At 37.2% G+C, this 67,877-nt stretch overlaps 4 protein-coding genes and 1 non-coding gene across 5 annotated transcripts; 4 read left to right on the top strand and 1 right to left on the bottom strand.

The window, feature by feature from the left end:
• Positions 1 to 6,410: 6,410 nt before the first annotated feature.
• LOC116523943 (transportin-2-like) lies at positions 6,411 to 23,265 on the top strand. The gene is given in 19 exon segments (XM_032239035.1): positions 6,411 to 6,507; positions 6,818 to 6,879; positions 9,202 to 9,370; positions 9,829 to 9,867; positions 9,870 to 9,980; positions 10,129 to 10,354; positions 11,271 to 11,341; positions 11,344 to 11,441; positions 13,793 to 13,879; positions 14,172 to 14,279; positions 14,805 to 14,963; positions 15,185 to 15,272; positions 16,265 to 16,363; positions 17,707 to 17,802; positions 18,938 to 19,013; positions 20,273 to 20,372; positions 20,965 to 21,039; positions 21,334 to 21,464; positions 21,890 to 23,265. Coding segments are annotated over 18 exon segments (1,869 nt in total). The 3' UTR covers positions 21,442 to 21,464; positions 21,890 to 23,265.
• LOC116505134 lies at positions 11,027 to 11,099 on the top strand. Its single transcript, XR_004254916.1, has one exon. It is a non-coding gene; the product is annotated as a small nucleolar RNA SNORD41 (small nucleolar RNA).
• A 5,404-nt stretch (positions 23,266 to 28,669) lies between the features above and the next one.
• LOC116504860 (F-box/WD repeat-containing protein 9-like) lies at positions 28,670 to 43,955 on the top strand. The gene is given in 12 exon segments (XM_032212080.1): positions 28,670 to 28,729; positions 29,421 to 29,819; positions 29,822 to 29,848; positions 30,478 to 30,617; positions 32,172 to 32,300; positions 35,727 to 35,839; positions 38,321 to 38,410; positions 39,672 to 39,822; positions 41,479 to 41,592; positions 41,706 to 41,795; positions 43,378 to 43,443; positions 43,610 to 43,955. Coding segments are annotated over 11 exon segments (1,392 nt in total). The 5' UTR covers positions 28,670 to 28,729; positions 29,421 to 29,422; the 3' UTR covers positions 43,685 to 43,955.
• Positions 43,956 to 50,385: 6,430 nt separating this feature from the next.
• LOC116504502 (WD repeat domain-containing protein 83-like) lies at positions 50,386 to 56,261 on the bottom strand. Its single transcript, XM_032211533.1, is given in 11 exon segments — positions 50,386 to 50,760; positions 50,763 to 50,820; positions 51,550 to 51,664; positions 52,191 to 52,299; positions 52,741 to 52,808; positions 53,175 to 53,283; positions 53,286 to 53,300; positions 53,384 to 53,432; positions 54,966 to 55,071; positions 55,639 to 55,759; positions 56,095 to 56,261. Coding segments are annotated over 11 exon segments (945 nt in total). The 5' UTR covers positions 56,198 to 56,261; the 3' UTR covers positions 50,386 to 50,668.
• A 1,800-nt stretch (positions 56,262 to 58,061) lies between these two features.
• On the top strand, positions 58,062 to 66,881 carry LOC116504503 (protein Asterix). Its single transcript, XM_032211534.1, has 4 exons — positions 58,062 to 58,212; positions 61,688 to 61,793; positions 63,485 to 63,582; positions 66,647 to 66,881. The coding sequence occupies exons 1-4, from the start codon at positions 58,163 to 58,165 to the stop codon at positions 66,711 to 66,713; spliced, it is 321 nt and encodes a 106-aa protein (XP_032067425.1). The 5' UTR covers positions 58,062 to 58,162; the 3' UTR covers positions 66,714 to 66,881.
• The last annotated feature ends 996 nt before the right edge of the window (positions 66,882 to 67,877 follow it).

The following is a 67,877-nucleotide window of genomic DNA, read 5'->3' as shown; positions in this document are numbered from 1 at the left end:
TAAATATATCCAAGTGCTCCTGTTTTTACTGCTAAAAAAGTTTTTTAAAAAAATAACAATCCAATTGGTATTCCTGCTGCAATCTTTTTAGCAATTTAGCCACTAGAATGGCACATAACCAGGTTGTTGCGTAGGAAGTCTGGCTCTGAGTAAGAGGACAGCACGTTCCTTCAAATTGGCAGCTTGTCTCTCTCTGGCACAGACTGAATACGCTCATGTTAGAAAAGCAATTTGAGGAGCCGAGCCAAGCTGCATTCAAATTTTAGATGCTCTTTGCCTGTTTTTCATTTCCATATATTATTACTAAATGTTACGATGCTCTATAGGGGGCATTTGGTGCCTACAGAAGATCTGTGAAGATTCTGCTGAGCTCTTGGACAGCGATGCTCTCAACCGGCCTCTTAATGTCATGATCCCAAAGTTCCTTCAGTTCTTCAAGCATTGCAGCCCCAAAATTAGGCATGTATCTGTTCTAACATCAATGAAACATTTAGTGGAATGTGCCATTTCTGATTAAAATTAAAGTAATTAAAGCTTTTTGTAATATATTTACTGCTTATTGATTGAATAAATCGTTGCTATCTAATTTCAAATATTTTTTCTGTCACAAAATTAGTAGTGGTTTGGCAAGCAGCTCAGGTATCTAAACTAATCTTACTGATCTTTGGAGTCTCTGATTGGGTTGATTTCCAATTCTCAGTTGTCTTAGCAATCTGGAGAGTGCTGACAGTCAAGGTACACCCATTACAATAATTAACCAAGTACTTGTGGGTAATTCAACTACAATTGTCTAAGTTCACATGATGTTAATCCATTAACAATGGTTTTGCAAAGTAAAGTGATCAAGTCATATAAAAAGAAAAGTCAAAACATCTCATAGTTTAGTGTAATAGGTGATTCTAAATAGAAGCTTCATAAGCTGATGAAACTAAACCAAAATTTCTGGTTGAAATAAATCAGGAAATAAATGAGTAGCATAAATGGAAGCACTCTCTCCTTCATTATGGGATTTTTCTTTCTTTCTTTACAAGTAATGGAACTAAATAGAAACCACCATTACCTGTAGGTGTCTAGTTTACACATAACAGGTGATAAGAGTAAATTGTTAGTAAACAATAATAGATATGTGACCATTGAGTTTTGCATCCTGAATTGCTTAGAATACTGTTTTCAATTTAAGAAAATGTTCGTAATGGCAGTTTTTAGATTAGGGCCCTTGATTATAAACAGAAAAGCGAAGTTGGTAGAAAGTGCTGCTTGTCATATCCAGGCTTCCATAAGCAAGATTCTTCTCTGAATGTTTCCTTCAGAGTGCCAAGTGTGAAAAAGAACATTTATTGTTATATAGTGATATTTTAATCTTTGGAACTATCCTTGTAACATAGTTACCATTTTAATAATGTAAAAATATTTCTATTCTGTTAGACTTTAATAGAATCAATCAAATTACTGTTTTATCATCAGTTTTACTGTTAATTATTTCATAGTATATTTACTATTATTAAAATAGTATATTGATATATTAAAATAGTGTATTAATAAAATAATAAAAAATAAAATATAGTTACAAACCAATCCTTAATTCTTAGGATTACATTACAAATGAGCACTATACTATAGTTTTCCTTCTACTCACCTTGGTGTTTTATTTTCACGGAATGCAGTGGGCATTGACAAGCATGGTTCCTTCCTCTGAAGGTGACTGCTGGAAACAAGCATCCATTGTTGTAAATTATACGATCATAGTTTTGCAATTCAAAATTGTTTAACCATATTATACTCAATAAATCAAACCAATGTTATATAAAAAGCAAAAATTAAATAAATTGCATGAGGACTTTGTGCAATAAGCAAACTCAGTTGTGTCCGGCTTCATTTGGACATAGAAATTTAATATTTAGCGAATGTTCAGATCTTAAAAGAATTTTGCTAAATTTCTTAAAGTTAGATCTATTTCTTATTTCACATTGTACAAGAGCAGCAAAATTAGAAAACTGTTTTATTTAAGAGGGAATATTTCTTTTAAAAATCTCCCAACATTCATTATGATTATACTACTATTATTCGATGGTTTGTACTTGAAGGAATATTAGTTTGTAAGTTTTAATTTTGAAGGCTTTTGGGGGGAAAGAAAACAAAAATTGGAAGTAAATAAGTTCATTTTTGAATAGACAATACAGGTAGTCCCCAACTTGCAACATTTCATTTAGTGACTGATCAAAATTATAACGGCATTGAAAAAAGTGCTTTATGACTGTTTTTCACACTTATGACTTGCAGCATCCCAGTGTCGTGATCAAAACAGTCACATAATCACTTTTTGCCAACTTCTGACAAGCAAAGTCAATGGGGAAGCCATATTCACTTAACAACTGTGTTACCTAACAACTGCAGTGATTCGCTTAATAACTGACAAGGTTGTAAAATGGGGCAAAAGTCATTTAACAAATGTCTCATTTAGCAACAGAAAAGTTGGGCTCAATTTTGGCCATAAGTTGAGAACTACTTGTAAAAATAAGTAAAGATAATTATTTTGTTAAGTCTGATCTTTTTAGAACAAATTATTGGTCGTCCAGAACTTGAGATTATACCATGTTGTTACTAAATTACTGAAGTCAACAGCAAAGGCTAAACCAAATATTTTTAAAGCTGTTGTTTATCTGTTCCTTAGATCGCATGCTATAGTGCTTGTGTCAACCAGTTCAAATCATGGAGAGGGCCCGCAGGCCTTGAGTGGATAAAATAGATCATTTATCGAGGTGAGAGGATTAATCCTAGGCAATAGTTTGTTTTGAAGGATTGAGGGTTTTATAGTCCACATATATGAGGTGTGTGCTAGTTGGATACTCTTAGTATTATAATTTTAAAGTAGCAGTGTGGGTAATGTTCCTAAATTCCTTTTCTCCAACGCGCCAGATTCCTTCAATTTGCGCTCTTCCTGTGTACTTGGTGATCAACTATAATAAACTGATAAATTTCTGATAGACTTTACGGACTCTAAAAATTAAAAATTGCATCTTAAAAGTTAAGGGAGGGCAAAGAGTCTCATTGAAATCATCATCATAAAGATAACACTTTATAGATGAGGGGAAACCTGCAGCTCCTGACTTCCTGAGCTTCCCAAATCCAGGTAAATTCTCTAATTAAGTATAAATCACTTCACTTAAATAAAAAGAAGTCTGTGAACATCTTCCAGAGGTTTTCTTTCTGATTATTATAGTTTTTGGGTCAAGTATCCCTGAAACTGGAAACATACCACAATGTTTTCTGTATCTGAACAATGATGGGGAGAAGCTGTGGAATTATTTTTTGGAAATTTATTTACTGGCTAATGTGTAGTTGAGGAGGCCTCAAAATTTTAAGAAATGCCAATGGATTTCAGAGCAAAGTTTGTCAGTGGATCAGATTTTGTTCTGTGATTGTTATATTTGTCATCTACTATAACTATAGGGAGTATCAGGTCTTTTTTTTGTCTAGTGCTTAATATTATTTTTTAAAGGAAGATAAGGATTTCAACATTTGCATCTTTAGCTTTCTACTTTTTAGTAATTTTACTGCAGTTAGGTACATACTCTATAGTCAGAAGCAACCTTAGAAAACTGCAGTACAAAGAGAAAGGTATTTGGTTCTTAATACCAACATATTCCTTTCCCTAAATTTAGATAAATATAATATGGCCTCAACAATGTGTACTGAGGTCACTGTTTTGCTGTCTTGTGTCTACCTCTGTATTTGAAAATATGCAGACAGTGTCTGAAAAACTTTTAATATTCATAGAGTGTACAACCAACTGTAAGCTTGAAACTTTTCTGTTTTCTTTCTGTATACACTTGTTTTTGCTTTACTAACTTCATTGTCACCATGTGTTCACTTGGTGAACACCAAGTGCAAGTAGCACTTGGCTTGAGTTGCATGTGAAATAAATGCATTTCTGTATGAATGACAAAGAACACAAATTGTAATGCTTTTCTGGATAGGAGGGAAGATTTTCTCTCTAGGCTACAACAGTTCTTGGAGATCCAAGTATTTACCCAGTTGTTGAAGTTCGCATTGGATTCATGACTTAAATATTTTTTCCTCATTCTTGGCAGCACTTATTTGCCTTGGCAGTAGATGAAGATCCTGAGGTTCGAAAGAATGTTTGTAGAGCATTAGTAATGCTGCTAGAAGTGCGAATTGACCGACTGATCCCTCACATGCATAGTATCATCCAAGTAAGTACTCTTGCTTTGAACAGGTCCCTGTAAACCAATGATCGCAAACCTACCACATGCATGTCAGAAGTGACATGCTACAACATTTTGAGTGTCATGTAGCATTTATCGATACCCGACAACTATTCACCCTGTTGATGTTTATCAAATATAAAGTTTACGATGATTACCAACAAAACTGAATGAACAAAATTACAAAAAACGTGACCCTGCACCATCCAGTCCAACGTTTTGTCTGCTTGTATAGCTTCACTGAAAGGTTCGTTCTCACTTATACTACTTACGTGATAAGTCACAAGCAAATACATATCAGGTCACTACCAAATACAGGTAGTCCTCAACTTACAACCATAATTGAGCCCAAAAGTTCTACTGCTAAGTAAGCCATTTGTTAAGTGAATATTTCCCCATTTACAACCTTTCTTGCCACAATTGTTAAGTGGACCACTACAGCTGTTAATTTAGTACACGGTTGTTAAGTGACTCTGGCTTCCCCATTGACTTTGCTTGTCAGAAGATTGCAAAAGGTGATCACATGACCCCAAAACACTCATAAATATGAGTCAGCTGCCAAGGGTCTGAATTTTGGTCACGTGACCATGGGGATGGTGCAACAGTTGTAAGTGTGAAAAACAGTCATAAGACACTTTTTAAAGTGCGGTTGTAACTTCAAACAGTTACTAAATGACATGTTGCAAGTTGCGGACTACCTGTATTCTCTATTCAAAAATGAAAATTATTTACTTCCAACCTTTGCTTTTTTTCTTCTCCAAAAGCCTTCAAAATTTAAACCCACAAACTAATATTCCTTCAAGTACAATTCTTAATTCTACAATAGGAGAAATTAATCAATTTTACAAGTCATTGAATAATAGTAATATAATCATAATGAATGTTGGAGAGTTTTTAAAAGAAATATTTCAGAATGGTCTAAATGAGGTGTCGAGTATGTGCACTGCTTTTTGCGGAAAACAAAGCAAAAAACTGTTTTCTTGAATCAAAGCTTTTATGTCACGTGGTTTTGTCTGTTACAGTATATGCTTGAGAGGACTCAGGACAGTGATGAAAATGTGGCATTGGAAGCATGTGAATTCTGGCTGACATGGCTGAGCAACCTATCTGCAAAGAGGTGTTGTCTTCACCTCTAGTACAGTGAGTAATTTAATAGCGGCAGTAGTGACGGTCTACTTTTGATCCATGAACTTTGTTTTCATGGAGTAAGTGATTGATATTTACATTGTGAAAATGTGCAGATGATTCCACTATTGTATCCTTGCTTAATAGAAGCTTTGTGCAAGAAAGGAGGCAGAATAAGACTTAGCTGCACTAAGCTAATTTTGCTTATCTCAGTTTCAACTACCTTAGGCTGACTAGTTTATATTAAAACTATATATTAAAATATATATATATATATATATATATATATATATATATATATATATATATATATATATAGTCTTAATGTATATGTTTGTGAGCTTTCTTAAGAGAAACTAATACAATAAAATAACAGAATATAGAAAATGAAAATAGTTAATATATATCCCTTTGGTTATAAGAAATATTCCGCAACTATTTTATTCAGATGGATAGTATCTCTCACCATAAACTAAACTTTAGACTTCACCAAGCCAACTGTCACTGTACTAGTTATTAATTAGAAAGATGGGACAAGATGGTTGGCCACTCTTTTCTAAGCAAATCTATCTTCATATTTCAGCAAGTGAAATTGCATGTCTTGGCATGTCATTAGATTGCTTCTTATAGGACTGAGCATAAGATTTTATTACTCTTTCCAGAACTGGAAGAAGAAAAATATTTAAAATTGCCCATCAATTGCTATTGCCCAGCTATTACCAATTGCCATTGGTAGACTATTGCCCATCAATTACTATGTATACTTGTTATATTCCTATCTCACATATTAATATGAATTTATTGTAGATGTATAGAATTATAGAATTAGAAAGACAATCCCCCTGTTCAGTGCCGAATACACTACAATATTTCTGATTGGCCCTCTTTATGAAAGAGAAATCACCACATAATGTAATGGCCTATTATCTGATTAATAGCTCTTACAGTATTTCTGATTTCTGGCTTGAACCACCTTTGATAGCTTTAAACCCACTAGATCTGATCTTGCCCTAGGGCAGGGGTTCTCCACCTGTGGTCTGCAGACCCTGGGGGTCTGTGATGTCATCACTGGAGGTCCAAAAAATCTTGAAGAAATGTTATTTAAATCTTGAGTTAAGTTTTGGGGATCCACAGCCATGGTCCGTGGCCACAAAAGGTATTTAAATGGTCCGTGGTGAAGAAATTGTTGAGAACCAGTGCCCTAGAATGTCTATTATCCTTTTTTAATCACAACCCAAGTCTGAATGGACTTTATAATTTACCTATTACATACTGTAGTTGCTTGCCTAACAACAGAGGCCATGATATCTTGTCTTAGAAAAAAGTTCAAATGTTTTTGAACTCTCAGATGCTATTGAAATGCAAATCATACATTTCATTCCTATTTGTCACAGCTGCTGTTATCTGTATTGTTCTGGGTCAAATTTTCACCTGATAAACTAATCTATCTCATTTTCTTTTAACAGATTTGATTCCTATTTTGGTGAAGGGCATGAAATATTCAGAAATTGACATCATATTGTTGAAGGTATTACTTCGACCATCCAAACAATTTAGGAATACTATGCTGCTTAGTTTCTTGATACTTTTTCTTTTCTGACTTTTTATCATTATTCATAGTTCTTTACTAAGCCAAGTTAATTAAAATGGTATTATTCTGTGTTGTATAGTAGCTTCAACACTGCTTCATTGTTTTTGTATGCCATTGTTACTGCTTGAACATCCATCCTGGTGTAGTGGAAAAAAGATAGTAGACATTTCTATGAACTGAAAAAGTACATTATCAGTTGCCAAAAATGTAATACACCATACACTGTATACACATACTGATCCTTCATATCAGTTTTGACTCCTGGACTAATCCTTGTAGGTTTTTTTGGCAAGTTTTTCCCAGAAGTGGTTTGCCATTGAAAAAGTGACACCCACGGTCATCTAGCTCAGTGGTCCCCAACCTTTTTATCGCCGCGGACCAGTCAGCCTTTGATAATTTTACCGTGGCCCGCTGAGCGCGCGCAGGGGTGGGGGGACGTTGTTCGCGACGACACATTGATTGTCGTGGGGGAAATAGGGGGTAGGAGTATTAGGTATCTTCACTACCATATATAAAAGGAGATACTATCTTAAATAACAAAGTGGGCCCCCACCTCCAAAATATACTAAAAGAAAAAAGATTCCATGTGCTCAACTAATTTTTTTTAAATCATCACTATATTATGGACTACAGACATATATATATATATATATAGATATATATATATATATATATATATATATACACATACATACATACATACATACATACATACATACATGCATGCATGCATACATACATACATGCATATATACATAACCGTACGTATGTACGTACGTATATATATAATGTCCAAATAACAGGAAAAGCGCTTCAGGACCAAAGTATATTCCTTTTTTGCAGCCTTAAGAGAACTCTCGTTTTTTGAGGCTCAGAACCAGGCATTCTCGTGGGCTGCAAAAGGAAACGCGACCCGGGAGCGCAGCCTCCAAGAGTCCATATCGCCAATAACTACGCGTGGGGGGCAAGGAAATGTGTTTGTGAGGAAGAGAAAGAGCGCGCTTCACCGATGCCCGTTGGCGAAATTTGGAAGAGAGGCAAGAGAGCTTCAGGCACCGAGCCCCCACCCCTGGCTGCGGCAACTGGAGCGGGCGGGAGGCAGGGAAGGGGTGGGCAAGACCGCCGCTTTTTCCACCGATACGCTGCCCCCATCTCCCCTCAAAAGACCCCCCGCCCTCGGCTGCCCGACGTTCTCTCTCTCTCTCTCTCTCTACCTCTCCGCCGTTCCTTCTCACAAACCAAGGCCGGGCGGGGAAGCCGCCAGGGGCCTCCCAAGGGCTCCGCTTCCAGCGCATGGTCCGCCCCCTCCTCGCCTCGCTTCCAGGCGAGCCGACTGAGGCGAGAAAGGAGAAAGAGGCGGATGCGTTCACTGAGGGGACGGCTGACTCGGGGGGGGCGGAGGTGGTGTAGTAGCGGGGGATTCTTCCTCCTCGCCTCACTTGCTCCTGTGCTTCTCCGCGCAGCTCCCCCCCTTCGGCGACGGCGCTGCATGAGTGAAGAGTCGGCCGTTGCATGGCACCCCGGCCGCTGCAGCAATCATGGCCCCCGGCCGCTGCGCGGCCCGGTGCCAGGTACTCCACGGCCCGGCACCGGTCCGCGGACCGGGGGTTGGGGACCACTGATCTAGCTGGCTTTTTATCTAAGGCAGGATTAGAACTCCTGGTCTATCCTTGTGTTAGAACTTCTAGCCTTGTGCCTAACTACTACACCAAACTGGTAGTCGTAGTGTATATATCAGGTAACAAAAAAGAAGTTATCAGCAATAAGTCAGATGGTATAGATTTTTGCCTCTTAAAGAAAGTTATAACATACCACTATATTGCCAAAAGTATTCGCTCACAACTGAGTCTGATTATGTGGATAGGTGAGCGAATACTTTTGATAATATAGTGTATTTGTAAATACAAGAAAAAGGCTGAGAAAATGCATTTATGGAAATGATGCATGACCTTTGACCTGACAGCAGTGATGGGTTGTTATATTCGTACTGTCTGATCCATAGAAGCATTGTCTGAAGCCTCTTGAGAAACTTGTAGTTCACTTCATTCTATCAGATGTTTGTCAGCATTTGAAGTATGATATCCTGGCCTTTGTTGGTTTCTTATCTGAATCTATTCTATACAGAGAGTATTGGGTTTCAGAGAATAATTCAGGTCTTTCATTGAAGGACCAGTGGGATACTATACAGTGTTTTACTTTCCTAGCAAGAGAGATTCCTTATCAAATGGGATTCTATAGGTTCTTTCCTCTCACTTACAGGGTGATGTGGAGGAGGATGAAGCTATCCCAGATAGTGAACAAGATATCAAACCTCGCTTTCATAAATCACGCACAGTTACTCTGCAGCACGAAGAAGAGCGGTTGCAGGATGAGGAAGATGGAGAGGATGAGGATGATGACGATGACACACTGTCTGACTGGAATCTGAGTGCGTAGAGGAATTAGTATTAAACGGTGCTCTAGGGATCGAGAGGAGTAAAATGTCAGGGATGTAGATTCTGGGATATAGTGCTCATGGGTCAAATGGAGAAGTGCTATACTACCACCATTTTTGAACTTGAGCCCTGTGTAGGGGAAACTGTTAGTGTGTTTTCTACTTTGCTGTTATATGGAATTGGATGATAATTAGATGTAGAAAACAAGTTTTACTGGAAACCAATTGTTACTCTTTTTTTGTGGCTGCCTCTTTTTTAACTCTAATTTTACATCATCTTGGCAGGGACTTGAGAGAAGAGCATATACTTAATTTTCCAATATATACTGTTGAACTTATAAATGAGTTTCTAGCAGGGTTTAGCACAGAAGCTCTTTGTATTGATTGATGTGAAAAGTTTTCCTCCTTCAGAATTCGTGTCATTTCTGTCACATGGCCCATTTCTTTTGCAGGGAAGTGTTCGGCTGCTGCCCTTGATGTGTTGGCCAATGTCTTCGAGATGAGCTCCTCCCGCATCTGCTTCCACTACTCAAGGGGCTGCTTTTCCATCCTGAGTGGGTCATCAAAGAGTCTGGAATCCTTGTCTTAGGGGCAATTGCTGAAGGTGAATCTTGAAGTTATTAACTTAAACTAGAATTTATTTCTATTGAGAGACATTAGTGATCACATTAAAAGCATGGAATTCACAATTTTAATAAGTTTACCTGAGTACGTCTAGATCATGTACTAAAAAACATGTTTTACATTTCTAGGCTGCATGCAGGGTATGGTTCCTTATCTTCCTGAGCTGATTCCCCACTTGATCCAATGTTTGTCTGACAAGAAGGCCCTGGTGCGTTCCATTGCCTGCTGGACCCTGAGCCGCTATGCACATTGGGTTGTAAGCCAACCCCCAGACATGTATCTCAAGCCTCTGATGACAGAGTTGCTCAAAAGGATTCTTGACAGTAATAAAAGAGTGCAGGAGGCTGCTTGCAGGTAATCTGCTCCTGGAATGCTTCAGTTATCTGTGAAGGACAGCATTGGAGAATTGAATTTTTTTTTCTTTATCGGCACAAATATGCTTTCTTATTTATTTACTTATTTTCTATTTCTTGTGTTTCTTTCAATTTGTAATCAAAGTGGCTAATAATTTAAATACAAATAAAACATTGATGATCCTTTAAAAACCCATGGTTCCCTCTGCTTAAATATAGAAATGTCTTTGTATAGTCCCAGCTGATTATTGTTATCTCCTAGGCTTAGTAGAAAGCTTAGAAATGCTTAAGAAACGTATCTGGAAACCTTGAGCTTCCATCTGTAGCCTTGAATAAAACTAGGATCTGTAGCATGAATGGATTTTGGGAAACATAAATGCTGCATACGGTATTACATATTCTAACGCCCTTTAGTTTGGCTTGAGATCACGACTTCTATTTGCCATTGTGCAAGTAAGCAGTTTGACATTGGGTTCTTGGAAGAGCGTAGCGTCATTTTGCCTACCTATTACAATCCTGAGAGAGAAACACTGGGAGAACAATAATTATTACATTGCCAGCCTGAATCCAGAATATATGGTTTCTGTGGGGTGGCCACCCATATTCTGAAGCATGTCTTTGCTTCAGAATTACTCTCCTTTTAAGGCTTTCTACTGTTACCTTGAGGCTTTCTTTGGATATGATGAAGAATTTGATGATTGAGCTCTAACACATGATGAGTCATGTATTCGTACTGTCTGATCCAGAGAAATGCCCTTACATTTCAGATCAAAAATACTAATTAGGCTAGCATAATAAAACTAATTTTTATTATCCAAACTGAAACAAGTGTTGGGTTGACTTTTCATTTCTATCTGTCTGTTTCCTGGTTATTCTTTGGGTTTGTATTCACTTCTTATTGTCTTCTCTTTTTTTAGTGCTTTTGCCACCCTTGAGGAAGAAGCTTGCACAGAATTGGTCCCATATCTCAGTTTCATTCTGGATACTTTGGTTTTGCTTTGGGAAAATACCAGCACAAGAATTTGCTGATCCTGTATGATGCAATTGGCACTCTGGCTGATTCTGTTGGACACCACCTCAACCAGCCGGTTAGTACATTTTTTCCTATTGGCAGCTGTGTCAGCAGAAACCGCTAGCATTCAATGACTGTGATTAGTTGAACTGTCTCCCTATTTCTTCCCACTTGAATACAATGCTATTAGTGCCAGGATTTTTAAATATAGGCAAATCCAGATTTTGAATTCTTTTGGGTTTTCTACTCAATAGGATAACATTAGGGGGAAAGCGATCTGCTACTTATATCTGTTTTCTTTAAAACAAAAATCCCTAAATTAAATGTTCTTCCATAATAAAATTTGAAGGTAGTAGATATAGATAGGAATCGGACTCCAACAAAATGAGTGTAAGCCATAGTGGGGTGCCTCTTTTACAGTTCTTGGATTTCCACCAAACCTGTTTCCTTAATGCTAATGTCCCACAGATGGGATTTCTGGAAAAGAAAAGCAGATAAGTATTCAGTTCATGACTGTTGACGCTCTTGATACTAGGAGATTTCCTAGTGACTAGAAGAACTTGATGGAAAGGGTTAGCTCAATGGAAGAGCTGTTAACCTGTGTGCAGAAAATCCCACACTTGGTCTTTACATCTTCAGTTAAAGGATCTTAAGGTGTAGTCCAGGTTCTAAGGTAGAATAGACCAGGATTATGCAGTTTTTGAGGTAACAAGAGATAAATATTTAGAAAAACAATCCCCCCTTGAATCAGAGAATCTTTTGGGGGCCCTGGATAGAATGAATTTCAGAGTTCTTCACATCAAAACAAAAACAGAAAACAAACTCCCCATAATAATTAGATTCTTTATAGTTATGTTGAGTTTAGAGCAAGAAAAGAACAATGTTATTGCCAATACTAAATATGTGGAAGTTGGAAATTATTACTGTCTGTTGCAAATCATTCAAAGTTTACTTTTAGCCCATTCTGAAAAACAGGTAGCCCTCAGATTTCAGTTGGGACTGGAATTTCCATTGTAAGCGATGAGATTGTAATATGCGACTGCATCATTTAGGGATAGCACCCCTGCACCTCTCAGTTGGCGCGGTTAAGTGAAGCCCGTAGTCATTAGGTGAGGCAATTTCCTGCCACCTTTCCACAGTCAAGCACAACAGGGAAGCTAGCAGGAGTGGCAATTCCCAGGCAGGCAGGTAAGTGGTTGCTAACAGATGAAGGAAGGACCCAGGATGTATGGAGGATTGGTTGGGGAGAGTACGCAAGATTGCAGAGAGGGTTGGGGAGACAGTGCATGAGGACACAGGATGGGGAAATTATATGAGGATTGTGAGAGGATGCATAAGAGGTGAAATGTGGGTTGAGGAGGGTATGTGAAGGTGCACAAAGAGATGTGTAAGCAGTGTGGTTGAATGGTGCAGAGGAGTGCAGGTGTTGCAACACAAGTTGGAGAGTGCACAATTCGGTGCCTGAATGGTGCATGTCAGGGAGGTGCTGGTTGCTGCAGATGTACAAGTAATAGTGCTGGTTGCTGCAGATGTACAAGTAATACCAGCATGGCATAGTACAGAGGGCTGAGGAAGGGTTTGCAGGTCAGGGAAACTTATTCCAGAGATCTATGACCTTCCCTCCCAGCTTCCCGATTAACTTTATGGGGAAGCAAGCAGGGAAGGTTGCAAATGATGATCACATGATTGCAATGTGTTACAACTAGTTGTAAGTGTGAACTAGTTGCCAAGTAGTGAGGTTGCAATCATGTGACCATGGCAGTGCTGGGAATAGCCAGAACTCCAAGGACCAGTCATAGCCATCATTCATTTCATGCCATTGCAACTTCAAAAGTAGCTGAATGACTCGTAGGTTGAGATCTACCTGTAGACTGTATAGAACATCTGGTTATCTGCCTTTATATCTAGTGCATCAGGAAACTGGTCTTCCAGATGTTACTGAACTGCAGTTCAAAACAGTTATCAATAATGATGGGTATATGTGTGGTTTACTGTTTTTAGAAACAAGCAAGGTGCTGCAGGTTCCTACTTCAGTTATACATAATGAAAGATTAATGGCAACATTCAGTTGCTTGGCTCCTTCCTGGGCAGCTGCTTAATCACTTCTCTTAATTTACTTATTATAATCAAAATCTTAAAAGTCAGATCTTATGAGTAAGAACTGAAATTTCTCCAGATCATGTTTTCTCCGTCTGCTACTTGTGCTTTTAAAAGATATCTCTATCAATGCAATTGTTAGCATTTGCAAATCTGGTAAATATTACTCAATTAATTTGAGTTCTAGCAGAAATCCTAATGCCAGAAACATACATGACAAATTAAAATTGAGACTGTTTGAATCCATAATGGAGTTCTAAAGCTTCTGCACTGTGATACTTACAATGGTTACAACTGAAATGTGGTTGTAAGTTGCCTTATTTTTCCCAGGAATATATCCAAAAGTTAATGCCTCCACTGATCCAGAAATGGAATGAGCTGAAGGATGAGGATAAGGATCTTTTTCCTCTCCTAGAAGTAAGTAGCCAATCACCTACTAATTATTTGGATGGATTTTAATCAAATGATTTGATTAATGTCCTTGTGCCTGAAAAATTGACCTATGTAGTGCTCTGTTTAAAGATAAATGTCTTACCTTTGTCTGTAGGTTCAGTTCTCTGTAGGCTACACCTTAGTGTGTCATTTTAGCAATTGGAGAGAAAACTGATATTTATGTTCATGTTTGATCTCAAATTCCTGATCTCAGTATTTAAGTACAGAAATGTACATGCAACATGATATTTCATGCACTATCCATTCACTTCCACAGTGTTTGTCATCTGTAGCGACCGCTCTACAAAGTGGCTTCCTGCCATACTGTGAACCGGTCTATCAGCGCTGCGTAACACTTGTGCAGAAAACCTTGGCTCAAGCAATGGTATGGCAGTATTTCTCAGCAGTACCTGAGAAATTTGTTCTAAATTCCCAAAACATGTTTCTGTTTTGTCGTCATGGCTTGCTAATGGATAAGAAAGTAAGGGAGCAGATTAATTCATCATAAAATAATATTTGATCCATTAGTTGCCTGAATCTTAATTTGCCAGTCTATTGTTTTAATGTGTGGGTGTATAGTTTTTCAATCCAAGAGTTATATTTGGTTTAGAGCTTGATGGTGTGGGCTACACTATGTAGAACAATGTAGAACGATGTGAAAATTCAAATATGAGTATGTTTAGATTTAATTGAAATACACTGAATAATTATTGTATTTTTAATTTTTTATTTGCAATGTCCAAAATTACAATTCAGTGGAAATTTCTGGAGGGTTCCTGGGAGCTGCATATGATTGCAAACTGTCTATCTCCTATAGTAGCAGAATTACTCTTTTCAATCTGCTCAAGAAACTAGAAGTCTAGTCACATTACATTTTTTTTTGCAATAAATTATTTCTTCCCCAACACAGATGTACAGTCAACACCCTGATCAGTATGAAGCACCTGATAAAGACTTCATGATAGTTGCTCTTGATCTGCTAAGTGGTTTAGCTGAAGGTCTTGGATGTCATGTTGAGCAGCTTGTGGCCCGTAGCAATATAATGACTCTACTGTTCCAGTGCATGCAAGTGAGGTGAACGTTTACATGTTTGGCTGATTAGCCCAGAAATAGTTCTTCAGGGCTCAAAAAAAAATCACAAGGCTTGATTATTTCTTAAAATTCACACATTCGGTTTATGCATCATATTAGATCTTGTACTTATATAGTTTTGTTAACTTACTGTAAACAAAATACTGTAATTAAAATAATAAATAGAACTTTTTTTCCTCATACTTCTCCTGCTTATAGGACACTATGCCAGAGGTTCGGCAAAGCTCCTTTGCACTCCTGGGAGATCTTACCAAAGCCTGTTTTATGCACGTCAAGCCATGCATAGGTAAGTACCCTTTTCCTGAAGTCTGCAAGTATTATTATGATGGTAACAGTCTCAGTATTGATGCTTTTAAAATCCCAGGTAAGAAAAGCAAGAAATGTACATTGGTGGGAGAGGTCAGAAGGACATTATGTTAATTGCTAACATTGACTTGTATCTGGTTTATGTTCCTATGCTCCTGATAAAAGATGATCTGTGGCATTTTCTTTGCCCATTCTAATTCATAGTTGTTGGGACATTTTGAAAAGTACTGATTCCAGATATTTTCCTTTCTATTCCATTTAAAAGAAGCTCCCGTTAGATAAAGAAAGTTCCATTGAATGCAGGATGTTAACAACTAGTTCTTAACTAGAAAAAACATTAAAAAGAAAGTGATAACTGTCCTAGCTGGTTTTGTGTGGGCTGAGGACTCAAAAATGGCAGATACACAACTGATCTCTATTCTGGGTTTTGTGTTGCTAACACACACAAGTAGATTAACAGATTAAAGAAAGGGATGATTTGATCAGCTCAGTCATATTAGCTTTTAACAAGTACTGTAATACTGAAGGAAGGAGGGAGATATAATCAAATCAGTGGCTAAAACTTTGATAAAGATGATGCTGAAGTTATTACACATTTGAGACTTTGAACAGAAATGTTAAAGACAAAATTTACTGCTTCCAGATGAGCGCTAGAAAATCAGTGATCCAAATATTATAAATGCTACTTCTAATGTTGTAGTTGAATATAGTAGGAGTTCAAAGATATGTATTCTGTACTGATATTTTAGAACTAAGGCTAGATTTTCTTAAAATAAAAGACAAATTAATGAGACATCTGAATTTTGCCAGTCCAGATCCAGAGCTACCTTACTAAACTAAGATTGAAAGACCTAAAACAGTGATGAGATTGTCAATTCTTTCTGTATAGAACCTTTAATAATGGTTAGTTGCAGTCTGAGTGTTCTTTATTGTATTGATAATCAATGCTGAGTAAACGTATTTTCTCTTTAGCTGAATTCATGCCTATCTTAGGGACCAACCTGAATCCAGAATTCATTTCTGTGTGCAACAATGCTACTTGGGCAATTGGAGAAATATGCATGCAAATGGGTGAGTATAAAAGTGCCCACACAAATATGGGTGGATAGACTACTATAGCACTTTGGAGTTGTATTCTTTTCTGGTTTTTATATGAGAACAATGTTTCTTTGGCATTTTAGGGTGATAGGCTTCTTGTTGGTTAGGTGATGTATTTCTTCATGAAAGCTATTGAAGTTGTGCTTTTTGATGTTTAATTTTGTTACTCCCCCAATGACATTTTCACTCTCACAGTCTTGAGCCATTGATGCAACTGTTGTTAATGATGGCTGTGATATATTTTGATATTTTGATAATATAATTTGTTGAGGTGTTGTCCCAATGCATGGAGACTTTGTGAGCCTCAGTGGGAAGAAACTATTGTAAAGTAGTCCCCTTCGGGGGAAAAGGGCAGCATATAAATATAATAAAATCAAATTCAATGCCACAAAGACCAAATGGCTGTAGATGTTGGAACCATCTAGATATGGGAAACGTACATTCATGGGTGGAATTGCGTTTGTCCGTTCAAGAGTAATGAAGCTCTTCTTGGACTTAAGAAACCGAAAAGGCCTTTGCAGAGCTCCATCTGGAGTATCAGTTACATCCTTTCCTGGTTTGGGAGGGCCTGCCTGTGAGGCCATTCAGAAATTTTTCTTCTTCGTGAGCTGTGATGATTGCCAGTGTACTCCAGGTACAATTCAAGGAGGTGGTGATGGCCTAAAAAGCCCTAAATGGCATAGGGCTTGATTAATTATGAAACCATCTCTCTCCCGTGGTTTCTTCCCATTTAGTAAAAACTGACAAAATGGGCATTCTCTGGGTCCCCTTAATAAACAGTGCCAGTTGTCAGGAAGCATGCCTTTCTGTGTCTTGATGCCTGCCATCTGAAATGGCGTCCCCCCCCCCCCCCCGAGATCTGAGTGGCTCCCACCCTATTGGCATTCTGGAAGCCCTTAAATATCAGGGTGTTCTCCCATGCTTGGGTTAGCTTGGATTGAACCCCTTGCTAGCTGTGCTTGCATGTTTTTGATGGTGCACATCCAAATTCCCCATGTTCATTTGTTTGAATTTAACATTGTGAGTCAGCCTAGAATTGGATGATGCCAAAATCAAATAAATACATAAATAATAGCATCAGTTTCTACTTTATCTATAGTTGTGGCCCACGCCTCATTGTAATAGGATCTCTTTTCGTATATTTGAATAATATATGGTGTTCTTAAGACTGATATCAGCTTTTCTGATTAATGAATCAAAATCATTTTGCTTCACACATGAAGAAGCAGCAAGATGTTAAATTGGAAGACATTCAAATATGGAATCTAGATTTCTACAGTAAGGTATGACTCAGTTCACTAATTTCTTTTTATCAGGGGCTGAAATGCAACCATATGTTCAGATGGTACTGAATAATCTTGTGGAGATCATCAACAGACCAAATACTCCTAAAACTCTTCTGGAAAACACAGGTGGGTGGGCTTTCTGATTCTTGTATTAAATGTATTTTCTGTCCTAGTGATAGCTATGATTGCTTATTAACTCAGAAATACAAATGTATTAATATTGATTAGACTTCATGGATAATCCTTTAATATGACTATCATTCAAGATTATGCTTTAACCACCAATTGAGAAGAAAATGAAGTTGATAATCTTTATGATCAAATCCAATTGGAAAAAAACAAAACTTAAAAGCAATATGTGTTGCTTGTGATTGGAGACTAGAATGCCAATGTTGAAACACAAAGAAAATATTAAAAAATATGGCTTAGGAAACTGAAATGAAACAGGGAACCAACTTACCAATATCTCTGTTCTAATTATTTCATGGCTGTCTTCAAACAATGGAAATAATGCCTCTATAGATGGATAGTGGTATGGGAAAAAAACTCCTGAAAATACTACTCACAGCCAGTAAAACAAACTGATGGATCATTGAACAAATCAACTCAAAAGTTCTCTCTCAACCAGACTCAAATTATCTTACTTCAGACACATTATGCGAACACCTAGCTCTCTAATGCTGAGAAAGGTGGAAGGAAGGAGAAGAGGAGGACAACTAGCAGCAAGGGGGATGAAAATCAGTTATGGTGGTAATGGATGCACCATTGGGAGATTGAAAGCACAGGTTAGGGATAGATCATCATGAAGGGAATCTGTAAGAACTTCAAAATGACTTGATGACACATAATCAAATACAGGCTTTGTGTTTTCATGCAGGTATTTTGAAAATAGGATTGATTTAATTATAAAGGGAGCAGATAATTATCAGATGGAAATGTGTTTAAACCTTGAACTTCTATAGCTGTTTCTTCATTAAAATTCCAATAATTTAAAACAATTTGACTTGCTAAAGGTTTAATGGAATTAAAAAGCTGTATGCATTTATCAAATAGGTTTTTTTTTTCAATGAATGGCAGGTAACTAATTTGATAACATGTACTTGGGTGGAACCATCTTTATATTATGTGCTTCAGTATAGTAAAGCTAAAGTGGTATACCACCATGTACCTCCATTGATTCTGTCCACCCAATTCTTCTTACTACAAATTGATAAGACACTGCTTTGCTTTTGTAACAGATTTGTTTCTTTGTATTTTCTAGCCATCACAATTGGTCGCTTGGGCTATGTCTGTCCTCAGGAAGTAGCACCGATGTTGCAGCAGTTTATCAGACCCTGGTTAGTGTTTATGAAGAGGCATAGAACAGACTTTGGGGCTTGCTTTTCAGGGGTTAAATTGTCAAGTATTTGATCCTCTAGAATTTCCATTCAGTTGTTTCTTTCCCTCAGTTGTGGTATTCCTGCAAAAAAGCCTTTCTGAACATTGCATACAATACTTTATACATGGAAAATATCACATAGTTAACACATTCTTTGCCATTGTAATTGCACAAGGCAGATATGCAATTCCAGTCTGATGGAATCCCTTGTCTGATGCAGCAGAACTTTGCCATTCATCTTGCTAGCCCTCCTCTTCCGTGACTGGTACCTTGCAGTTTTTAAATGGCTAGATTATTTGGTATTATTTTTAAAATCTACAGTTGAAATATATTTAATGTCACAGGTTTTTTTATTGGATATGTAAAGGAAAGATCCTAAAATTAGCAGTATTTAGAATTTAATTTTTTGCTTGTGATCTCTAATGATTAGAGTTTAAATTTAATTACATTATTGTAATTGTATTGATATATGGTTACCGTATTTTTGAACGCACCATGATTTTGAAAAAGTAAATTAAAAAAAAAAACATTTTTGCACTCTGCAGACCTCCCAAATCCTCTGCATGCCTCATTTTTTGCCAAAAAAAGGACATGCAGAGGCTTTGGGAGGCTTTTAGAGTGCTGCAAAAAATGGTCCATTTTTTGGTTGTTTTTGTCCTCCCCAGGAGCACTCCCAAACCCTCTGCACGGCCTCTCAAACCCTCTGCATGTCCATTTTTGCAAAGGGGGTAGGATTTTGGTAGGCCAAAAATGCTGTATTTAGTGTATGAGATGCACCCAGATTTTCACCCTCTTTTTCTGGGGGGAAATGGTGCATCTTATACTCCAAAAAATGTGGTATATTATTAATAGTATTGTGATGAATATTATAACAAATATGTGAATTTTGATTGTCTAAAACCCAGATACCACACTGTTCTGTGGAAATGGAAAGCAGTATAAATCAAATAAAACATGAAAAAAATGATCAGAGTTTAAAGCCCTGTATAAATAAGGACGCTAAGTGAATATTTGTATGTAAATATATTAATGGAAGAATGTATACTTGGCAGAAACTGTGTAAGAAATCTGTTATGTGACTCATAAATCTGATAATTGTAGCTGCCAAAAATATCAAGGTTGATCTTCCATATGGGCTCAATCTTAGTGTATAGTTTGGAAATTGTTTCTGATCTTCCCTACTTTCTTAATATATGGAAGATGTATTCTTGTTCATAGGTGTACATCTTTGAGGAACATTCGTGATAATGAAGAGAAGGACTCTGCTTTCCGTGGCATCTGTATGATGATTGGAGTAAACCCCGGTGGAGTTGTACAAGTAAATAAGATTTAAAGATTAAATTATTGTGCCTTGTTATATATGCTATCCCAGGCTGAATAAGAAGGTAGATCTTGCTCTATTGGTAAATCTACTGTTAAACTAATTAAGGCCATAGTAGTAATCAATTATGAAATAGATTTTTATATGAGACAATTTTTAAATTTTACATGGGTTTCCTTTGCTGGACTTCAAATACAGATGTTTTTTCTAGTTTTTCTAAAAAGATTAATCCTATTGTCTTGAACTCTGCCAGCCTAATTCAGATATTTACTGGGTCCTGTGTAACTTTCCGTTTGTTATGATTCTTCATTGCTCATTAATTGATGTTAGATTGGCTGTTCCTTTTCTATAGTATTTTCAGATGCTTATTAATATGTAGAAAACTAGTCAAAAACATCAAGTATATTACATATTGTAGTTCCACAATATCTTTCTTAGCTTAAGGTGGGCTTGCCAGGTTTCTTAGCTCCCTACTGGTTAGATTGTTGATTTCATACCCTATCCTTTTGTAGAATGATAAATTTGATTTTGTTGTCTTGAGCTATAATCTGTAGTGAATGTTTTCTGAAGAATTCTCTTATTTTTGTAGGATTTTATTTTCTTTTGTGACGCTGTTGCTTCATGGGTGAGTCCAAAGGATGACCTGAGAGATATGTTTTATAAGGTAGGTCATCACATAGGAAGATGTTTGCTTGGCAGTATATTTAGTACTCTTTATTTTAGAATTTGCTTTACTTTAGTAAGTTGATATTATTGTTTATATACTCATGTTGTTTCCTAACTTATATCTCTGAATTTTCTTTCCGAGTTTTTTGGAGGCTGAAGATTTTAGTAGTTCTGGTAGTTCAATAATTCTAGTAGTTTTATGTGAAAGATAGGGTTGTACTGATAAAGGTGTGGCTGTAATGGTGTGCCTTTTTCCTCTCCACCAATGTGTGATAATGATTTTTTTTTCCAGATTCTCCATGGTTTCAAAGATCAAGTTGGGGAAGATAACTGGCAGCAGTTCTCAGAGCAGTTTCCTCCACTTCTGAAAGAGAGGCTTGCTGCATTCTATGGTGTTTAGGCGAAGCAGCAAAACCATACTTGGTGAGTCCCAAGAATGTTGAGTGAGATTATATCCCCACAATTGAAAGGAGAATGGGTAACTAAAAGGGGGTGGATCTTGTCTCAAGGATGAGAAATTGAGAAAAGGGGATGAATAGTCCAGCTTTAATCTTTAATCCATCCTGATTTTCAAGATCCAGCCTTTTCGTTTTACTTTATGCATTTGGATTAGGAAATATACCAAAAAACTTTAATGTCTGCCATAACCAGTGGTTGATTTTTATTGCTCCTGAATTGTGGCTAGTTTTTCACTTCTGATTGTGGCTGTATTAATTTAACTAATTAGTCTGCATGATGAAAGTTAGGGTAACTGATAAAATGAGTTTTGGAAATGGGTCAGTCTTGTGAATTCGGTGTGTGTTATTGGCTACTTCTTTTTAATTCCAATACTCTTTTTCTTTCCTCAGGTTCCTGTGTGCGCTGGGAGGGATACTGGGAACTCGTCCATAACCCAGTGTTGCAGATCCCTGTTAATGGGGGTTAGGGAGGACGGGAAGAGCATTGTGGGACATAAAATGACCGCTCCCCATCTCCTGAAATTTACAAAGTTGGGGGGGGAGGGTGGGCCTCCATAACCAATTGAAACAAAAACCAGGGTATCTCAGTGGCAGAAGGAAAGGCCTCTTTATTCAGAGGCCATCATAGATGGAATGGGGTGGGGTGGGACTCGGCCCAGCGCTGAGAAATGGAGCAAACTTAAAACTGCAACACTCTTGAGAAGGGGATCTAACTAGGGGCCATCATAAAGAACTAGCTAATAATAATAAAGGATAGGTTTAAGATGTTAAAAAGGATTTAAAAGCTACAGTGGTTTAAAGCCAGCTTATGAAGAGGGAAGGGTTAAAATGTAATCCAAGGGGGTTATACTACTGTATATTTCCAGTCACTGGGATTCAAGAGATCAGCTATTCTTCACCTTTTCAAGACTGCATGGTGACCAAGAAGTAGATTAGCAAATCTGTGAGTAGCCCATAATGACTAAGTGTAAGCATTTTCATCTAGGAACCTTAAAGCAACCCACAAAATATTTTGCCATAATAATTGCCATGGCACTATGTGCTAGAAGTGATGCTCAGTGCAAAGGCAGCCTATGACCTTGCAGGGACCTGCTAGCCATCTAGGGAGCAGTCTTTTTCATAAGAAATACTGTTGGAGAAGCATGTCTTCATTTTTTAAGATGCCACAGTGCAATGAGTCTTTTACCCTGTTGTTAAGCTGTTACTTTGTGACACTGCTATTACATTGCTTCAGTTGCAGGAGGCAGGAAGGAACAAGGAGGGAAACTGAATTTCACCTGGGAATGACTACACAGGACAAACATAGGCAGAAAACAATGCATTTTTAAATGGCTCATGGCATACAATGTCCTGCACTCTTGATCAAAGTGGTATTTTACATGATGGTATTCACCATTCTGGCTTACAAAAGAAATAGTAAACATAACAAAGTACAGAAGAATGATTAAATAGGGAACCCTCCATGATCAGTGAAAGCTTGTAGCTTTCGCTGCATACTTAATGGAGTTGCTGTCTTAAGAAATTGTTATCAGATCCAATTACATTATTCTCTGACAATAGGGGATTACTGAATGCTTTTAACATAGTTAAAGCCATAGATTTTTAATACAAAATGAACATGTTGAAGTAGAAGCCCATTTTCCCAAAGGCAGCTAGGATGTGGGGGAAAGGGAATACTGCTTCACTTAATGAAACACACTTTTTGGAAAAATGAGGAAAGCTTGAGGAGAGGTAATACTCAAAAGGAACATTCTGCAGAATAAACAAAGACAAGATTTGTGCAAAACAGTGTTTGCCTACAGACAGCTTGTTACAAGGAACAAGTGAGCTGAGCCACATTTCCAGCTTTCTTAGCAGATCCCAATGGAACTTCAGCAACATCAGGATTAATAGCCAGGCAACTAGGTTGAACTGTGCCTTGTGTCCTGCATTGCTTCTGAGGGTGGTAAACAAAAGTGGTGAGACTACTTAGATGTTAAAGAAGATTTATGTGACAAAAAGGACATCTCTTTCGGGTTAAAGTTATACTTTCTGACAGTAACTGATGGTGACACTCTCAGTACTGTGTATGGATTTTTAAAAGTGTATTTGTGAGATTGCCCAGTAACTTAAGCTTCACTGATACACCTATTTACATTTTTCTTTTTATCTCTGGCCTCTGTTTCATATGTTAATAATGCTTGCAGTTCTTGGAATATGACATAGAACTTGCTGGGGCATTACCATTAAGGCCTTTGTGCCAGAAAATCATTTCATTTTGGAGATGGCACATACCTAGGTGAAAGCTGCTATTCTCATTTCGGATCTGATTGTTAGGAGGTGGGGCATGCCCTTGCATCCCCGCATCTCCTCAAAAAAGGTCAACGAAACAATAGTAAATTGCAGATAGCAAACTTCCTGAATTCATCTTTTTAATAGCATCAAACTTGAGCAGGTCTCTGAAAGCAATCGGCTAGTTCTTTGCATTTTAATTGTTTTATTACAAGTGTTCCTCCTTGTGCTGTATTCTCCTTGTCCTGGGGGGAGGGGGAGCAGAGATTCTATTGGTTTTTAAATGCATGGGAAAGAAATATGCATATGTGGAGGTGGAATCCTGGCTTGTGCTTTGAAACCAAGTTTCCAGGAATATGAAAAGAAGGCTGTGAACTCTACCATCCAGTGAAGTTTAAGCTACTTGGCCTGACTGCCTCATGAAATGGAATTTGTCTTTTGTACAAGTGCTTCTAGTATTGCCTCCTGTTTGTTAATCCTGGATTTGTATATTTGTAAATGTGCCGTAATGTTTCCAATGGTGGAACTGCAGTGTACCTAGTGTTGAAGCAGCTGCTTGCACCTTGCTCAAATGAGATTTTTCTCATTTTTATGTATAATTTTTTGTCAACTAAAAAAAATTCCTGTGACTCCAGCTTCCTTGTTTCTGACACTTATTTTGTCTTAACTTAAATGTTTTTCATTGTATTTTCCAATGTAGTGATTTGGTGTCGTTCGTCCCCCCCAGCCCTCCCAAATTCTAATGCTCAACTTTTATTAATTTTTCCCTTGAACTGCCTTGTTGAAGATAATATTTCTGTGGAGGATGAGAAACTATTTTTTCAAGTAACTTCAGTTTGTTGGTAAAATATTTGCATTTTCAAGTTATAATACAATTTATGGTAGAATGAAACACTTTTTGGAAAGAAGCACTTGAGTAATGTGGAATTAGAACTATACACAAACTCAAGATTATTTCCTTTCTAATACAGCTGTATGTGCTAGTGAAGCTGCTGGAGCCCTTTGATAACCATTGTTTTGCAATGAGCTCAGAAGATAACTAGATTTATGCAAATTCTCAGGCTTTCAGAAAAGAGGAAAATTAAGAGGTCACAATAACTATCTTGTGCTGTATTCTTAAAACGAGACAGCTGTAAACTTTCCTGCCACTTGGACTTGAGGTATTAAATGTACCTAGCCTGGCTAATACAATATACACCAGAACTTTAGCCACTAGCCAATTTTCTGACAAGATTTTGTGTTTCATCATCTATATTATAGATTTGTTACTACACAAGTCAACTGTACTACACAATGTACTTACTATTTTATCTTTCTGGACAAGGTTGTCCTTTAAACTAGATGATAATCATACATGTGTAATCATGTTTAGTTACCAAAACACATTTCAGTTACATAATTCATTTAAACAAAAGTAAAAGGATTGTATATTTTATGCATGCATTTGCAGAACATAACAATACGAAATACCTGAACATGCACATAACTTCATACATTTGTGTTCATACATATATAAGGTGACCAGACATAACGCTTTTGGTGGGACACCCCCGCTTTTTGATGCATTTTCCCGCGTCCCGCCCGCTTTTGTAAAAGGCACGCTTTTTTTTGGCGCTGGCAGCTCCCGCCCATCAGCTGCTGGGCTGGCTCATCGTTCTGTTCTATGCTACCTACAAATTTAAGCCAGCCCAGCCTGCCACTCACTGATTTGATTGGCTGGACTCCAGCCAATCAGTGAGCTGGCCAACCAGCTCACTGATTGGCTGGACTCCTTAGCTGAGGACGCAGAGGAGTCTCCATTTTATTTTGTCTTTCTTGTTGGGGTTGCAGCTGCGCTTACTGGTGGTGAGTAAAATTAATCATGTTTTGTAAAAAAATTTTACTCGGGAGTAAATTTTACTTACTCCCGAGTAAAAATTTTACTTGGGAGTAAAAAGCGGCAAACTTCCACGTGGTTCCATCCAGACTTGCCGCCTGTGCTGGCTGGGAACTCCGCAAAGCCAAAGGGGGAGAAGGCAGGGGGCTGTCTCCTCCTCCCAGCCCAGCAAACAGTCCTTTTTTCAGCTGTGCAGACAACTTCCACGTGGCTCCCGGCAGAAGCATTTTTTCGGGGGAGGGCTCTGCCTTAAGCAAGAATTGCATTAAAGACCAGAGCAACAGGTATTTCCTTATTTGCCTGGAGAGACAAATAATTCCTAGGGATACTTGCCATGTTCTTTCATCACCATGACGATCTTATTTTTTTGAGCTAAATGTATTTTTTCCAGTTTGAATTGGGCATAATCTTTTTTTATTGATCCACTGTCAGGAAGAGGGATTATAATTTAAACAGATGATTTCAGTGGCATCTTTTTTATTAATTTAAATTTCTTTCCGTTCTCCATACCCATCTTCTTGTATCAAATAATAGCTGTGGATTCATTGGTATTAAGTATATGTTTGAAGCAGTGCAGGAAATCTTGAAAACTTATGAATTTCTCTCCCCTCTGTGGCATTAGGCCTTAGTATCTGATTTGCTATATAACTTAGCAGTAGTTATTAGCACTCTTGGTGAATGATTCCCTTTTCTCAAATTATCTTGAACAATAGTTTGCAGTGTTTTCATATCTTGCACCCAGCTTTTTAAATTTATTATTAAATAATTTGTATTCTATCAGGGGCTTTCAGCAGTTTACAGCAACAAAAATGCCAATAAAATTATATTATTATAAAATCATTGTAACAATTCCACAAAAACAATAAAAAGAAAATCCAGTGATAAAACCATATTAAATCCCAATGGCTCTAGAAGACAGAATAATTTGTACAGCCTTCCTGAATGGACAGCAGGTTAGGGCTCCCTGCTCTTGGGGGAGGTTTCCAAAGGATGGGCACCAGCTGAAACCTTCCTCCTGAGAAAGCCCTACCTTTGTCATGAATGGGATTACAGGGCCTCCCCAGAAGATATTTAAAGCTCTGGTAAGATAGCTTTGAGGGGGGTGGTCTTTAAATATTTGGACTTTAAGCTGATTTTGGAACATCTGTAAATTTGAAAGCACAAAAAATGCTATTGGCTTGTTTCCAGATGAGTCATTTACTGTAAGGAGTATAGGCTCAATGTATTTTAAAATAATATTTTATTTATTGTGCATATGATTTTTTAAAATAGTGGTATTCTGTGTTGATTCTTTTTTTAAATTGTCTTAGACTATTTAAAAAAAGATTCTATCCAAAATAAATTGAAACAAGCCATTTTTAAAATTTCTATGCACAATACTTTGAAATGGACTCAGGAGTCATGATTGACACTGAGTGAATTTGCACTTTTAATAATCAGGAAGATACAATGGCATTGAAAAAGTGACTGATGACCATTTTTCACACTTAGCGACCATTTTCACACTTAGCGACCGTTGTGGCATCCTCATGTTACGCGATCAAAATGTTGATGTTTGGCAACGGATTCGTATTTCTGATGATAGTTTGAAATGGTGACAGTATAAATTATTGCTGGTGTAATACTTAACAATGGTTTTTTAAGGATTTCTTTTATTTATAGAATACCTTTTTTATTATTTTGGGGGGATTTTACTTTTAAATTGTTTATAAAATGTATTTACTACAAGAAATGTTCCTTTTTGCAAATGTGATCTTTGCAAATCTTTGTGATGCAATATGTTCAGACCAGGTTTATGTGTCTCAAAGTGGCTGCTATTCTATGGGCAGGCCAGGTTGGTGCAAGGCAGCTTTGCCAGATTTGGTGTGTTTCACCCTCATTGAATTTTATATCGTATAAATAATGGAAGGAGGAAGGAAGAGAAAAAAGGAGGAAGGGAGTGAGTGAGGAAAGAAGAGGATGGAAGGAGGGAGGGAGGAAGGAAGGAAGAGAGGGAAAGAGCAGAAGACAGATAAGGTGAAGGTAGATAAGCAAGAGGAATGAAGGAAGAAGTGAGGAGTCTCGAGGAGGGGGAAAACATTTAGTGACCAAAGTTACAATGGCATTGAAAAAAGTGACTGATGACCATTTTTCACACTTAGCGACCGTTGCAGCATCCTCATGGTCACATGATCAAAATTTTGTTTGGCAACAGATTCGTATTTATGCTGGTTTCAGTGTCCTGGGGTGACCTTTTGACAAAAAAATTTTTTTTTAATCAAGCCCCCCCCCCCCCCCTCAAGGGTGTCCCTCTTTTCCAATCTGAAAATCTGGTCACCTTATACATATATTCTAAAAACCTTACAAAGCAATCCTATCCTGCTGAATTCAATTGTCTTAATCCTCGTTGACAAGTTAAACAGTCGTTTTGTTAATAGAAAATGTAAAATAATGTTTTTAAAACACTGCCATAAGCCAGATAATAAAATAGCCAGATTTCTCTAACGGTATGGTTGAGGCTGCCGAAACGCAGCTGCTACTGTGGGGCCATTGTTTTAAAAAAAAGCTGCGGCCTAGAAGTTCTTGTGCGCACGCTCCGTACTTGGAACCCAGAAAATCGGAGGCTTGTGGAAGCGCCTCTCCTAAAAGGTTGCTTTGCGTCATCAATTGCCGCCGGAAGCGGTTGCTCCTTAGAGACGAGACGCGCGAAGGCGGCGCGACCTGTCAAGACGAAGCTTTCTTAAATCGATGGTGCCGATTCTGAGGCAGGTTGCCGTGAGGATTAGGATCCTGGCTCACTGCTGAGGCCGGGAAACAAAACTCGACGTTTGGATTAATCTTTTAAGTGTGTGGAGCTCTGCACCTGCAGAACGGGGCTCTTCCTACGGCGTTAAGGCGGGCGTGACCGCTCTTCGTATGCCATGTCTGCCTGAACGGAGGAGTTGTCTTCGGCAACAAGAGCTGGATTTTTCACTTGATGCACTTTCCCGGCTAGGTACATGATAAGCGTGCGCGGAGGAAGGAAGCGAGAGGAGGAAAAGAACAAAGAGTAGCCCTTTTTAGAATCGGCTCTGGGCTGTGTGCGCGGGGAAGAGGAAGATGAGGTTCGTTTCTAAAAATGTGTTTGGTAAAATAATGATTAAAAAATGTGAGAGAAGCAGTTGCTTTTGTGAGATTTGGACTCTGCCTCTCTATGGTATCAAAGGATAAGCTGTCTTTCCGGAACCTGTTCTAAGAACCTGTGAGCATATTTCTGGGTTGGTCATTAGGAAAAATGACAGCCATTTCAGAACACAATTTCCCCCTCCTGAACTATGCTTTGCCCATAGGATGTGCATGAATTGAACATTCCGGATGTAGCTGGCAACCAACAGTTTTATTTGTGTGGACTCGGTACTCATTTTCAGATGAAAGTTTGGAAGTCAGGATGAGACCAACTTTTCTAATCTTATTCTTTTCTCTACCTATGAACAGTATTATTTGAAGAGATAAAACAAACAAGATTATTTCTACATTTATCTTTCAGAAGTTGTCTTGTTAATTATGTAGGAATTTTTTTGGGAATGTCCAATAGATAATTTCTTTTTACATCTTGTACCTTGAGCATCATTTTAAAATTGTCAGGCTTAAGTGTACCTATAATTCATGCTCTCAAAACATCCCTTTTGTTGCATAAAACTTTTGTATTATTAATTGAAATATTGTATTAATTGAAATATCAATTTCTAATAAAATAGTATAACTTTGGTTTTTATCATCCCTTACCTGAATTGTTTGCTTCTTGCCTTCCTGCAGCAATGGAAACTGTCCCAAGTTCTTCTGTTGAACAGCAAGGCTCTGACAATGATTGTGACCCAGAAAGCAAAATAGATCCAGATACCCAAGCCCTAGAGTATGTGGAGCGTGTTCTTGGAACTTCAAATCAGTCCAGGCAAGCAATCCAGTGTCTGCCTCTAGAGTCTCTCTCAATAGGTGGTAAAGTCCGAACATCAGACCTCAAATCACCTCTAGAACTGAAAAAATCTTCTGTTGAAGAAACTGCTTCAGGACTATTATCTCTTCCTCTAGAGTTGATTTTAGAAATCTGTTCCTATCTGCAAGCCAGGTTTGTTTTGCATGTCCTTCCTTTAGTTTGCAGGACACTGAGGGACATTGTGCAAGATGAAGTCACTTGGAGAATTCGAGTTTTAAGAAGAATGGCAATTGCTATCCAGTTGTAGAAGGTAGGTGGGTTTTCTTTCTACCTATTGGTGACCTATATTTTAGCTTTTCACAAGCAGCTTCTTGCATGATTAACTTGATTTTAGGGGAAGGTGGAACTGGTGTTTTAAATGTAGATGATGTTGGGAGGGGAAAAAAAAGCTAAAAGGAGTTTTCCTTTTTGTCTGAAAAGTAAAAGGGTTATCACTAAAAATGAGTAGTAATTTCACTCGAGCTACTTTTCAAATGCTGTAATTTGTAAATATTGTAATACTCTGGGTAGAACAACAATAAATATTTCCTAGCCTGCTTCTCTTTCATTTTTGGAGTGTTGCAGGTCAGCTCAATAATATTGTCTCTGAACTGATAGTACCAAGTCCTTTATTATTTAAAGATAATGTCTTTAACGTGTTAGTTCCCAAACTGAAATATTAGAATTTGTCATAAGTCACTTTTGCAATGTTGCAACTCTGGCTCCATTATGTAAAACTCCTGTGTTTTAGTATCTATCCTATTTTGGTGTTTTAAATTCTGTAAACATGTTAGCCTTTTATGTAAAACCACTATATAAACATAAATAAGACACATAAGCTTAATTTTTTTTACACCAAACAAAAAAATCTCTCTCTTTATATGGTTTTTTTTTTGGCAGGTAATGATTTTAACTGGCCAACAGCTTGCATTGAACTAGAGGAACACCTCCAACAATGGACAGAGAATGGCAAAAACACAGAGTATTTTTCCCTTACTGAAGGGCACTTTGCTTCTGTTGATTCTGTACTGCTCCTTCAGGTAAAAACCTGTTTCTCTTTGCTGATTTTAATGATGCAGCATTTTAATGTTCCAAACAGTATATCCGTCAACATTCAAAGTTTAGTTGAAAGGAACATGTTGAACAATGTTCTGCATTTTCATTTTTCTGTCAAAAAATAACTAACAAAATTCATCTGACCAAACATCTTTCCTCTGTGTTATGCTCCATTATGAGCATAAGTAAGTAAGAACTCATAGTAAGAACTGGTTATGTATTTGTTAACATTTTATATGAAATTATTCTTTAGACCTAAATGCTGAGTACAGGATTAACTATGGCCACTTCCTTTAAAATAGCAATAGCAGTTAGACTTATATACCGCTTCATAGGGCTTTCAGCCCTCTCTAAGCAGTTTACAGAGTCAGCATATCGCCCCCACAGTCTGGGTCCTCATTTCACCCACCCTCGGAAGGATGAAAGGCTGAGTCAACCTTGAGCCGGTGAGATCTGAACCGCTGAACTCCAGATAGCAGTCAGCTGAAGTGGCCTGCAGTACTGCACCCTAACCACTGCGCCACCTCGGCTCTCAACTCTCATTTGTCTATCACTTAATCTAAAAGTATTCCTTCTTTGCTACTATTGTTTCCCCTTCATTCTTATTCTTGATTAATTACTGCTAAAGTACTCTGTCAAACCATTCTGATATTGTCTTTATAATGGGCTTTTAGTTTTATGTTTATTTCCATTTATATAGCAGCCTATCTTACTTGTGGGACTCTGGGTGGGTTATATGTAAAAAGAACAGAAAATGAACTTGCATAAATTAAAACTATTAAAACAATAGTTCACAAAAATAAAAATGCAGGAGAATATCAGCCAATGCTCCTAAGCAATGCAGCCCTCTTGTGGGCTCCCCACATCCACTGGGGATTTGACTTCAGGGACTTCCTAAAGTCCAAGATTGGACACAATCTGACCTATGGTGACAATCTTCCAGAGAGTGGATGATAGCAGAAAGGGCTCTCCTCCTCTTGGGACCTGTTAGATAGAACTTCTTCATGCAAGGGACCCACAATATGTCCTTTCTGCTGGATCTGATGGAATGGGTAAAAGTAATCAGGGGAAGGCAGTCCTTCAAACAACCAGGCCACGTGCCTAATAGGGATTTGTAGGTCATTACTAGCACCTTGAATTGAACCTGGAAGCAAATTGGCAACCAATGCAGCTCAGAGAACAGAGGTGTAATGCACATCTATCTTGGATGGACATAACTGCCCACATTTTATTTTATTTATCAAATTTAGAAACTACCCATTTCCCTCACAGAGGGACTCTGGGCAGCATACATATAAAATATTGTCATGTTTTGCACCATCTGTAGCTTCTGAATATTTTTTAAGGGCAGGTCTATGTAGAACATGTTACAGGAATCCACTTGGGAAATGACCAGGGTTGTGAGTGACAGATATTATACATAATTTGCACTGAAATAAAGTTGGAAGTCTGCTCACTGTCTTTGTGATACTACTCTGCAATATGAGGGACACTAACGTGTATCATAAATTAGCATTTATTTTTATTATCTTATCCAGGGTGGGGATCTGTGTATTTCTGGCTCTCGAGACCGAAATGTCAATTTGTGGGATCTAAGGCAGCTGGGCAAAGCACCAGAAAAAGTTCTAGTGAAAACGCTGGGGACAGAGCCCAATGGAACACACAAGGTAACTCTAGATTCTGAAGCAGATCAATGCATTAAACATAAATATTAAGTATTATTACAGAAATTTTGTATCATCAACCCCCAAATTTCCATCTGATAGCCCCATTCCATTGTTTAAACCAGAAAATAAAGTGCAGCGAGTTTCTGTGTGTGTGAGGTGTATACAGGTAGCCCTTGAGTTACTATTGTAACTGAGCCTTTGATTATAGTCATAAGTAATGATAGTGATATAGCAGGTCATCACATGACCAGAACCAGTTTTTATGACCTGTTTTGCAACAGTCATTAATCAAATGCAGCCATCATAAAGTGAATACTGTGGTCATTATGCAAACCCTTTGCTTGCTATGAGGCAGTTTTGCCAGAAATCAGAAGTAAATGCTGGCTTCCTGCAAAATTGTGATTCATGATTATGTGCTTGCAGGGTGCTGCAGATGACTGTAAATATGGGCCGGTTGCTGAGAGCCCAAAATATGGTCACATTGGGGGAAGCAGACATCAGAATTTCAGAACCTGCCCATAACTATGTTCTGGGGCACCATCATAACTTCAAACAGTTGTTAAGTGACTGGTCGTAAGGCAAGGACTGTCTATATGTATATGACATCACTCATGATTTGGAACTTTTCTAATTAATGGCTGTATATCACTGTCTCCCTCTTTTGAACATTAAACCTTCCATTTTTACAAGCTTCTTTGTTGTTTACTGTAAAAAAAATTAAAATGGTCCATGCTTTTTTATGGCTAGTTACAAAGAAAAGTGTAGGTATATACATGAGTACCGTATATGCTATCCTGGCAGAAATATGGGCTGTTGCTGCCAGGAAACAGATGACATTTAGAAAATCTTTCAGTCCTCTCTAACCTCTGAGCAGGGAGTGACCATTCCTAGTGAAAAGGAAGGGAATGCTTCAGCACTTGACTATAGTGATGTATCAGTGCAATAGGTCTGTGTCCAATCTTGGACTTGAAGTCCCTGAAGTCAAATCCCCAGTGGATGTGGGGAGCCCGCAAGAGGGCTGCATTGCTTAGGAGCGTTGGCTGATATTCTCCTGCATTTTTATTTTCTTCTGCAGTGAATAGAGAAAGTCCACGCACCTGTTAAAATGCCAGGTTGTTGCGATGTAAAAAAGTCAGACCAGGATAAATCACTTCAGAATTCTTTCCACCTCTAACATATAAATTGTACAATTCAACTGAAAAACAAATTGAAATCTTTTATGCGGGGAAGGGGGGGATAATAAACTTGCAATAACGTAGTAGCATAAAGATGCACACCCGTAAACTAATTCTTTGTTCAAGCACCTTCTGACAACATTCAGACTTTTGTGGTAGGAACCTATCAGCAGGCCACATCTTGCCTTGGGAATTTTTGCCCACTCTTCCTTGCAAAAACATTCCCAGTCTGTCAGGTTGCAAGGGCATCTCCTGTGCCTAACCTCTTCAGATCATCCCACAGATTCGCAACTGGATTCAGGTCTGGGCTCTGACTTGCCATTCCAAAACTTTGATCTTCTTCTGGTTAACCATATTTTGTTGATTTGGAGGTATGCTTTGGGTTATTGTCATGTTAAAAGGGGGAAATCCTCTTCATCTTTGGGATTTTAGCAGAGGTTTTCTGCCCAAATTGACTGATATTTGGAACATTTCATGATTCCTTTCACCTTGAAGAAAAGCAGTCCCAGTGCATAATGCTGCAACCACCATGCTTCACTGTGGGCAGGTTGTAACTTTTGATGATGCACAGTGTTGTTCTTGCGCCAAATCTACTTCTAGAAATCATGGCCAAAATATTCATCCTTGGTCTCATCAGACCATTTTCCCCATATGCTTTTGTCATTCTTGATGTAAGTTTTTGCAAAATGTAGCCAGGCTTGGATGCTTTCCTTTATAAGAAAAGGCTTCCATCTTGCCACCCTATCCCACAGCCCAGATACATGAAGAATGTGGGAGATTGTTATCACATGTAGTACAAAACCAGAACTTGCTAGTCATTTCTGCGGCTCCTTTAATGTTACTATAGGCCTCTTAGCAGTTTCCAACCAGTTCTTGGTTATGTCACTATCGTGCCATATTTTTCTCCACTTGTTCACTCCATGGTATATCCAATGGAAATGTTTTAGTGTCCTTCTCTTGTCCTTCTCCTCACTGATAACTTCCAACTTTGATGCTTCGTAAGCTTTTTGTGAACCATGATTTCTGCTGTTGGAGGCAATAGAGTAAATATCAGAAAAATCCTACTAGAACAGCTGAACTTTATATAGGCCTGATCAGGTTCACTTTAATTAATGGCAGGTGTGTATTGAATACTATTTAATATAATTTTGAATGTGATTGGTTAATTTTGAACACAACCCGACTTATAAGATGCTGTGAACATTTATGAAGCCACATTACTTTAGGGTTGTTGTTTTTTTTGGTAATCTCACCCCCCCCCCTCTTAAAAGATTTCAGTTTGTTTTTCAGTTGAATTGTACAGATTAAGAATACTGAAGCAATTTATCTTGGTTTGATTTTTTTTTTACACTTGAAAAACCTAGCATTTTAACAAGTACATATTTACCACTGTACATATTTACCACTGTACGTAAAAAAATTATGATACTAAATTGAAACTGAGTTTGTGTTCTACAATGATGTATATTTATTAAGCTGCTGTATCTTATTTCATACTAGCTGATAACCGGGTGTAGCCCGGATATGTATTTATCCCAATCCTGTATTACAGGGAGCCCCTTGTGGAGTATTGCAAAGCTGTTACCATGGCAACTCCACTGGGCTGTACAGTAGAAGCCATTTTAAGGCACAACAGACTGTATCTTAACAGAACTTGAATCCATAAGGCACACAATCACTACAAAAGTACTGTGACTTGACACTATAAATATAATTCAGTCCTTTTCATTTCAGTGGCCCAGGTGTTCTGGAGTTATGCTGGAGCATACACAAACCCACAGAGCCATAGATAGATAGATAGATAGATAGATAGATAGATAGATAGATAGATAGATAGATAGATAGATAGATAGATAGATAGATAGATGGATGATAGATAGATAGATAGATAGATAGATAGATAGATAGATAGATAGATAGATAGATGATAGATAGATAGATAGGCAGGCAGGCAGGCAGGCAGGCAGGCAGGCAGGCAGGCAGGCAGACAGACAGACAGACAGACAGATATAACAGGAGATTGGTTGTCTTCAGAGAATGAAAGCTCAGAGTTTGCCGTGTATAACAATATGAAGAAAAAGCAGAAGGAGATAGAAAAGAAATATTTCTGTAGTTCACCTGGAAAAGTTAATTGACCTAACTGTAAGCATTTGTTGTAATTTTGTTATTGTTATTGCAAAGATTAGCTGAAGTTGTCATGTATATTTTGTCCCTCCTCCCCCCATTTTTTTTCCCCTCCCACACTGCCTAGGGATGGGTTTGGTCTCTGGCTTCACGTGATAACTGTGTATGTTCAGGCTCCTGGGACAGCACAGTGAAGTTATGGGATATAGCTGCTGATGGAAAACAGTTTGGCGAAATCAGGTACTGTTGCTGCTTATCCTCTTACACTATATTTATTTGGAAGAGGTAAATGGAAGGAAAGGAAAACTAGATTCAAAGAAACAGTATAATAATGACCAGAGAATAAAGATATTGGCTTCAGTCCTTTAATCAAAGTAGGATGTTAAATCAAAGAGATTTAACATCCTACTTCCCAAATCAAATCATGACAAAAGGCATAAAATAATACAAATATCCAGTCTTGAGTTATAATACATGTCAGATAATTTTGTCTGTTTTTTCTTTTGTATTTCCCAAGGATTATTAGAAAGACGGGATTAATGTACAATTACTATTGTATCAACATAAAAGGTGGGGGGCAGAAAAGACTAGACAAAGTGGTTGTTGTGAAGGAGCATTGGAGAGTGAATAAGGACAAAACCTGATGCAGACCTACCCAGAGCCAAAATATCAACTGAAATGTACAATAACCCTTCTCATCTTTCATCTTGACCTTGTATACCTTATCTCTCTGATATGCATATGTAGCAGCTTGTAGTCCTTCTAGAAAGTTTAGATTTTTTCTCTCCCTATCTTTGGGTTCATCCCCTTGTATTTGGCTGTGAGATATTTCAGGAAAAAAATATTTAACTTGTATAGGTACAAGTCTACAAGGAAAATTCCAGCTCACTTACAAAGTTGCCTCACCCTATCTCAGGAAGGGAGGTTATTCTACATAAATGTATTATAGGTATAAGAACAGTGCAACCTTTTTCTAGTCTTACATTTCTAGAATTTCCAAACTGATATGCTGGTTTTGGATCCAGAGAGCTGGAGGTTGCAAATATAATGAAAACTAATATAGTGGACTATTAGAATACACTTCCAGATTTATCAGACCTTAGTGCCATGATGGTGAACCTATGGCACATGAGTTGTTAGCTTCAGCATGCATCCGTGCGCGGGCCGCTGATTTTGGGACTTCCAGAGGGTCGAGGAAACAGTTTTCACCCTCCCCAGGCTCCAGCCTACTTCCGGCCCTCCCAGGCTCCAGAGGCTTTCCTGAAGCCTGGGGAGATGAAAACGGCTCTCCGCAATCCCTCCGGAAGCTGGAAACTGATAATTTCCAAAATTCTGGTTGGCCCATTGGGCCCATTTTTTGCCCTCCCCAGGCTCTTGCTCTGGACACTTTCCTAATGCCTGTGGACACATGCACCTTGCTGCATGCACATGCGTAGGTAGGCGGGCGCATTGCATTGTGGGCGTGGGGACACACACTGTGCTATTGCGCGCGCACACACAATTTTGGCACACATTTACAAAAAGGTTTACCTTCACTGCCTTAGTGTATTGGATGTTTCGTATAATAACTAATTTCTGTGATGGCTTACTTCATGAAGCAGATGGTGGCGATTGCATCATCTGCATTAATTTATGGTGTTTGAGTGGAGTCATTATGCAAATGCCCAAAATCACCAGATGATATTAAAAGTTCACATTTAATGATATTATCTATCTATCATCTATCTATCTATCTATCTATCTATCTACTATCTATCTATCTATCTATCTATCTATCTATCTATCTCATCTATATTAGTATTTATGAATTGCTTTGCTCAATCTATTAAAATTAACATTCTCTATAATTTAGCATGTAAATAAGTCCTATAGTGACTCTTCTGATTTGCACTGAAAGAGAATGAAGGTTAGGCCCATGCTGGTGAACCAAGGCACAGTTGGCACACGGAGCCATTTTTTAGGTCACATGAGGCGTTGCTTTGTCAGCAACAGTGCACAGTGCAGGCTGGCCAGCTGATTTTTCGGCTGATTATTGCCCTCCAGAGGCTTCAGGGAAGCCTCCTGAAGCCTCTGGAGAGCAAAAAAAAAACCCGTTTGTGCATTGAGCTGTTTTTTTGCCTTCTGGAGGGCAAAAATCAGGCCTTCCGGTCCAACTAGAAGTTGGAAAACGGGCCGTTATTCGGCCTCCGAAGGGCCTCTGGGGGGATGGGGAAGACCCTTTTTGGCCTCCCCAGGCTCCTAGAAAGAGTCTGGAGCCTGGGGAGGGCAAAAAAATGGATCCACCATGCCATCATGTGTCAAAAGTGGGGGGGAGATTGGGGGGAGGTGTAGGGTGGGGGGGTTCATGCACACATGTACAGGGGGAGGGCGCATAGAATTATGGGTAGGGCACCACACACACACAACCCCCCCACTCTCCTCCCATTTTTGGCACACAATGGCAAAAGGTTAGCCTCATTGAGTTAGGCAGACAGAATTTTGTTAGTTGATGCTGCAGCAGTGGTTTTCTTTCTATTGCTTTTCCACCAATCAGTTGTAGTAAATGATGCTAATAGACAGTCACTGCAAGCAGCAAAATGGGAACTAGCTAATTTATGTTGCAAATAGTGTAGTCTGAAATAATGGAAAGCCAAGGCTGAGCAAAGATTTACTGACTTGAATGTGTGACCGTAAAATATGCTTCTTGACACATTGTCTGATCCTTCCTTTTGGATTCTAGAGGGAAAGCAGCTGTATTGGTGCCTTTCCTTATTTGCCCGACATTCTGGTCACAGGAACATATGACAAGAAAGTGTCAGTCTATGATCCACGAGGTTAGTACCAGTTGTTACTTTACATTCTTGATACATAAACACCACTTCCTGCTTTCAAACAATATTGTCACCACAGTTAAGGCATAGGGGATCACACGATGGCATTTCAGGTACTTGATAACTGGCTGGCATTTATGAGTGGTTGCAGCGTTCTCCAGTCGTGTGATTAAGTTTTGTTTTTGCCATTTTTCAGCAAAAAATGCCCATAGGTTCAGTTGGAATCAGACTTACAACTATGTTTCACTTAATGACTATGTGGTTAACTTGATGTTGCAGTGATGTGCTTACGAACCATTGCAAAAAAAATCATATAATTGAGTCCGGTCACATAATGGACTCAACTTACAACATAACATAATCAAACTTGTGGACTTGATTATGGTTGTAAGTCCATAGATTACTATATGTCAGGGTCTTCTTATCTTAGTGGACCAAGAACAGCCAGAAAAGAAAGGCTTATTCCATCTATCTAGACATAGATGTCTTCTGTGCCAGATTTGTGCATATTGTGGATGCTCCCAATTAATTACTACCATGTAGAGGTTGCCCATTCACAAAATGTCTATGAACCACTCACAAAACACTCAGTTATCAGAAAGCAAACTATTGAGGTTATTCCCCATCATTTTCACTAGCACCAACTGTAGCTACTTACAGTTTTCTTTTTCTAGAAAAGAAGGTCCATTTCTGAACATGGTTGCAGTTATCTACCATTTTTATTTTCCCTGTGGCCAATGCAAAGCCTGGAAGTACAATATTCTTGAAAATAACTCTGTTTTGCAGCATACCAATTTCTCATTTATTATGTTTAAATCAATAAATTTTGTTTAAAAAAATAATTAGGTGGGGGTAGGGAATCTGGCATCAAGAGGCATATTGGTAGCTTAGAGTACGTTGCCACCCTACAGCTACAATTAATTTCTGAAGACTGCCATCTCAAGCAGAAAGCTTGCTGCAAGAAAATTATAATTGCCCACTCTGATTGTTTGGGTATAAATTCTTTTGATGGGTAATACATTTCTGTATAATCGAAACCCCTCCCCCCAAAAAAAATTCATCAGGAATGGGGAGACGGCAAGAGAATTCCTAAAGGAAGTTCTGCTTTCTCTCTCTGCTTGCAGTTACCTTGATAATTAAATGGCAAAACCTCAAGTGAAGAAACAATTTATGTGATTATAGTTGAGCAAGCCACAAATTTTATAAGATTTATCTTGTGCAGGTGACTGGGCTCTTGTGATGCATCTCTTGGCCCTCTCACACGCTGCTTATGCCCCAGTGATGAGCCGCAGGCTTCACTCCAGTGCAGTCCTATCCCTTGCAGCTGACGAACACTTCATTATCTCTGGCAGTGAGGATCGGACGCTGGTATGTTTTGACAGGCGGACCAATAGTGTACTTCAAAGGCTTCAGGTGAGCTATTCAGCTTCAATCTCTTTTTCATTTTCAAAACTAACCACAGTTATGGGGGGGGGGGACCCAAGAAAATCTAATCCTTCACTTGTTCATACAATTGTTCATATTTTCCTTTAGATTTAAATTGAACAGATCTGAGAGAAATTAGATACATATTAGAGTACAGCAATACAGTAAGAATACAGGAGTTAGATAAGAATAAGATAGTGTTAAGGGACAAATCTAGATTATATTAGTAAGATAATAGCTAATGCAAAGCTAATAGTACAAGGAAGTAGAAGATGAGATTAAGTAGGAGATGGAATGGATTTCCAATAAGCACCATGGTAAAGTTAGACATCCTTGCTGAAGGGGAGTAGTGTTTACGGTGAGTGAATATTAGCTGCAGACAAGCAAATTCTCTCTGTAGGAAAAAAAGATCATGTGATTGGTCATTCACACACACTCACATAAGTAGATTACAAGAACCGGGCTTTATGATTGGCTTGTGAGTCAAATGGCTACAAGTTGAGTGATACAATCTAAGCTCACAGTTGTAACACAGCCTGTTATGTACAAAATGCTCTACCGAGCCTTATTTCTTAATCATGTTGGAATTATTGTTTACTGCTTGGAAATATTAACAGAAAGTTTTTAAGGTATTCACTGAGTGAGTCTCTTTTCTAATTGAGAAAATAAGTTTTAAATGTGATTTTAGAAAACTAAAAACAGATATTTGGATTTTAAAAAGATATAAAAAATTAAAACTAATTATAAAATCCTTTTTGCTTGAGTTCATTGGGGAAAAATGATATCATGGGATTTTGAAAATTGGACACTAGGGGGAACTAAAAGAAAATAAGTATTACAGCTAAATGAGAAGTATACTTTTGAGCTGTTAACAAAAAATGGAACAAAATAATTTAACTATATTTTGAAGGACATTTTGAACAATAGACACAGAAATTGTGTCTTAATTTTAAGAATGTTTGATACCATAGATAGATTATATCTATGTCACAGAAGAAGAACAAGCTATACCGGATAAGGCTGAAATTGATTTGATTGTGGATTTAAATATAAGAAGTTACAAGAACAACATGGAACAAGATAATTCAGTGGCCATAAAAATGAAACTGGTTGATGTCTTGATATTTAAAGGGGACATACAAGTATTGAATCAGAAGAGTGAATTGGATAACATTTTCTTACTGGATGTTCAAAAGAGATATGTTAAAGGCTTGAAGGACTTTTTGAGACAGGATAAAAAAATGAAAAATAAATCAAATTCTAGGACATTATTTGAAGGGACCCAAAAACTAAGATTGTTAAATTATGGAGAAGAAATCTATAGCTGGGTTATTTGATCAAGTTGGTATTTATTTCTGGTAACTTAATGAACTTTTGCTGATAAGAAATAAATTATGAGGATGATGAATAAAGGGGTTAAACAATAAGAAATAGGATAGAATTAAATGTATCATATATTTTTCAATAACTAAGGAAGAAAATAGAGGAATTTAATATTTACCTGAGACAAAATGTATATAAGACTTTACTTTTGTATATAGGTTTTATAATAACCTACTGACCATGGGGATTGTGTTATTTCATACTTAGTCTGCTGTCATGCAGAACTGAGCCTATGGCAATGATATTTAACTTTTCCCACAGCTGGACACATACCTATTTTCCATGTCATACCAGGGTTCTCAACTATGGGCTGGAGACAATCATGGAATGCTGTATGTCTTTGAGAACAATGGAGGGCATTTCCGGCACATTCGGGTATGGTACTGATAGTAGATCATGGAGGGACAGAGAAATATGGTTCTTCTCTAATTTCCACACATAAAACAATTCTCTTTCATTTGACGTCTCACTGCTTTTTCTTTTGTCAGTATTTTGATGTAGGTCATCTCTCTCAGATCACTGGAGTCCAGTACTCATTGGGTGCCCTGTATACAACTTCTACTGACAAGACGCTCCGTGGAAGAATTGTGATGGGATCTAAGTACTTTATTAGGCATGAACAGTTAATTTGCCAATAGCAAAATCGCTTAGGCATATACCACTTTATAGGACTTTACAGAAGACTCTGAGTGGTTTACAATGTCAGCATATTGCCCCCAACAATCATTTGTCAACCTCAGAAGGATGGAAGGCTTAGTCAACCTTGAGCTGCTCAGGATTGAATTCCTGGCAGTGGAATGCAGAATTAGCCTGCAATACTGCATTCTAACCACTGCTCCACCACGACTCATAATTTTCAATCTATGTCTGTTTCATTATGGGTTCATCAAAAAGTAAATTCTCTTCTATTTCTGCAGTGGTTTATTTTTAATCTGCACAAGAAGTTGCATGAATTATATTTTAAATGTGTATTTTCTTACCGTACTTTTTGGAATATAAGACGCACCTTCCCCCCCCAAAAAAAAGAGGGTGGAAAATGTTGGTGCGTTGTATACACCAAATACAGCCATTTTTTGCCTCCTGAAGCCCCGCCCCCGCATCCCATTTTTGTGAAAAATGGGCTGTTTTTTGCAAAAACAGACTTTTTTGCCTTCCTTCAGCCCCCCAGCAGGACTCTGCAGGATTCAGCAGGGCTGGGGCAAGGCAAAAATCCCCGTTTTTGTGATAAACGGGCTGTTTTTCACAAAAACGGAGGCTTATTTTCCCTCCCTCAGCCCCCAGGAACCCTCTGTAGGCTTCAGCAGGGCTGGGGCAAGGTAAAAAATGCCCCCATTTTTCACAAAAACAGAGGCTTTCTGTGTCTTCCCTCAGCCCTCTGCAGGCTTCAGCGGTGCTGGGGCAAGACAAAAAAGGGAGAGTTTTTGCCTTGTCCTGGCCCTGCTGAAGCCTGCAGAGGGCTACTGGGGGCTGAAGGAAGGCAAAACCTTTTTTTTTTCTTACTGACCACTTCGAAATCTTGGTGCATCTTATACACCTGTGCGTCTTATAGTCCGAAAAATATGGTAGTCCTTAACATGCTTTATATATTTGGTGAGTGCTCTCTTTGGACTGAAAAATCAAATCAAACCTAAAGAATAACTGAATTATTTGTGGCCTGGAAAAAATAGTTCTGCTAGTATTATGACTGAGGAGAAAAATAAAACAGAACAAAAAAATAATCACATCACTGTAGCTTCGATCAGTGGAAGCAAAATCAATTCTGTCCACTATCATTTTTAAATATTTGACTGAAAAATAAAGCAGGAATGAGACCCTGGTTGCCATAAAGTTTTAGTTATAAACCAAAACATTGGATTATCTCACCAGCTTTAGGGTAGCTTCAGATAAAGATGATGAAATTGGTGAAGGCTATCTCATAGTTTTTCACATATTGCTTCCATATCACTATATTCAGATAAGCTCCTTCACTGCATACTGCCAGGCTTTATCAGATTCTTAGACCATTATGTTGGAGAGTTGCTTATACCAGATATTGCATTGGCACAAATGTTTTGGGACTCTAGACTTTACCTATAGTAAAGTAAAATAGGGGTATTTTTTTCAATTTGTTATATCCTCTTATCATTTTTAGACTTAAAACCTGTTGGATTTTTCTTTCAGATCCATGTTCCTACAGATCCACCAAAGGTCATCTGCTCACAGACCCACAGCTGTGTGCTAAATGGGGTAAGGACATCAGGATGGAGATGCTAGTAGATATTATTCCAGGAAAGCTATGAAAGGGAGGAATCCATTCATTAGCATCATCACTGTTTTGAGTCTAATGGAATTTTATTGTGGACTTATTGCAGTTAGCTCTGCTTAGCATCATTTTTATTTTTATTTTTTTCAGATCTGTGCTGAAGGAAATATGGCAGTAGCTGCCTCAGGTGGTTTATCCTTGGAGGTTTGGAAACTCAGTATTTGATGACAAGTCACATAGTGATCCTTCCTCTCAAGTTCAGGATCATCAAGTATTGAATTATTTCTTCATAGGTCCCAGACTCCTGGTGTCTGCTGAATTGTTGTTGTTGTTGTTTAATATGTTCTTTGGGGCTGAATAATCAAATGTTGAAACCTCAGTCTTGCTTGTCCCAGTAGGGGTAACACAGAGGCTTGTATGGAGACTATCTGATTCACACTTGAACCTTAACCGTAATCCTTTCTTGCTGGCCATCTCTCTCATTTCATCTTGTGTGGCCAAAAACACATTTGTGTGTACTCTTTCCATCCTCTTGACCCTTCAAGGTCTGCCCCACTCAACATCTAGGGGCAGTATCTTCTCTATGGCTTCATGGCCAAGAAGCTATTAGCTTACCAGGTAAGTAAGCACAGGTCTAAGCACTGAAAGGGTGAATTATGGGCAGAGGGGAGGGTGATGATTAGAGAGACTACCCAGCTAACCTTAGGCCTGGTAAATGTTTATATTTAATTAAAATATTCTGCCATAATGGCAAATCAAGAGTTATATTGCCTTTTCCCTCCCTTGTGGTAAGCAAAGCATGATTTTTAAGGGATTTGGTTTAGAATTAAGAAATGGAATCCACTAAATAAGATTATATAGCAAATTTTGACTGTAAAACCATTTTCCTCAATTTTGTTGTTATTAAATTATAACAAAAACAAGTTTTGAACAAGATGAACTGTTTCTTCAATGGCATATGGCAAGGTTCACATCTTGTGCTTAGCCATATAGTTTGGTTGGTTTGTTTTAATATTATGTATGAATCATATCACAATATTTTATAAAGCATGGTTTGTAGTCTAGCATTATTGAATTAGTCTTGAGGCTTGTTCAGTAAATCATGATTAAAGTAAACCATGGGTTAGCATATTGTGAAAATCCAAAATAAAGACTGGAGTGCAACACAAAAATGTCAATGTTGCATTATCATTTATGTTTTATTTATTTATTTGTAAGTCCTTGTCATTTTATAAGCAAGAATTTAAGGACTTTGAATGCATTTGGATATGTGTACATAAACTGGCTTTTGAATTATCCAACAAAAGCAAATTGATAAGCTAAAATCTTTCCATCTTCTTCTTGTTATCTCTGAGAATTAGAATGTTACTAACTCTGAGCTGGATGATGTCATTCTTTTCCTTCTATGTAAAAGGGGTATTATAATACTCCAGAATAAATAGCAGGAATACTTGGAGTAACAAATATACAAAAACAGTAACATATAATGCCATAAAAAAGCATTTTGGCTTCTTATCAGCATCTTAGACACATCAGTTTCTACCTTTTAATCAAAACCCAAAACTTAATTTCCAGTTTGTTGATTTTTGAAGCAGGAGTGGATATTAGAATGAATAGTCAGAAAACAATTCAAAGGCTTAGTCCTTCAGTAATATGTATTGGATATGATATGATCTGCATTATTTATAAGGCTAAAGCTGAAGTTATTGAAAGCTTATTATTCAATAAACAGATTGAAAAGCACACTATCTGAATCTCACCTCCCACAAGAACCACCTGGACTTGATGTGGTAATAATAAACACTCCCTTCCCCTCATACGTACAATATCAGTTTGGAGTCAGGCAGCACAAAAATTGATGCAAATAATAAAATAAGATAAAGATCAGACTTCAGTCTAGAAAGGCAACCCATAGACTTCTTTAATAGTTTGTCTATGACATTTAACCAGTTCTTGATTTCTGAGTGAGGAATGGTAAATTATCACATCTCCGAGTATAAACAATGACTGCATAAAGACTGAAGGACTGGCAAGTAGGCCCAATCCCAAAAAAACATCTCTGGATGAGGAGAGGGCAGGAAGTCACCCCACTTTGCTCCAAACTGTAGCTCCTTGTGAGGACACTGCAGGACAGTGGTTTCCCATCAGTTTGAGAACTGGGAGACAAGGGAATCATCATACTCTCAGTTGAAGTAAAGCCTTTTAAAGGACACTGAGTTCACTAATCTTACTTCTATTCACTTTTGGAATCTCTGATTTAATTATATTAAGAATATTAGAGATCTTCAAACCAAGTTTGAAAAGCCACTTAGTAAGTTTACCTTTGTTCTTGAACAAAAGAAAAAGTAACTGTAAGGTTAATAAATAGAAACAAATGGCAAAAGCTAAATAAGAATTTAAGAAAGATATAAATGCCAAAATCATGTCTGATTTACTTTGACCATGTCACACATGGAAAATTCACTGGAGAAGGCAATGAGGCTAGGAATGGTTAGTGGAACAAGAAGGGCAAGCAAAGAACATGCTGGGTTGATAACATTAAATCTGATACAAAGTGAATATCCAACAATTGAAAGAAGCTGTGCTTGACAGGATAGCATGGAGAGCAGTTGCTGATAAAATTGCCAAGAGTCAGACACCAACTAAATGGATAAAGCAGCAACAACAGGATGCCAAAAGGGCAAGAAACATTAGGAACTATAGGACTTTGCTAAAAAGATTTTGGGGAAATTAATAAACAATTCCTTCATGGGGATACTATTTTATTTAGTCTATCCAAATAACAGAGATATAAGTCTTTATGATTTCAGAAAACACACACTAGAAGGCAGGAAAATAAAAAAAGGCTGTTTTTAAATTGGAGAGTAGTATTGGATTGGAAGAAATGACAGATAATACTGTGAAGTGTGAATCATTTCAAGATACTTGAAGAATGGACCTATTGTAGCTGCAATGTCAGAAATGTTTGCTTATGTGAATGTATAATTTAGAAAAGAAGAAAGGAAAGATGTAAAGAAAATGCTTTGAAAGACCTACATGATGAAGACTTGAAAAAGCGTAGGCAGATTTACTAGAAAATAAAGAAATACAAGATAGAGACCTCAGTTAATATGGAAATACAAATGATAAACCAAGATAATGTTCTGAATAACACTTCTTGATGAATTAACAAAAGAGGCTTGTTAAAGCCTTGAAGGAACTTTAGAGATGGAAAAAAGAAAAAAGAAAGGAAGATCAAAATCTAAAACAGCATTTCAATGAATCAAAATCGACCATTGTTAGAATTTAAAACCAATTTGTTTTACTATGGTTAAATCAAAATAATTTGATAAATGGACTGAAAAAGTTAATAATTTCTGGATTTGCAAATGGATAAGTGATGAGCTGTGGGAAGAGCGCAGTGGGGAGATCAAAAGTTTTTACTACCAGTTCTGTGGGTGTGGCTTTGTGGGTGTGGCCTTGTGGGTGTGGCAGAGGAAGGATACTGCAAGATCCCCATTCCCTCCCCACTCTCAAAATTTCCACTACCAGTTCTCCAGAACCTGTCAGAACTGGCTGAATACCACCTCTGGAAGAGAGATATGCATGCAAGGGGGAAGAAACATTACGCTTCTACTTGTGATAAAGATTAGTCACTTCTTTAACTATTTTTTAAAAAAATTCTCTTTTATTACTTCTTTGTATTCTTTCTCTTTTCATTTACTCTCTCCCCTTCTGAATTTGGTTTGTATTTATTTTTAAAACTGCAAAAAATTACTTTAAAAAATTAATTATTCTATCAAAAAGATTTGAGAGGGAAGGGAGTCTGTGAAATATATGTTAGATCCAAAGAGAATGTTAATTATTTATTTGTGGCATTATATTGCTTCTTAGAATATAATCTTTAAAATAATATTTGCAGAAAACCTTGGCTATGTTCATAAGCATACAGAATTTCCCCAAATGATTGAAAAACTACAAAATGGGTAGATGGGTAGGATAGAACTGGAAATTTAGATTCTAGACAATAAACAACAAATATAATGTAAATTGGCAGATTCTAATAATTTCTTGAAAGGGATCTGGCTGAAAGTATATAAAATGTTTAATATGTTTGACATATTAATAATATGTAAAACATATTAAATAAATAAAGGTTGAAATAGATTCTAATAGCTAGCCATTTTCTGCCCTATGCTAACAATATGGCTGGGCTGAGGAATTCTGGGAGTTGAAGTCCACAGGACAAAGTTGCTAAGGTTGGACGCTCCCATTCTAAACTAAAACTACCACTATTTAAATTTTTGCTTCTACTCTGTTGTCTTCATCTCTTCAATGATGTTAGATTCTTTTGAATGCTTTTAGCATGTACATATCAAAATAACTGCCTGGAAATAGCATTTACGGGGTGTAAACAGAAGATCTATCTCCCTATAATTAACTCTACTTTTTTTGCTCTTGATTACTTCATCTTTCTGGCTTTAAATGAAGAGTCAAGTTATAGGACCCGAATAAGGTGTGATTTCCTATTCTCCACAAAATCTTAGACTGATACCAGTTTCCATGTTACAGGACTCTTGGTCAAATTGACTTCAAACCGCCAATTGCTCCTCAGGTGCACTTGCCATTATATTATTATTATTGTATTGTATTATTATTATATTATTGAGCCATAGTGCAACACTAGGCGGCCAAAACACCAAGATAAGTTGAATTCAAGCATTCCAGATTACACTGATTATTAGTTTATAGCACTGTTCTGTGCCATTTTCTTGACTGAATGCAATGATTTAACCTGATTTCTTTGCTTAATCCGACTATTTCGAGACACCAAAACAAACCGTGTAGAAGTTTTGCCACCATGACTATGCAATGGATGGAATAATTTCAAATTAATTGAATGCCTGGTGTCCCTGCCACACCTATTACTATCTTGTGTTCCAACTAATCCTTTGTGTATCATGCACTAACTCAGCAACAGACAGTTTTGGTTTCCAAACCAGTAAAGTCAGTTTAAACAATATGGGAGAACACATGATCCCACAGGATATGATGCAATGACTAAGATGAGAAAATCTTATTTCATGCCATCCCTTTGTTCAGCTGTCTACCGGGATTCATAAGAACCAATCTGTGGCACTAACTGTAGAAATTAAGTAGAATAAGAGCAACCCAGAGATGGTTCCTTATATAACCATGAAGCTTATTTAAGCAAGTAACCTTTTTAAAAAAAAATATAGAGTTGGAAAAGATGTTCCATATAAAAAATGTCAAGAGAACAGGTTTAGAGGGCATTTAATATTTCTACACGGTAATCTGATTTTATGAGAGCCAGTTTGGTGTAGTGATTAAGGTATCTGTCTAGAACTCAAGAGACTATGAGTTCTAGTCCTGTCTTAGACACAAAGGCAGCTGAGTGATTAGGCTAGTTACTTTCATTCAAGCCTAGGAAAGAAGCAGTGGCAAACCTTCCCAAGAAAATGCAGGGATTTCTTCAGGCAGTCTCCAAGTCTTGGACATGATTGAACAGAAGAAAAAAAATCTTATTTATAAAAGAAGACAACCACAATTTTCTTTCTCTCCCAGAACCACAGTTGATTGCTGCATTTTGTACAGCATTTTATCAGGAGTAAAGGGTATAAATTTTATTAGCATTAAGGTATCTAGATGTAGTAGTGTTGCAATGTTGATATAATGCATACTTTTGCACTTTGCAGGTTTTTTCTATTGGCTTTCCTCAACTGGTGCCTTTCAGATTAGTCATGCTATCTGGGGATGGTAACGGTTGTAAAATCCAATGGATTTTAAAGCATGAAATTAAAGAAGACTGGATGTTTAATACTTGAAGTCTTTTTATTACAGCAACTGCAATAACTGAAACAGAAATACTTTACTGACCTTAAGTTGCTGGACTGATTTCTTTAAAATCAGTTTTTTTCTAATTACTTTCGAGCAGCAGAGAGTGGCATGAATATTGAACACTTCAATAAGAACACATCTATTTCTTATAATTTCATGTTTATTTATATAGAAAAGCATTTATTTATGCAGAAAAGCAGGAAAAACCCATTCAATTTATTTTAATGCCTTAAAATACTTAGGGAAAGAGATCTGTCTTCTCAAAGGCACATTGAATATATAATAATAGAATTAAGCAGCTGAGTGGACCGCTAAAACATACTTTTAAATCCAAGTAGCCACAGGAATAGATACCCACAATAAAAAAAATATGTTTCTACTTATTTATATATAACTGGTGCAAATCTTAAAATGTAGTAATTCTGGGAGGAGAATTTTAATTTATTTAGCACCTATATAATTCTGGCTTCAGTTGTTTGAAATCAAAGGCAGTAAATATACTCCCAAGAAAATAGTAACTTGATCTGTTCATACCATTCTCTTCCATTTCCAGGGTTCAGCCTGAATTCCACACTAACACACAGCATATAACCTTTTAATTTGAACTCAAATCATCCAATTTAAAAAATACTATATTTCTATCAAGGAGATTGAGCTCCCTAGAAAAGTTCAAGTTAACATTTGAACTTCCTGGAGCCTTCTAAAAACATTTTCTTCAATATCTGTCATTAACAATCTGTAACATTAAGGATTTTTCTATTCAGATGCAAAATTAAAGACATGCATGTAGCAGATGACTAACCAAGCAGATGTGACCCAACAAGGTCTGAGCATTTCTTAACCTCAGCAATCAAAATATTTTTCATGTCATTTTAAACAAGTAAAGAACTAAGAGTAAGAAACTTATATTTCTTTTCAAGATTACTTTATTTTTACAGTGACAATTTCAATTAATGTATCTGTCCAAGTGAAGAATCAGGACCAGTGTTTATATAGTTTAAGCATCTCAGCCATGATAACTTACAATAAAACAATGCTCACATACCATTTAAACGGTATTTACTTCTAATCCAGAAATATCCAATTTAAAAAATAAACTGATTACTTGACTAATGTCTGTAATACATAGGCTGAATTTAAAAATACTGTCACTTAAAGCAAGGAAACATTTGAACCATGAAAGCTCAAGGGCAGCTTTCAGTCAGGCTGTCTCTACAGAAGAAGCACAGTCCAAATTATGCTCCATCCTTCCTCCTGAAAGCAAAGTACATATAACTGTACTCAGAATAAAATTGTAAGAGAAATGCACCAGAGAGATCCATCATCCTGTATCTGCAGTCTTGCTCAGTGCAGTCACAAAGGCAATGTTAGTCATGTAGGCACACCTTCCTCAGCTGTGTAAGATTCTTCTCTCCAACACTGAACAAGACCCCCTGCAGCAGTGAGTAGGCAGGTTTCAACTGATGGAAGGACAGTGACTGGACAGCAGTATTGCACACAGGCAAGGCCAGAACAAGGGAGCCCTATGGGAGAGAAAAGGACAAAATGTAGCTACTTCATTCACAAAACCTACAGAGGACAGAGATTACCTACGGATATATTATTTGCACAACTGTTATCACCACATAGCCTGGTACAAGGAAAATCTGACTTGCAGGACTGCTTGTGACAATGTCCTCTTATTAACCAGCATGATCTTAGAGAAGAAAATTGGGCAAGGGATTAGGACAGGTAAACCACTAGCAAGGCCAGTTATTTCATAGGAATAATATTAAGAAGAAATTGTCCACATTTGATAATCTGAATTGAAAAAAAATGCTACCTAACTCAAGAATAGAAATAAAGAATGTTCACCTTTTACGAATATAAGCATTTCTATGCATAAACTTGCATAGAAATGCTTGATTCATGAACTTTAAATATATAATACCTGGATCACTTGTATCAAGTGTCATTTACCTCTTAGATTAAAAAACCTTCATTGATACTGCTGTCTTTATTATATTGTAATTAGGTCCATTTAAACTACTAAGTAAGACCAAATGAAACAAACCAATAAAAACAATTATTTCAGTTCCAATTTACATCTCTGTTTTCTACTGATCATTAGTGGGTGCTGAGGAAAAAGGGTGTGGCTTTCCAACACCCGTCCAACCAAGTAGAATTTTGGTTACACCGGTGATTGGCTAACTATAAAGTCAAATGATTACCTCAAAGAAAAGCCCTTGATTTTCCCAGCTAATCCTATTTACCTCAACTAGATCCCAGAAATAGACTTTTCCATCTTCTGAGCAGCTCCCAATATGTGTGTCTCTTTCACTTAGACAGCAATCCATCTTGTATGTTACATTCTTGTGGCCGGTGTAGCTGGAGATACAATTGGGAGAAAAAGGAGATTATTCCTGACCATCTTGGAAGATGTTTCTCCATCAAGCCTCCTGAAGCTGCTACCAATTCTTGGGTGAATAGGAAGTTAATTAAAAAAGGACACCATTACAAAATTTGACACAAACTTATTCATAGCCACAGAAGATCTTTACTATATACATTAAAGTCTATTACATAAATACATTTTTCCTTAACTCAATAATTAGGGGAAATGTCTAAATGTGTATAAAATATTTACCGTATGTGTATTTAAAGAATTGGATCTTGGTCTTCAGCATGTGCTCATACTTCTGTACTGGGAATAGAGTCAACCTTAGTCTAAGTGCTAAAGCAGGGGTGTCAAACTCGCATCATTATGGCAGTGTCATGTGATATATTGTGACTTTCCCCCTCTTCGCTAAACTGGGCATGGGGCGGGGCCAGAGCATGTCGCATCTGGCCTGTGAGTTTGACAGCCCTGTGCTAAAGGAAGCGTTACAGTTAACAATGAAAAGTGTTTGCTTACTCTCCTAGTAGCTCGCCTGTATCCTTGTCCAGCAACCGCAGTGTAGAATCCAAGCTAGCAGCTAGTGTGCATTGCCCATCCTTGCTGAAACATACACAGGTAATGGGACCTATAATGAAAACATAGCAATGTTGGATGTTATTGCTTCATGCAGTGGATACAAGGGTCTATGTGCATGAAGAAGAAAGAACCTGTTCAAAAAGAAATAAGAAGGTATAGTGGCTTGCAGGTATTACGCCAAGTACTGCTAAGAATATATGGATATACTGTATCATGGAGAAAATCAATGAGTCAACAGTGACAATGATTATATGAATTGATAGTGCATAATCATTAAATGTGGATGCAAGCCTGAAGATACAATTGATGTCCTTGCAGACACTTTTCAGTTTGAAGCTGATAGGAGTCTACCAAACAGAAAATGAAAAAAAACTAGTTATTTATCCAGCACAAGACAACTAAAGGTACCATATCCCACAACAAAGTGACATCTTCAAAAATATAGTTCTCCCTTCAGCAGTTTATTGGATATTCCATATACAAAACTTACTTCCAATGTAGTCTGCGCAGAGTTCTCCAGCACGGAGGTCATAACGTCGGACACGTCCATCCACAGAACTGGAAAACAACAGAGAAAATACTTAGATCCTGAAGTTGAAAACTATGCACTTCAAAAATATCTGTTCTCAAACCAAAACATATGTCCTTGTACCCTATGACTTGTTATAAGTGAGTTTGGATTATGGAATTAGGAAAATTTCCAGTACAGTTGTACACATGTTCGTTCATCTTCTCACATTTTAGCAAAAATTGATACATGGTTTACATTCTGTTCCAAAAGGGGGAAACATTATTTGTTTTAAATGAAAACAGACATGGAAAAGTTGATAATACTTAACATCTTCTCTAAAATAATCTATTCTGGATTTAGCAAAGCACCAAATTTGCCTTTTCCAGTTCAAACTTCATCCTATCCTCCTTTACCCTGTAAGAATTTCATAGTCTGAGACTTTCAGACTGGAGATGCCATCTTTGGCTTCATCCAAGATTTGGACTGGATCTGGTCTGCGAGAACGACAGTCCCAACAACGACACTGGAGTCAATGGAACCTGCAGGAAAGTAAAGATCCATGCTAAATAAAGGCTAGGATGAACAATCTAAAAGCAACATAGAAGGCAAGCAAATTTTTTACCTGAAAGAATTACAGTGCCCTCCTCATTGAACTGGACACAATTCACCTTCTGTTCAGTTGAAAAAAAGGGAATATAAAAAGATTAGAACTTGCTATTGTTCTCAACTTATATTTAACTTCCCATTTTTGGGAGCTGAGCTTGAGGAGTGTGTACAAGTCTGCATTATTTTCCCATTCCCTTGCCCTTCAATACTTGAACTGTTGCAAACTTTATTAGTAGCTGGAATTCCGTACATTTATCTCCTTTATTATTTCATCAATAGCTGTGCAAAGTATTTGAAGGTAAAATGTATTAGCATGAGTGAAACATTCTTTCTCAAACTGCTGAGGCAACCATATCCACTAGGAAACTCACCATGACTGCTTAAGCATATTTTCTTGGTTGTCACTGCTATTTTGTTTTGCCAACAGACCCAGTAGAATTTTGTCTGTTGTGCTCGGAAACAATTTCAAGGAGAGATGCCTTATTCACATCTATGTTCTTTGCAACACATCCTTCAAATGTTTGTACAGCCATACTTCTATCCCTCACCACAGCTAGTCAAACTTAGTAGTTTCATAACTACTAGGCATTATACCTTTCCTTAAATACTCTCATCAGTACCACGGTACAATTTTTTATCACTCCTACTTATTGCCACCCACTATAATCCTCAGCCAGAGACCTTAGTATCAGGTGTGCATAGGTATATTTATTGGGTTTACATTTTTCCAATAAGATGCAAACACAAGCATACTGAGCAAAAATTAAAATATTCCATTTAACTACGCTCATGAAAAGAACAATAAGCTGTCATAATAATTTTCCCAACTCAGAATACTACAACAGGCTAAATACTTGTGGAGGCACATGATAAAAACAACATCTGTGCGCCTCATAGCAAATGTGCTACTGAACTCACAATTCCTTACTTAAAACCTCAACTTCCCCTCAAAAAATGTAAGATCACTGAATCTACTTGTGAAAAAATTTCATGTTGACACTGCCTCCTATAGACCATGCTGAGGCTTGTACTTTACAGTATTGGCTCACTGTATGGCAGCCCATATAAGTACAAACAGTTACATAACTGCTGAACAAGCAAACAATGGCATTTTAGAAAGGTTCCTCTTTTTTGTAAAGTTTCTTGGAAGAAGAATGTTGAAATGCGGAAGCTATTGGGGCAGATATATTCTAAGAAAATTCACTATGAGACACAGAGTCTTTCCTCTTCCATTTCTTATGTACAAAACCAATAATTCCTTATTTAGCAAATCAACTAGTGTCTTGCATTTTTTTTATCTGAGAATTACAATTCCATTTCTATAATTTTGTTTTCCTTATCCCTGTCTTCAGTAAAATTTGACTTATTCCAGCCAATTCTGAGTTCCACCCCAGCTTTTTATCTCCATTTACAAACATTTATATTATATTTCACATGGGCTTCTGCCAACCAGGAAAAAAAAATCAGGGATTCCAAGGCTCTCAGAAGCAGAACACATAATTGTTATCCTCTAAGGTAGAAACTCAGAAGAATTCATATTTCAAAAAGACATAATCTTCTCATTTTCCAAGCATCTCAAAAGACAAAATACATCTTACCCCTGCATGGCCACGGAATTTGCGAATTACTTGGCCTGTGGCAACATCCCACAGTACGACTGTTTTGTCTGCTCCACATGAACAAAGTTGGCTGTTATCAAATGACCTAAGGAAAACACAGATAAAGAGGGCAATAGAAAAAGCAAGAGAAATAATTTTCCTTAGTATCTAAATAAAGAGTATTTTTTCTTTTTAAAAGCTGTATATGCACATTTTCCATTGTAATGTGTAAGTGTAGAATATATACTGAGCTTCTCAGTTTTTTTAAACGTAAGAGTCATTTTAACAGCAAAAAAAGGTTTAAATGAATGGACAAGATTTAAAATATGAACATGAGTAGAATTTCCTGGACATTTACTATATCATTTTTTTCCTTACTCAAACTTTATAGAAACACACTTTTACGTAAGAGTAATATTTACATTTTTAGTGTTATAGTAATTTTTTCAGACAGTTTTGTTACGTTCATTATAGTTATGTCAATATTTTCATTTATTTTTATTTCATTATATATTCATCATTACATATTTGTATTTTTCAAAATAATATTTTTGTAAAGTTCCTTCCCCATCATCTAATCCAGTTATTTTAAACTTTCTTAAAGTATTTCAGTATTTTCAAAATAGTTGGATTTTTTTTTTAATAAAGTGGATCCACTTCCCCTAGTTCCTACCCTGCAGCATCTAGGACTTCATAGCCATGGCCACAATATGTCTTGAGGAGAGTCCCTTTGTGTGGGTTCCAAAGCTTGAGTGATTTGTCACTGCCACAGGTGAGACAGTAATTTCCATCCACTGAGAAAAAGAAAAGTCTCATTTAATGTTAACTAGTTGAGTAAATTCAGGGAATCCCTGGAAGACAGTCAGTTTCATTTCGCTTAGAATGATGCAAATTCCACTATTCATTTTGCAATTTCAAACTTTTTGACCCAACAAGCAAGACACACCTCTCACTAGCTATCTTTCATAATCCTTACAACTGTTTCCTTGATCCACTCACAAGTTACTAAAAGCTTACAGTTATACACTATTAATTCTACATAAATATGCTTCTGAGTTTTCTCTAGTTCTAATAACTGAAAACTGGTATTCTATTCTATTCTATTTTATGCAATCAGAAATACACTCACCATTGAATCTCACTGCTCTTATAGCTCCTTGTTTACATTCTAATGTACCAAGCAATTTTTGGGGAAGCTCGGGTTTCTTGGGTTTGGGTTCTGGAAAGGCCATCACATAGATGTAGCTTGATTGCTAAATTAAATCCACATGTATAATACTGAACCTCCACAGCAAATCTCTAGAATCAGGAATATCCCAAGGCAGACTGATGCATTAGGCCTATGTTGCTTCTGGGTACTTGTTGCCTCCCGAATTGCATTACCTTATTGCAAAATAGAAGACACACAGAAAACATTTGTCAGTTGCAATCTCTTTGAGCAATCAATTTTGTTTCAAAAATAACATATCAAAATAGATTACTTCAGTCAATGGCTACTTACTAAACCAAGTCAAACATGTACTCTACATTTGCTCTGCTGAAGCAACATAAATATCCCCCGGTATTGAATGTAAAACATCTATTTGGGAAGCTGCTGAATAACAATATGCGAGTCTTCTTGAGGCTGTCAGCATCCTCCGATTTCACACCACTTATCTTTACAAGTCTAGCTTGCTTAAGCATACATAGGGCACTTTAAACTTTCAGAAAGGTCTGCTGAGCATGCTCTTCCTTCAAAACCTTTCAGCTTTACTTCTCTAGGCATTAAAGTAACACTTAATTGTTCTTTATGGTATCTTTCTAACATGGCAGCTGTAAAAGTAGTTCCCGACTTACAACCATAATTGAGCTCAAATTTATGTTGCTCAGTGAGACATTTGTTAAGTGAGTTTGCCCAATTTACAACTTTGCTTACCACAGTTCTTAAGTGAATCATTGGTTGTTAAATTAATAATCCAGTTGTTAAGTGGATCTGGATTCCCCATTGACTTGTTTATCAGAAGGTTCAAAAGGTGTTCACATGATCTGGGGGACACTGCAACTGTCATAAACATGAACCAGTTGCCAAGCATCCAAATCTTGGTCACGTGACCATGAGGATGCTGCAATGGACATAAATGTGAAAAAATGGTCATAAGTCACTTTTTTCAGTGATATTGTAACTTAAAAAGGTAACTAAATGAACTGTTGTAAGTTGAGAATTACCTGTATTGGACTAGGGGAGGTAAGGACTGAAACCATTTTTATTAGACCAACTGAAGATTCACAAAACCACAAGTATTTTAATGCTCAAAAAGTATCAGGCAAAATGACCAAGCATTCAGGATAAGCAGGCAAGGAAAGAAACATTGGGGATGGTATTTGATTAGGGTTACAAATAACCGGACAACCACTAGTTGGCAGCAATGATCTAGCCAAATTTCCTTTTTTGTTTCCATCAAATGTCTATGGAGATTCTCAGTCATCCAGGTCATGGTTGTCCCAAAGGTGCCCCCCCCCCCTTGCCAGAGCTGAAGAAGCTTCTTGGATGAGAAGCGAAACGTCTTCAAAGAAAAACAAGAAAGTCCAGTTGAAAAAAAGCACCTTTGGGTTTCCGTCGTAGTAGACGATGCTACTAGATGGGAAAATCTCCGGGTAGTCAAATGGAGGTTTTTTTATCAGGCAGAGGATTGGGGGGGGGGGGGGAGGTAGGCTTTACCAGGGATCCTTTCAAAGGACAAATTTTGTATATGTATAAGAAGTCATCTATTGAAAGTAAACCTCTCTCCTACCAACCCGCCTCTTCGTCTTCGAATCATGGAACTATGCATGTTGGGAAATCGTTCACATTTCTTAGTAACCTCTTGCAGATTTTACTTACGAAATAGCAAGAAGGAAGAAATGCAGGCGTCGACTCGCCCATTCACACCTCCAACCTAGTTTCATTGGTTCCACCCCCTCTCGGCATACTTTCTTCAAGCGAGAAGGGAAGGGCTACAACATTCTTCCTCCTTCTCATCCTCCTCCAGAAATTTCAGTTTCAAGGCCTTTCCAGTGTCAACATAAGCGTGGACTCATAGGCCGGAACAAAATCGCCTAAACTCGGGGGTGTTACACTCTTAGTCACCCTCCCTGCGGCACTGAAAGGAAGCGGAAGTTGCTGCAGCCCCGAAAGGAGGTCGTTCTCGGCATAGTACTGTAGCCCGCGGCACAGTGGGATGTCTAGCAACAGTATGGCAGATCCGCGGCGTCCCAACCGCGTTCTCAGGTCAGGCTGCAGTGTGGGATGGGAGTTGGCATGGTAACGTCACGACTTGGGTCCGGAGTCGCTGTAGCACGGAAGGAGACGGAACGGACAAGTCACGCACGATGGCACGTGACTTGCCTGGGGTCACTATGGCAACATCGGAGCGAATGGAGGGGGGATCTGGCTACTGTCGTTTTAGGGACAGTTGTGGGGGGGAATCACATAGGGGGGGGGAAGAAAAGCTTACATAATGGCACGATCAGAATCTCCCTCGGTAGTTTCCTGGTACTGTTCAAAAGTTAGTGATGCTATAATTTGTATAATCGTATTAAACACGGTACTTAATATCCACAACTCCATGCCAATGAAAGACTGGAACTTTTCCTGAAAAATGGAATGCTTTGAAGTGTAATAGTATTATTTACTTTCAAGAGCTACGGTATATATACACCCTGTGGTAAATTAGCAGCTAACTTAAAACTCCCAGTTCCAGGTACAAAATACACAACTATGAAATGATAAGGAGAGCTAGAGTTTTTTCTTCTTCTTTGTAGCCCAGTTCCTTTAACTCTAGCCTAACTAGAGTAGTTGTACTAATTGGTGATTATGTAGAAAGGCCCAAGGATACTTAATATTACAACTTCAAAGAGAGGATAAATTGATACCTGAATAAAGCCTCTGAAAGCATAACATAGTTTGACACTGCTAATTTCAGACTAAAGCTTCAGTTCAGAGAAAAATGCATTGGTGTATTGAAATAAGATAGGCATGGCTCACGTCCTTTTATTTTAAGAGTGCCTTATTAAATTATGAGTATTTATGTTTGGTTGAGGTTTGACTATATTACTTGAATGTACAGGAGGGAAGAGGCAATATACCTTAGATAAAATTTTGGACATATTTTTTTGTGCATTATGTAGTGAAGTTTAGTAAAACCAAAAACTAGTAATTATGGTTTGAATTTCAGGAAGTAAATTGGAAAACTGAATGAAGAAATACAATGGAGTGGTTGCTTGTGTATGAATCTCTAAGTAGAATTATTGAACTGTCAAATTCATTTTTATGATTACATTTAAAAATGTAATCATAAATGCATATCAAGAAGGATATGAAAGAAGTTGGGGGAGGGTCATCTAATCCTTTGCTCATCACAGAGTTTGAGATTCCCAGTGAGAATGCAGCAATTGTTGTTATTACAAAAACACTCCCAATGTTCAAGTGAAATTTAGTCTCATGACTTCAACTCAGATCTGATCCTGATATTAATTTTGGTCTTATCTGAAATTAAGATAATGTACTTAAAGAAGTCTGATAATAGTTGATTTTTTTCCCCAGTAGTTTTTCTGGGTATTATTTTTGTTTAATCTCAACATTTAACAAATAACTAAGAGTAGATGGTGGTAACTAATACAGTAATGCCAAGTGGAGCAGTAGAAACACACCCACATTTAAATCTTGTTAAACTATGTAGTCAAATTAGGCTACTAAAAATCAGATTGTAGAATCCTATATATGGTAATTTATGGATATACCAATTGCGTTTAGAAGGATTTATATCCAAGTAAGTGTACAGCAAGTTGCAATTTTTTACCTGATTTGCAATCTCTCTGCATTGAGATGTTTTATGATTAAGGAATAATTTACACTGCTGCTTTTATTCTTTTCTGTTGAGCAAACTTTTGAACCACCCATGGGATGTCCAGGGCATACAACAAACTAAATAGGCCAATATAGTAAGAAGAAAGAATAGAAAAGAGCCCTATATCTTTTGCATGTTTTTGCTTAAGGAAGCCCCTTTTGTCAAAGGAATCCAATAAAAGACATAATTCATCTTGATTTCTGGCCCTTAAATGTTAGTTTTGCCTACATAGATAGTCTTTGGCTTATGTCATTCACTCAGTGACCATTCAGAATTGCAGCGGTACTGAAAAACTACACCACAAACTTACAACCAACCCTTGAAGTTCCAGCTGTTAGCTTTGCCTACACAGAGAGTACTTGGCTTACATTCATATGTTCATTAACCATTCAAAGATACAGTGGTGCTGAACCCACTGAAACTGACTTACAATCAGCCCTTGAAGTTCCAGCTGTTGCAGGATCCTATAGTTGTCTGATAATAATCTGGGAGCTTGGGTGCCCAACTCACAATTATGACATCACAGCAAGGCACATCCTGTGATTGCCATTTGCAGGCTATCATGCAAATTTTGTGTTAACAATCAATGAAAAGCTGGCAGGGAAGGTTGCAAGTCACTCCAGTAAGTCATTTTTTTCTGTCCCCCCCCATAAGAGCTCATTATGGACTATGAGATCCCAGAGATCTCATATTCTATAGTATACCCCAGACCCCCGCCTCACTGTAAATCAAGCCTGTTGCAGCACCTTTGCTGGCCCTCCTCAGCCTCTGACCTGCCCCCCTCCTAGTGCTTGCAGCGCCCCCTGTGGCACCTGTGCAATTCCTCCTTACTTGGGAGACCTACCTCTTGCCACTCCAGGGATTACAACAGAAACCAGGGCTGCCAGTATTGCCATCATTAAACAGTGCAATCTGGTGATATCATGTTTTATATCCACAACACTTAATGAAGGCAATTTTGTCCTAATTGCTGCCTTAATCTAAGTGCTACCTGTGTGAGCCTTACATATCGAACAGTTAACCAGTAATTCATAATATAGTTTTTATTATTCTATTTAATATGCTAGATTACACTTTAGCTACCAGAACTGGAGCAAGCAAGTCTATCATTAACAGAAGTGTTCACTAAGTGAAACTGCAACTATGTTTATATTCTTACTCCAGCTTTCCCCTATTTACAGACCTGTTGAGGGTCATAAATGTGAGGATTTGTAAAGTTACTTTTTCATCATGTCATAACTATGATGGTTACTAAATAAGGCAATTGCTAAATAAGAATTTCTTTTCCTCCCTTTCCATTCAATCATGTTTGATTCTCGGTGATTGCCTGGAAAAGTTCCTACAGTTTTCTTGGCAAGGATTTTCAGAAGTGGTTTACCATTGCCTCCTTCATAGGGTTAAGAAAAATGTCTAGACCAAGGTCACTCAGCTGGCTTTATAGCCGGATGCCTTAATCACTACACCAAACTGGCTTTCAAGCAAAGACTACCTGTACACAAATTTTATAGATTTAATTTACAGAGTTTAACTCATAATCCTGCTTTTCATTTTTTGTCCATATTAAAACAAGACTGTTCTCCCATTGTTCGGTCTTTATTATTTGAAGTGGTTGAAACAGAATACCCTTCATGAAAATTTAGAGTATGCTGAAGTATCACTTGGGGGAAAATACTAAATATTGATACCATTTCTTTTTCAAGCTTTTGACTTTGACCTTGTATGAAAGTTTTATTTTTTGCAGGGAAAGTAGCGTTTATGTTTTCCTCATCAGTTCAGAATTGTTGCTAGAAATATTTGTTTTGGATTTAATACAATGTAATACTTTTGCTTTTCCTTATAATGAATTTTTATTTGCAGATACAAGCCTCCAACTACAGAAAACAATCCTACTTTAGAAGATCCTACACCAGATTATATGAATTTGCTAGGGATGATTTTCAGCATGTGTGGCTTAATGTTAAAAGTAAGTATTAGAATACCCAGGTTTTGACCGAAAGACATCAAGAGCACTAACTGAACAAATCAAGTAAACTCTTTTACTGCTTACATATTATAATACAATTACTGAATTGCTATTGGATAGTATAGTTCTAGTATTTTGCAATAAAATCTGGATTATTCTTTGTAACTCCAGTTTTCTTTCTTCCCAGAGTTGAATTGGATTCATTAGACAATATTTTTCAGAAATTTTTCTGCCAACTTTCAAATGCTGACTAGTTACTATTTAACTTTCAGCAATAAATTAATAACTTAATGTTTCAATTTATATTAATTTGGAATTTATTTTTAACAGTTTTAACTAAATTTACATAGGCTATTTAAGATGTAGTGTAAATTATTCTAGAAGAAATCAAAACTGACTTTAAAATCTGTATAAGCATTGTGGAGCATTATAGATAATAGAATGGTTAAAATGAAATTCCTTTCATTAGAGGAATGCTTTGCTATGTATCCATGCTACAGGATATACATAAAGATATATCTTGTGCAAGGGCTCTTTTCATTAACTTCAGTTTGAGTCTCCCTAAGGGATCTGAATTGTGCCTAGAGGATAACGTGTTTTCTGTGTAAAAGTGATAATACCAATTAGCCATAGTACCATCATATATAAATGTTTTTGAAAATATGTCAATTACTTTACAACTCATTCAGATCTCAATTCTAGATTAAAATATTTTAAGAGTTTAATTATATCAGATCACTTCTTAGCATTAAGAGACACATTAGTAGTAATTCAACTGTATGCTTTGAATGGATGGCCTGTATGAAATAGCAATTATGGTTATGCAATCGAGAAGCCATCATCAAGTTAATATATATAGATATTCAGTTTAATTATGAGATGAATGTAAGTCTTAGTGTCATTTATTTGATTCTCAATCATCAGCATCTTTCTTTTTACAGATGGCCAAAGCATTATTAACATATCAATAATCCATACCTGTAATATGAAATCTTTTGACTACTGCTAAAATAATCTTAAGAGAGAGGGGGAGGGGGAGAGAGGGAGAGCTTTGCATGAATTTATATTTGAGGTGACACTATACAAAGTTTAGGAAAAATCCATAAAAACCTACATTGTAATAACTGTGTATTAAAATCTGTATTGTGCTTTTCAGAAATAATAAAATCTCTATCTGAATGTATGTAAAGATTCTCAGTCATCCAGGTCATGGTTGTTCCAAAGTTCTTTGGGATCTCTTTCTGAATGTATTAATAAAATGTTTTATAAATAAAATTGATAAAAAGACATTGATGTATTTTTCTACTCTTCCTTGGAAGTTCTGTGGTACTAATTCTCAGTATATATATTTTTCTTGTTAAGATTATTAAACCACACAACTTCATGTCAAATATATTTCTTTTGAAATTAGAATTTTCAGTTTATATTTCTCATTGATAATGGCATTTAATTCAGTAGAACCAACTGAAAAAGTATGAGTTCATTAATATATGACTTTATTTTTGTCATATGTATTTTATAAGTAACTTTGTCATTATGCTTTAGCAATATTTATTAATTTTTTAAACTGAAGGTTCCTGAGCTCGTAGGAAAAACGAAGTGGAATATTTATAATATTGTTAAACTTTAATAACTCTGATGTATCTGTCACCCCATGAGGTTCTCATCATATTTTTCCATGGTGTTTGCAGTTAAAATGGTGTGCTTGGATTGCTGTCTACTGCTCATTTATCAGTTTTGCCAACTCTAGGAGCTCAGAAGACACCAAACAGATGATGAGCAGTTTCATGTAAGCTGTGTTTTTACTTCTTTCAGACTTTTGCCAAGGTCTTCATTTCTGAATACATAGGTCTTGCTCTGGAAATACTTTCTCAGGAATGCTAATTACAAAGTTCTCAAAATTCCAAATATGCCTACTAGCCCCAAAAGCTGACTGATTCTTGTTTTTCTTTTGATTTGAGTAGCTTTCTCTCTGATAGTGAGTCATTTTATAATACTTATCTTCAAAGTAAAAACTGTTTTGCTTCTCATCAAAGTGTAGCATTGATGCTTTATGGTAGATTGATAATTGAAGCTGCCTTTTCTTCCTCCTTTCTGCTGAGTTTATACTCCTTTAACAACAGTGGAATACATCACCCACCGATAAGAAAAATGGCCAAATAATGAAATCTGGAAGACTAGCTTTTATGGTAAACCTTTATTAACTTCTGTTGCCTGAGCATCTCCATTTTGCCTCTTTTCCTCTAACATGTATGTGAGGGATTCAGACAAATTTGCCTCATTGTTCATCTTTCTAAAGGATTCTTTCATTAGAATTGAGATGGATGTTATATTTATGGACTAGATGCTACTTTAAAAATTACACTATTGAAAGGAAGTAGCAAATTTTACCTGATTGTAAAAAAGGTTTCTAGAAAAATGGATCTGGAGTTCATCCATGGAGAGAAAGCAATAATAGCATATTCCTTTGCCTCACTAGACATTCAAATTCTATTGGAAAACAATAGCCTAAGATTAAAAATCACCACAAGCTCCAGATCACCTCAGTGATCTGATTTCCAGACATTTTCATGTTTACATCTACAGTGAGGAAATGCCTGAAATATCAATGCCTTTGAAAATCAGATCAATTGGGAGATTCAACTTGCTTATTGAATTTAAACTCTTAACAGAGCTGCTTTTTATTTTTCCCCTGCTTAATAAGTTCTTATTTTATCCTTATTCAGTTTCCTTCAATCTTTTTTCTTCTCTTCCCTTCACAGTGCAACTACCACCTACTTGTATTTCCATTTTTCTTTTTCTTTTGCTATTTTATTGAAAAAAATGTCTGTACTCCTATTTTTGCATGAGGAAGTTTTCTGTGTATAAGTATGGTATGTTTATGTATGTGCAGATAGGAATCAATTATTATAAAGTGTGACCGGTAATTTTAATCAGTAATTACTGGATTTTTGTTGTTTTCTTCTTTTATGGAATAATCTGTTTCTACATAATACACAAGCTAATTCATACACAAATGTATTGAGAGAAGTAAATCTCCAGGACTGGTTGGCAGTCTTGGGTTTACAACACTATGAAATTGGGTAGTACATGGGATTGTTTATTTACCCTATTTTTCGGAGTATAAGACGAACCTTTTTCACTCAAAAAACAGGCTGAAAATCTGGGTGCGTCTTATACATCAAATACAGCATTTTTTTGCCTCCCAAAGCCCCGCCCTTCACAAAAATGGCCGTGCATAGCCTTATGAAGGCTTTCAGAGAGCTCCTGGGGGCTGTGGAGGGCAGAAATGAGCAAAAAATGGACTGTTTTTTGCCCCCCCCCCAGCAGCACTCTATAAGCCTCCATAAGACCATATGCATGCCATTTTTTTCACAAAAAATGGGCCTTTTTTTGCCTCCACCCCACCCCCCAGGAGCATTCTGCAAGCCCCCCCAAGGCTATTCATGTCTTTTATTTGAAAAAAACCGGGCTCATTTTTGTGAAAAACGGGCCATTTTGGGGAGGTTTGCAAAGTGCAAAAACTTTTTTCCCCCCTTTCGGAATGCTCTTTAGTTAGAATTACATTGATGAGAATTACATTGATCAAGTGCTGTGCCAGCAGAAACAAGTCTGCAGGTGCTGCAGGTTGTCAGATTTCCTTCTCCAGCACATGGATAAATATACCTGGAAACATCTATCTACATACCTTCTTACCTACCTACCAACTCCCTCTCTCTCTCCCTACCTACCTACTGTATTTCTCTCCCTTTCTCTCTCTATCCCTCTATCTACCTACCTACTCTCTCTCTCCCTACCTACCTACTGTATTTCTCTCTCTCTCTCTCTCCCTCCCTCCCTCCCCCCTCTATCTCTCTCCCTCTCTCTCCCTCTATCTACCTACCTACTTTTTTTAAAATTTGCCTCTTCAAAGCCTTGGTGCATCTTATACTCTGAAAAATACGGTATGGAGTTTTCCCTCTCTTTAACTCTTTCTTTTTTGAGGAGGAAGTGGGATTGCCTTTAATTGAAGATCATTCATAAGAGTGTCGTAATATCCTTTTCAGAATATTACAATGCAACCCTATGGCTTAAATACATCTGTCTGATATCACAATTACAAAGGGCAGGTATTGCCTCATGTCACTGCAGTCATATTATTTTCATTATTGGAGCTATCAGCAGATGCCTACGTGATCATCTTCCTTTCCAATAAATATGGTGTTTATCTAAGATTTTTATATTGTGGAAGCAACTCTCTGTTACAGTTTTCAAACTGTGGGGTTTCAATGAATGTGGAAATGCTAGATTTTTATCCTAGATTCCCTCTCTCTCTATTTGTGTCAACAGATTAAGTAATAAACTAACATTCTCCTTTTTTAGTTTGTCTTCTTGCCCATTGACCTTCTCTTTTTGAGGCTCTTTTGTTCCTTTTAGGATTATAATGCTCTAACAAGAAAATATTTGTAGATTCATGTTATTCTTTTCTCATAAAAGCTCTTATTTTCTTGATTGTAAAGTTTCAGTTCTTTTTGCCAACAAAAATCATACAGTTACTTTCAGTAACGACTAATGATTCTAAAGTTAATCACTTCTTGTTAATTTGGAAAGGTATTTGTTTTGTGAGCCACTACTATTAGGCAAATAGTTGAGGCTTTGAGGACAAGAAATGTTCATTTAGTTTCTCAGTTGCTAATTATTGCTGAGGAAAATACTTGCAAGAAATAAATTTAGACTGGTGTCAAATGCATATTCCTGAGCAAATATTTTTTGATTACTTATTTTGGAAAGCTGGGATAACTGTAATTAATTTTGATATTACTGTGGATAAAATGTTAAGGATTCTACATTAATTCTGTCACTATTTTTTTCAGGTTGTCTATTTCTGCTGTAGTGATGTCTTATCTTCAAAATCCTCAGCCCATGTCTCCTCCTTGGTGAAAAAAATAACCCTTTTCTTTAAAACTTATCTTCCCAAGTAGTTAGATTATCCTGTTCAGAGTAGAAGGTTTTCTTTTACAAGATAAATTTAATTGCACAGATATACCATTGCAACAGATTGGGAATGTTTACTTTGCTATATCAATAAAATAATTATTGTTAAATATGCATTGGCTACTTTGCCAAAATTTCTTAACATGTTAAGAATGCATCTTATTTGATTGCCAGTATAACTCTGGGCCAAGCCAATGTAAACAAAGAATTCTCAGTGTATTCCCTGGACTATTAGGAGGGTCTGCTCCATAGAAAAAAGAATCAGCATTGTCCAGGAATAAGTTTATTGTCAATAAATATATTTTAAAAATTGTTACTTGTAGCTAATTAGCATACAACAGAAATATCTTGGGAAATATAAAGCTTTTTGTACCTATAGAAGTAGGCAGCTTTTTCATAGCTTTTAATCAAAATAGCATGTTGTAGAGGCATGTAATACTTTTTGATTTCTAGCATTATTATCTATGAAGTATATGAGACAAGGATCTCCCCAAGTACAATTTTAAAAAGATACCCTCATGTATATCAAGAATTGGATGAATCCAGAGAGAATTGTATTCATTCTTTTTTGTAGGGACATTGAATCTGTGTACTACAGTTTAACAGCATTGTCCTCATTGATATGCTTTGTATAAAAGGGTTCAAATTTGTATTAGAGAACAGGCATAGAAAGGGGAGGCCACAACATTCTTAATTTCTGAAAAATTAATTAGAAGCACCTTTAGTCATGGACTCAAGAGTATCTTTATCTTTTTTTTTACTCAAACAAGAATGAACAATTAATAAAAGTGACAGCTTTAGGCTTTTTGGTTGCTTCAAAGCAGTGTTCTTTGGCTAACTTCCAAAGACTGGATTGCATCTGGTGATTCATGAGTGCCCCCATCTCTCTTTTTCCCCTTCCCACTCCCTGCCGGCAGCTTTCCTACTTTCAGACAATGCTAAATAGCCTGAAGAAATGGTACAGCTGGGATATTGAGGAAAAAGGTACATATCAGGATGGAGAGTACATGGTCTGGCATCTAATAGGAAGGAAGCCTGGCCTGAATTTGTGGGGAACAGAGAGGACTCTCTGTTATTTATTGATGTACCCTATAAATTGATAACACATCA

Source organism: Thamnophis elegans, chromosome 2 (assembly GCF_009769535.1).
Source record: "Thamnophis elegans isolate rThaEle1 chromosome 2, rThaEle1.pri, whole genome shotgun sequence".
NCBI classification, from domain to species: domain Eukaryota; kingdom Metazoa; phylum Chordata; class Lepidosauria; order Squamata; family Colubridae; genus Thamnophis; species Thamnophis elegans.
Note: the sequence above shows the minus strand (reverse complement) of the source record. Positions and strands in the feature narration are given on the sequence as shown.

Excerpts from the sequence above, each read along its gene's own strand:
- LOC116504503 (XM_032211534.1), top strand. The coding sequence starts at position 58,163 with ATGTCTAGCAACAGTATGGCAGATCCGCGGCGTCCCAACCGCGTTCTC. Across the intron at positions 58,213-61,687 it reads CGTCCCAACCGCGTTCTCAG|ATACAAGCCTCCAACTACAG; the intron begins GTCAGGCTGCAG and ends TTTTATTTGCAG. Across the intron at positions 61,794-63,484 it reads TGTGTGGCTTAATGTTAAAA|TTAAAATGGTGTGCTTGGAT; the intron begins GTAAGTATTAGA and ends TGGTGTTTGCAG.